The 72,089-nt window shown below is 40.6% G+C and overlaps 1 protein-coding gene across 2 annotated transcripts; it reads left to right on the top strand.

Annotated features, from left to right (window-relative positions):
- Positions 1–16,988: 16,988 nt before the first annotated feature.
- tshz2 (teashirt zinc finger homeobox 2) lies at positions 16,989–63,755 on the top strand. Of its 2 annotated transcripts, XM_080496146.1 has the most exons (3): positions 16,989–17,086; positions 17,289–17,403; positions 60,032–63,755. In XM_080496146.1, exons 2-3 carry the CDS (start codon positions 17,364–17,366, stop codon positions 63,070–63,072), a joined length of 3,081 nt encoding a protein of 1,026 aa, XP_080352272.1. In that variant the 5' UTR covers positions 16,989–17,086; positions 17,289–17,363; the 3' UTR covers positions 63,073–63,755. The 2 variants fall into 2 exon arrangements, with proteins under 2 accessions (XP_080352272.1, XP_080352273.1); XM_080496147.1 differs by lacking the exon at positions 16,989–17,086 and having other exon boundaries at positions 17,200–17,403.
- The last annotated feature ends 8,334 nt before the right edge of the window (positions 63,756–72,089 follow it).

Genomic DNA, 72,089 nt, shown 5'->3' with positions numbered 1-72,089 from the left:
TTTCTTCTACTACACAATGGCCAATGGCCTGGTTATACAGGAACTGAGTTAATGAATTCCATCTGGCCGTCTTCAGAAAATAGGTCAGGCTAGATTTTAGATTAAACTGCTTGCGAGTATTGTTGTAATGCTGCTGTAGCTGGTAAGCTAATATATTTGATGTGCAAAATATAGTGCTCATTTTTCACCCTTTTTTTTATTAATGGAGTTTAGAAAAACAACAACCCAAAAAGGTTTGAATTGCAAACTCAGTGTAAAGTATGATTAAAAAAATGATGAAAATCTGTTGATGTTAGCTATGTCCTCATGGTAATTAAGTATTTAAGCCATGGCCAATTGAATAAATAACATTTTATTATTAAATGATAGTTTTTTAGAGGATGGTTTGCTGAAAGTGTGCAGTATTTAATTTGGTGAAAAGGTACAACTTAGTAGAAAACTTGAGGATTCAAGAGGGCCTCTGCTGACTCTTTCGTGGCGGGAAGTTTATGCATAACAATGAAATGTAGCCCGGTGACAAAATACATGGCTATATCAGACCAGGATCGCTGAGGCACAGCCAGAGGTCACAGGAGGCCAGGAACTGGACGACATGAGGTCTTGTGCTGGGTGCAGACAGGGCCGGTGACCACGTATCCCTGAATGTCCTTCTCTTTACCTGGGCACCAGAGCCGCTGTCTCGCCATGAAGAGCGTTCATTTGGCCTCCAAATGGTAGAAGATGGGTAAGGAGTGGGCCCAGTGGATGACAGATGATCTGAGGATCTCGGGCACAAAGAAACGGTGGGGTGGTACTTTTGCGGGTCTGTCTGACCCAGTCGAGAGCGTGCTTGACCCTCTTCTCAGCCTCCCAAGAGGGGGCCCCCACGAAAGCGGTGGTGGAAAAGGTCGTATCAGAGGTCTCGAAGCTGGAAGTGGGGTCAGATAGCCACAAAGCTTCAATATGTTTGACAGATGTCTCTGTGAAGACATCCAAACTACCGGTGTAATATATAGACGATGAGCTGAGAAAGCTGTAATAAGTCCAGGTTGTGTTTTTTGAAGATTGTATGTCATTTTTCACTTCCTGACTGTGAACCAGACTTTATTTGTTTGCACGGGGCTGGTTTGCTTGAGCTGTTAAGTTAAAGAGTATTTAGCCACACAGACGACAAAGTAACTACCTTCATTTTGCTGTCTGGAGTCTATAATTAAGTAAAGCACTGTGGTTTACACTCTATACCTCACAGACAGTGAGAAAAAGAGGATATTTTGACAAAAATTAACAAAAATTATTGCTGCTTTAGTCAATGCTGGTACAACTGGACCTTAACAGAGTTATATTTAGTCTGACTTTCATTGCAGGACCCTTCAAGTTTAATACAATGAGGTTTGTCAAAGCATCATATATTTATGTGGAACATTTGCTGCGTATGGGCAAGGTGAAAATCAATTTCCCACCCCTCCTGATAATTGATTGTTTTTTCTGAGTGTACAGGAAAAATGACGTGCCCGGTCTATTATATTTTAAATGAGAGTCAAGCAGCCGACACCCATTTGTCTGTCCGTACACTCGTCAATCTATCCGTCTGCAAATTGAACCGCTCAACATATATTTGAAGATATCTTTCACTGCGAGCACTGAGACAATGACAGCGAGAGGTGATGTATAAAACAAGAGGAAACATCAAGCGGGGAGGGGGGACGGGGTTGTATACTTCACTGATTTAATTCCTCCTCTCCACTTAACAGTCTCCGACACCTCGTTATTAGCCGGTAAACCTTCTCAAAATAAATCCAATCCCATAAATCTACCTCTGAAGGAATCTGATACTTTTAAAAAGTGACAGCGACTGACCTTGAGATTTATTTTTGTCACACCAGAAACTGTCTCCCTCAGCAACGAGAGATGTGCCTGTCCAGATGGTTTTGTGTGGCATCGTCTTGCTAATTGTCAGTGATGCCATCAAAGGGATGTAGCAGACCTGACAACTTAGCTGATGAGCAATAAGATGAGTATGAGGGGGGAAATTAGAGCCAAATAAAAAAAAACAAAAAAAACAACTGAAAGCACACAGCAGTTATTTTGTGCAGCCCTACCTGTGCTTTTTAAACGCTTTGGCTTTCTTTGTTTCCTGTGTTTGTTGCAGCTATTATTATTAAACCAAAGTTCAAAATAGTCATTTCTGTGTAATTACAATGTCTAATTGGATTATGGAAGCTATAAATATCCCCTAACGTATAATAATGTGCAAAAATCTGTTCTATAATAGCAGGCTGTATTAAAAATAAGGCCTCTCCATGTGTAATAATGTGTTTTTTGAAGCTATCACCTGTCTGGGGCTGCTTTAAACTTGAATGGGCTGCAGCACAGAAGCGCAGCAGTGCGTCCCCGCTGACTGTAAAACATGCAAGACAAAACATATGACACAGGGGATGATCCTGACCTGAGACTGACATGTGCTCAAGTACATTATAGTCATTGCCAGGATAAAGGTCACATTGACTCCTGTTATAAATTGGACAGGACAGCTCGAGCATACATGGAGTGTCAAGTGTGAGGAGGTCTGAAAGAAAATCCCTGGGATGTTTCGGGACACACACACACACACACACACACACACACACACACACACACACACACACACACACACACACACACACACACACACACACACACACACAGCCGGATAAAAGTGTCTACATCTCGCTCTCACTTGTGATTAGCACACTTAATCATCACATTAAAGGAGAAGTCCAAGCTAAGTTCATCGTATAATAGAGATGCAGGGAGGGAAACGCAGGCTCGGGTTTTAAAGCTGCTGGTCATCAAAATAACACATAAAGGTGATTTTGCCTTTAGAGCTGGAGGTTCATTATTGCCACTGTTTACAGTTAATGAGTAAATTCACAGGTTCGACTGTTCTGCAGCAGAAAAATACATATTTACATATTCATTTTGAGGCATGATAGTCTTTTGACTAAGAATACCCAGCTTGAAACTGCACCAGAGTAGACTTTTGCTCTGAGATACAAAGGGAAACAACTTGAAAGGAAATAAGCAAATGAATGCAATGCCTCATTAGGCGGGTTTTATTTGACCGTAGCCAATTAGAGAGCATCTGTAATTTAAAACATTCAACCTAAAAAAAGACTCAACGAAGAACACATTTCTCTCATGGGACTTGAATCCTTTGCCTTGTTTTCATTCAAATTATTATTATTTATTTTCTACTCGTACCCGTGACATTTTCTGTTTGAGTGAATATAAATAATACACAGAGGACCCAGTAGTTCAGAAACATGCAGATGGGTGGCGTGCGGCAGGAGCGGGCGCGCTGAGATGAAAGTGAAGGGTCTGGGGGATTTGGCAGAGGTCAAGGTGGCTCGCTGAGGGGCTCGGCCTCGCTCCCCACCGCCTTGTTTTTGCCGACGGCGGCGTGATCAATATCCCTCCGTGCGTCTTAATCAACGGCCCGCTGAGGTATTTGCGGCCGTTAGCTTAATGACACAAAGGTGCGCTTTGAAAACAGAGCCGCCGAAAAGGCAAGACTGACAGATGGTTTAGCCATGAATCACACCTGAGTGCAGATTAACGCGGCGCTCCTCGCAAACGCAGACGGCTCTGAAATATTGATAGGGAGAAGTCGTTTTCTGAGGCTTGCGCGAGTGATCCGCATCGAAAAGATGTGACCAAAACAAGATCCCGACTGCTTCTTTCGCAAAAAAAAAAAAAAGAAAAGGGGGGAGCCTTGTGGAAAAATAGTAACACCTGTATTGCTTATACTGGTTGTTAAGCATTGGAATAAAATTTTGTGCAATATGCATAACCAAATGCTGGAATAATGAGCCATCTGTATGTGTGGTCCCTTCCTTGGAGATGCCAAGAACGGCACCATCTGTGATGCAGCGACCAGCTGTTTTCCTTCTTATTACATGTTTATTAAAAGCTGAAGTTGTCCTCTTCAAGAAGAGGAAAAGAGAGCATGGGTGGCAGTGTTGGTTATCTGATTGCCTCCATCTCCATTAGAAACAGGCTCAAGCTCTTTTCCTGCTCCTATAAAAGAAAAGAAAAAAACACACACACTAACTGTTTCAGCATGAACAGAGGGAGCGCTAATTAAATACTCTTTCTTTTTCATCACCGACTCGCAGGAAATTAAGAGAACAAACACAAGATTGACTGGCAGCAAAGAAACAAACATGAAAGAGGATGAATGGATCTAATCCACCAGGACTGGAAACAAATAAATAAACAACGTCACATGTTACCCCACCTTCACTTAGCCCTTTGGGTTTGTCTTTCAAAATCCCTCCGCAGGGTCTGCGCATCTTTTCTATTTGCATTGTTTTCAATTTTCAAAACCTATTAGCAAGATATCGATCGACCACAATTGAGCATTTATGCACAGCAGGCAACCTACATCCCTCAAGTCAGAATCAGATCACATCTCCCGTAATTGAGGGTGGCAGAACTGCAGACCACCCTCTGCAACTGTCAACAAATTTCAGGAGCTCAAACTAAGATGCGTCAGGGATGCATCCTGCGCCGGGTGATGGACACTGAGAAGGAGAACTGGAAATGTCCATCAGCATCCTCTGCCATGTGCTGAACAAGACAGGTCAGGTCTGAATAGACACTGACAAACCCAGGGTGGACACACTGTCGACGCAGACTAAAGCAATACCAAGGGACAAGTGACAGGCTGCTCTGATGCCTTACCTAACTGCAGCGCATGCACACGCTGCGAGAGGCAAAAATAGTGTGCATCTGATTGGGACATGCGCGCTCCTGCTCAGTGTGGAGGGCCGGGCCTCACAAACGATTTCGAGACCTACTGTAGTCTTCCTTCCTCATTTTTCTACTTCAGTTCCCAAGAGTCTTATTTGTTTTTGTGCATTTCTGTTTTTCCCCCTTTGACATGTTTGATGGGATGTATTGTGCACATAAAATGAGCACAAGTTACTGTTTGTCCATTTAAAAAAAAAAAAAAAATATATATATATAAGCCCAACTTGATTAAATCTTCTCATTTCCCATGAGTGCCTCAGGGTTGAAGTAACTGCTATTCTTGGTTTGCTCTACTGAAGGTAGGGACAAAACACAACAATGAAACACCCAAGACTGATCATCAAATGGGTACAATTCGCTCAATGGAGCAACAATACATCGTGAAATAGCATTAGCATTTCAGCCGGCTGTTAGATGATACCTATTTTTCTGAAGAAATAATCAGATTTAATGTTAAAAGTTGTACAGTTCATTTCTGTAAATATTTTGTATTTTGGGAAACTAAAAGATAGCATAAGGTTAAATCTTGACTGACCAGCCTCAAAATGTGTTTAACACCCATGTGTGGCTTCCAACCTCTTGTTGAAGATTTAGTACTTTTTGTAAGGCCTTTTTTTTTTTTTACCTTAATGTGCACATAATCATACACATAATATAACATTAAAGCAGGTTTCATGGTGGTGGTTTAGCCTCCAATTAAGGTTATTGAACTTCTTCATGTAAACATCTGGGTGTGGGGTGGGGTGCTTTTTGATAGCTTGATCATTTTGTTTTTATTTTGATATTTAAGAAATCACAATTCAAAGAAACAATGTAGTTTTCTACCTGCCTTCGACTTGTGATTACAACGTCATCTGCAAACATGTTGCACAGAGCTTCTGATTGGTCCCAAAATCTTGTTTTCCTCTCTGCTTCTTCAGAGGCAGAAATAAGCTTTAGAAACAAGAAAAACTCGAAATGCAGAAGATGGCAGTGTATGTTAATACGTGTGATGAGAATTGCAATACGCAGAATGCAGTCTAAAAGAGCAAATTGATATTTGTGACAGTGCATCCATTTCTGGGGTTAGTGTGTTCACTCTGCTCAATGCTCAATAAAACAAACAAAATGCCCTCTATTTCTCTATAAACAATTACCTGCCATAGATTGTAACCTTATTGGATCGAGTGAAATGTTTGAAATAAATCATTAAAGGCGCTGACAGGGCATTTATCTTCACAGTTGCTTTAATGCTCTGTGCACAACACAGTGGATGAAGTCAGTCAAGGGTGTGTGTTGTTTCTTTTCTTTTTCTTTTTCTTTTTTTTTTTTGACTAAGCCGGGCCCCAGTGTGCCTCAGTGTGTGTGCTTGTAGGAGCACTGTTGCGTGTGTCAATCCTCCTGTGGAGCCATGTTCTCAAAGCTCTTCATTTTGAAATCAAGCATGAATAATTAAGCCATTTCACAAGGCTGCTTTAACGATATATTACATGAGAGGAAATAGGTCAAGCAGCAATGTAAGAAAGATTGTTTGCATGGGTGTTATTGGGTTAAAAAAAAAAAAAGACAGTGAATAAAACTCCCCACCCTTCTTGCCCCATATACAGTACTTACTGTGCACAATGACTGACAGCTGCAGCTTTGGACTCACTTTACTACCAATAAAAAAGCCTGTTCTGATAAGTCATGCATTTCTTAGGGTTATATGGGTCATAGTGCCTTTCTGCCTGAGATAGTTCATCAACTCCAACCCCATCACGGGAGATGATGCTCACGAGCATCTGTTTTGACAAGCAAAAACCGACAAAGCAATACAACACATCTTTATTTTAATGTTTTATTTTCCCTTTATTTTACTAAATGTTGTGCCCAATCTTTATACATTCAAATACTCAAAACAAATAGTATAAACTGTTTGTGACAGCACATTCATATTTAACCCATTTAAAATGATCATTTCTGGACAGAGCAAATGCTTTTAAATATGGATATTACAAACATGATTTAGAGCTTTTTGCAGCTTGTTAACTGGCATTATTCTACATAAGATTTCCACGAGGTACAGGAAGCTCAGCACTAATGGAAAACAGGTTAGAATTTAACATCTAAGCCATTTTTAAATATGTATGTATGCATGCATGTTCACAGTTATAAAAGCTTGTATTTTCATATATCTTCATATAAATACAGATTGTAGTATTTATTTGATGTGCTTATTTTCAAATATTTTGTACAAAGTGATCTAATGTGAAAATCCACATGTGGAATGAATATCTTATCTTATCTTATCTCATCTTATCTTATCTTATTTGTAAATTCCTCTGGTTTATTCATATTCAAAGCAATATCTATTATTATCTTACTGCAATAACGAGCCCCATCATATTGACAGAGGCTCTTTGATAAAATCACAACAAATAACCTGGAAAAACCTTCACCTGTGCTGATACAACTGTATTATCTTGCCCCAGTAGGCGGTTACATATCAGTGACTTATTCAAATGAATTGAAGATTTGACCTGAGGCAAATATATAAAGCTAATGTTACTTTTCGGGGTCCATCACTTCTAATGTAGCATCTATCACTCTGCTGGCCTTATATCAAAAATGGGTTTCTTTTCCCCCTCAAAAACGCAAAATGTAAAGGATTTTTTCTTTTCTTTTAAAGGAGTCATCTCAGGTGCATAGCATTAGCATTAGCATACATTTGAGAGTGGATTCAGCTATTTTAGGTAATAACAACCGATTAGTTAAAATGCCTCTAAAAGTAAATTAAAGCTGCAAAAACACATAACAAAGAAGAAAATTAAGTGGCAGCATATTTTTCATACCAGCTGTGATTTCACATTGTTTGGCTGAATCATAACCAAGAGGGATTTTTTTTTTTTTTTTTAAAGCGACTATATTGCTATGCAAAAGTTGCATGTTCTCCTTTGTCTGCAAAAACCATTGGTTGCAGCAGTGAAACAAATAATCTCTTTACATTATATGAAAATAAGGAGACTTACTTTGGGAAACCCACATCAGCCTTCCAATATTCCACTTTTTCTTGGCAGAATGATTAAGTTCGCTGCAGTTTGATTGGGTTTACAAGATATCTCTCGCTACTTTTCTCTGCATTCTCCCTAAAAATGTGATATGCCTTCAAATGGATGCGATTCAGTCGGCAACAAAAGTTTTATTAGCGCCATTTCATACGATGCAATACGCCAAGAACCCGGAGGATCGTGTGCATAGAAAGTATACACATACATACCAACTGTGGAGTTTATGTCTGCATGTACACTTTATGATGTAGAAAAAGCCTGCAGCAGTACCCAATCAAAAGCAGTCTCTAAAATATTCCCAATAAGCGAAGGAGTGTGAGGTGTTAACGTCTTGTCAGGGAAGGAATGACGAGTACCTGCTCGTCAGCCACCAACATTAGGTACAAACAGTGCAACAATATCACAATATGTCTCCGAAGTACACTGTAAAATTGAGAAATGGAGTAAGTTCTGACTGATATGGAAAAAAAAAAGAAGGCTCCAATGATCTCTGTCATCTGTTACATTCAGCCCCGAGGACAAACACGCAGAGTCCCACAAAGCTCCTTTAACTGCACTTTCAACAACAACAACAACAACAACAAGACTCGCATCAGCTTGTTCAGTCTCACCTACTTTCAGCGTCGCTCTGTTCCTCTTCAAGAGGAGGAGACCGCTCGCTATTGTGTGTGTAACCTTTGCTCTGTTGTGCGGCTGAATGAAACCGCTTCACTCTGGTACAACATTTGCTCCACAGGTTTAGTTAATTGTATTCACAGGCGCCAAGTATTGGAGGATGATGGCTAAAGTCACCGAACTAACAAAACCTTCATTTTACCGGCGGCTGCCTTGCTCGGTCCGTCTCATCAAGCTGTGGGGGTTTAATACTCCATTCAATCACAACGCATGCAAAACCTTCACTTCAACGAGTAAATCACCTGCTTTTATGAACATTTTATGTCGGATGTTAGTCAGTCCAGCCCTCTGGACCTCCTTTAGAGAGCAGCAGGTCGAACAGGTTGTGTCCAGGGTGGGTGGTGTCCTTTATGATACAGCTTCTTTCAGTCAGTGTTAATATCTCTGAAAGGAGGGAGCAGCCCGTTCATGACTCCTTCCTGTTCTCCTCTGTACAGCTAGAGAAGTGCACACTTCAGCATTATCATATTATATCATTAAAGTATCATATGATATTCAGTTCAGCTGCAGTCATCACTTTTTTTTATATCCATTTATATCTTTATTCTTTCAATGAAAATCCTAAACTGAAGCATCCTGACAAACTGGCATTATCTCAGAAAATGTTAAATGATGTTTGTGTCTGCTTATATGATCACAGACAACCCATTTCCTGTTTCATGTGTGCTTTTATTCTCCCCCTCAACCTTGAAACAAATTCATTTTAAGCTTACATCATTAAATTACAACAATGTAGTCCTGCTCTGGCAACTTTTTTTCCTTCTTTAACCGCTTGTCAATCATACAACTTCAATGTTTTTAAGACATCCACTGAATATGTAATAGCTCTTTGTTTAGTTGTTTGTTTTTTTTAAAAGAAAGCTCTGGTAGATTTTCACAAGCATTACATGAATTACATTTAAAACAGAAATAAATAAAGCAGCTGCTTTTGACTGTATGCATATTTTGTTGCATTCCTTTGAAAGTTATGAAACGGGACTTCAATCACAAGCTGTCCATCGTACATGAAATTTCATCTCCAGATTACAGTCAGGTTTGGATTTCCAAGACTGTCGTCCTTTTATCGTGACAAGAGCTTTATAATTAGACGGCCTATTGTGGAAAAGGCTGTAACTGAATAGTACAGCCACATAATACGAAGAAGGCCAGTGTTGTGATATTAGAGAGAGTCTCAGAGCTGAGTCCAAATTTCACTCCGATGGATAATTGACCAACATGGAAGGAAAAAAAAAAAAGTTTGTTTTTTCAGTCCTGATTTACAGACTGCTTGTAAATCCCATAATGTGAGCAGGTCTGTGGAGTCTCCGAGGCGATGCTTGTTTTGGTTCACTTTGAACTCACGTTGCTCTCGCACATTTCTGTCTGTCAGACAAATTATAAATGAATCTGAAAGAATCCCCCTGAATGATGCTTGTATATCAAAACTATACATATAGTGCAGTTATTTGGACATTGTCTCCAGACTTACTGCTCTGATTGGGAGGGAAGTGCTCATAAATCCTGTTGGGAGAGTTTAAATGTTTCTAAAACACATCTTGATAATGATCAGTGATGCTATGCACTCATCTCAAACATGTACAATTCCTGAACAACATATATATATATATATATATATATATATATATAAATAATTAAAACTAAAACCCAACATGACACCCTCTCTTAGGAATGTCCAAGAATTTAAAGCTGAAACTCCTTTAAAAAGTCCCTGAGCTGCTTTCCTAGAAAATGAGAAGTAAAAAGATGCTTGGAGAAGTTACTGTGACACATTAGCTGTGTGGGTCACTTTAATAACTGACTCACAAATTCAACTAAAGTCACATGTTCTATGATTTGAATGCTTCTGGCAAAATAGTGATCTTCTGAGGAAAAGGAGCAGCAACAAAACAGGAAATAAACCACCAACAACTTGCAAACAGCCGCAGCCTTCTCCGCGGGTAAACTGATATTTATTTAGGGAGGCCAATGCGTCATGAGTGCAGTCTGATGTTAACATTACTCCCAGTTGGATGCCTTCCATGTTAATGTCAGAAGAACTGAGTTAAGTCAGGATTTAGGAGCTCCTTTACCAGTGAACAAGATTGTAATAGAAATCATAACTGTTGAAACGAAAGCTTAAGTCAATAATGAGCTTCTTAGCAGGAAGAGTGAAGAGACAGAAGCTCGGAAACTGTTTTCATCCAGTTAGTAGATTAGCCAAACTTTAGTATGTGCAGCCACATTAAAAATATAATAAACATTGTCAGTTCCTACTGCATGTGGGCTCATATCGTCAGTAATTATCTGATGACTGAAGCCTGGAGGTTTACAGCTCAGTGGTGCAGTGGTTTGCACGCTCACCTCACAGTGAGAAGACTAAAGTCCAATTCTAAGCCAGGTTATTTTTCAGTGTGGACTGAACAAGTTCTCCTTTTAAAAATTTTTTTTTTTTTTTTTAGGGGAGCTCAGGATCACGTTCACAAAGTCAAAACCAGTGTTTTTGAATTCCCATCAATCAACACACCTCATGCATCTTTTCAGGTTTTCATGCTTGCGTGTCAAAGTAAGTTTGTTATACATATGGAAATGTCATTTTGCCAACTCTTTGTCTTTTGATTTGTAACGCCTCCTCTGAAGGTCTGCGGACTCCAGTTCGGGACCAACTATTTTAGAGGTGTGGGAACATTGTCTGTGTCAGAACTGACTGGACATCAGGCTTACGTGGGTGTAAAAGAGCTGAAGGAAAAGGAAAAGCTCGACTTTTTGATGAGATATGAGTTAAAAAAAATGTAATCTCCTGATGTCAGGCTTTTTAAAAGAAAAAAAAAAATCCTTAGTCGTCATTTGAGCTGTTCTACCGTGTTGCACTAACGTCATCAAAGCAAATTCCTTGTATTGTGTCAACTATACTTGGCAACAAACCCACTTCTGATTGTGAAGAGTGTCTATGATTTTAATTCCACTTGTTTGTTTTTGTTTTGTGTTTTATTTTATATATAAGCCTGTCATCACACACTGGTCAAAGTACAGAGTCATTAATTAAATGTGGTTGTCTCCGCTCTCAGCGTGTGCGCTCTGCATTTTGTTTCTTAACCGCAACGAGAGCCACAGGTGGCACTTAAAAAAAAAAAAAAACACTAACAAGATACATGTCTGTCACGTGTTGTCACAGCGGAGGAGCACATTTAAGTGAAATCTGTGAGAGTTGTGTCCCGGAAAATCCTCAAGCAGTCAGGTATGAGGACTGCAGCCATCTGACGGAGGAACAGGAGCTCATCAAGACTTAGAGGATGAAGGATTCCACCATCTGCACATGAAAGATGCAAAGTTTTAAACACAAACTCCAATCAGAAACTTTTATCTCCCTCCAGTTTGGGTGCGAGGATGCGGGAGGCGTGAGGCGTGAGCGAGCGGCAGCGGCGGCGGCGGAGCGAGGCCGTGCCGGCGAGAGATAAGGTGAGGCGGTGGTGGGCGCCGGTGTAGCGCCTGTCACAGCGCGCGCACGCTTTGTGTACACACAGGGTGTTAAGAGCTGTCAGACAGGTATGGCTCAGGCTTGATCTGAGCCGTGATTGATCGCGCAGGTTCAGGTGGAGTTCACGGGAGGTCTCCGGTATCATTGGCAAAATGACTGACAGACACAAAATAGGGTGATGGAATATTATCAGGAAGCCATTTGTAATGCGGGGCGAGCCGGGATCTCTAAGGGGTGTTGTCTCTCTGAAATGAAGTCATCCATCACCTCAACTTCATATTTGATTAGGTCATGAGTGGCTTTTAAAGAGAAAGACTGCCTTTAGTGTTGTGCTTCGCAATGAGAAAAGCCAAGTTTAACACTGGATTGTCCGTCCATCCATCTTTGAAACCACTTTATTCATCTCAGGGTCGCAGGGGGGCTGGAGCTGATCCCAGCTGAAGATGGGTACACACTGGACGTGTCACAACTTATAAATATCATATAAAATATATATTTGCTTCTTCTGTGTGCAAAGACCTATTGATTTAATTTTCGCGATTCATGACAAGTGTGATCTGTTTCTTTATTTTCGACCAGATAGCTGGACGCGAGATGGTTTTACAGCAGTGCCATAATTGGTTTTTTTTGGGGAGGGGGGGGGGGGGGGGGGGGGGGTTTGGCCTGTAATGAAACAGACGGGTGCAGCCTGCTACTGAAATACTTAAAAACACATTCAGGTCTCTTTCAAAATGCAGCATTGTCATAGGGCAAAAGCAGAACACAAACAATCACACACATACTCACATTCACACTTATTCCGAGGTAAAGTGAGATAAAATGTTTATAGGTCTGAAGATCACAAAACAGTAAGAGTACAAAACATAACACATTTTTACTTCATTGTGTGAAAAACACCCTGCAGCCACCAATAGTGTAATAATGACCAATAACATTATAATTTTGTCCATTTTAAATGCAATAAGGCTTGTCAAAAATAAAAACATTTTTACAGCCATAATTGAGAGGCTCATTGAAGGATTATGATGACTTTGAATCCACGATGCTTATTTCTGATAAACAAACTGCACAAAAACTCTTCTATTGTCACATTATTGGCTGTTTCAAAGGATTTTTTTTAAAATGCTTCTTCAACAACGTAACAACCAAAATGTAACAACCTCATTGATTATTGGCAAAATGTGAGTACGTTAATCGTGTTATTTACATTTAAAACTATTGTTTTACTGTGAGGTATTATGTTACAGACTATTATTCCATTATTGTTTGATCCAAACCAGCATTTTGTAATCAAATAGCTTGAACGCATTATGTTTTCATTTTCCTGGAATTTTGTAATAAATAGACTGGTTATTATAAAACCTTAATAGGGTAAATGTTCAAACATTGTGTTGTTGATCACTACCGGAACATACAATACAAAGATTTGTATCCAAGAATTTGAAAGGATTTATTGTCCTACATTTTTATTTATGTATCCAATTTGCATAATCCTGATTGTGTTTGTATATCAGTACAGCTTATATTAAGTGACACATGATTTAGTTTAAGCTACTAGTATGCTAATACTTTCAAAAAGAGCCGTGCAGGTATTTTTCATTGCACAATTCCGGAAATAAGTTATTATAATCTATGCATATTTTTAAGGATTTTGAAACCAAAACATATAACAATTGATCACACTTACTCACAATGCTGCATTATCATCGAAGTGATCATTTCAAAGTGCTGTTTAATAAAATGAAAATATTTAACATTTTGTTAAGTTATTAAGAATAGCGGCGCCTGCAGTGTCAGTTTACAGGAGATTATACACACACCTCTGAATTTAAATAAAGAGATTACACAAAATTCACCTTCACATGCTCTTCATATTAATACTTTCACACTACATCCAGATAAACATATGAAATAGCGTGTTTGATATGACCAAATGAATGATTAATCATTAGTAAAACTTTTGGATAACAGGGAAACTGTTTCTTTACATTTACATTTACATTTACATTACAACACTTGTTTCTGGATAATAATAATTTAAAAAACACAGAAACAGAAATGTGTAATTGCACAGCAATGCGCTATTTTGCATAGGATGTGAAAATGTAAGCGCACTGATGAACCAGTTTGATTCGATGGTGGATCGAAAATCCATTTCAAGAGCTGCAGGTCCAAAAACAGCCTCCAATAAAACTATTATTACAAAATGTTTGTATTTTGGGTCACTTTACGGAAATTTGCCCAATTTCAAGGTGAAATAATTATATCGATGGTATTTTTGCTATTAAGAGTTAAATTATGTGCAAGGATAGATTAACAGGAATTAGGAAACATCCTTGTATGGTGCAAAGTTATGGAAGTAAAAAGAGTGTAGGTTTGAGTTTGACCATCTATTGGACTTGTAATTATTATGGGCGGCTTCTTTCTGTTAGTCTTCAAAACCATACCAAGTGTGTACAGTGGGTCATATTCACAGAAATGTCTTTGGCTGCTGATATTGTAAAACAGTGTGAGTAAACAAAGTTGTGAAACGATTAAAAGACCTGTTCGAAAAATCCAGTGACTGTATTTAGATTTAATATAGAAAGAAACGTTTCTAAGACAGCAGTGTGCTAAAACCTCACTCACAAACACTTAGACTTGAGCAGGGTCGCTCTCCACAGTTTCAAAATAACGTCCAACATCCTCTGGCAAAAACGTTTTACTATCCTCGAGAACAAGTATGTGTAACTGGCGCCTCACGGCCCTCATGCAGCCCAGATCTGCATATTTTGCAGCCCACACACCAAAATAATAAAAAAAAGAAACAACAACTCATAAATTATTAGTTTTACAAGTCACCTGATCACATTTCAACCAGGTATTAATTTAATCTATGATCATTTTTTTTGTATTACATTTCAAGGTAGAAATGTGAAATACTTGCATAATAGAACATTCACTTTCCATGAAAAGAACACCTCCAAGTCAAATTTGGAAGCACATAAGCATATGTTTTATCAGAACTTTAAAATACTACTCAGAAAATTTAACACTTGCGCACAATATTACAAATGAAACAAAAGGTCCAAACTTCAAAATCAGTACTAGGAAGAGTTCCTGCCTTGGTTTGGTATGTAAAACCTGCTGGACAATTCTTAAAAGGTGTTGGAAAGTTCCACTTCTTACTCTTCACATTATTTCTTACATGCCTGCTCAAATACACCATGAAAATCATCAAAGACAAGTATGTGTTGAAAACAGTGAATACCGATCAGCATTAACAGAACCACAAGTTGGTGTATTGTTAAAAAGAAATTGATAAATGATGTGCAGTGTTTTAATGGCGTTTGCCCCTGAAGACCACATCTTTCCGATATATGCAGAACCCTAGTCTGCAGCACTGCTTTTAGGCAAATGTGAAAACTGTGTTTGGATCATCTTGGATGCAGCTTGTGAACAGATAGAAATGTGAGATTGCTGATAAGGTTGCTTACTTTTAAGTACCGGTATTTCTTTTTCAGCATAGTGCCACTATATTGTAAATACATAGATTTAAAAAAAATAGGTTTATATAAATTTGTCAATGAAAGAGAATACAGTTTCAATACCTTTTCTTTTATCTGGATGTTATTTTGGCGGGCACATGCAGGATGTAATCAGATTACACCTCTGAAATAGGCTAGGAAGTAACAATTTGTCTCCAAACCTGTCTTGAATCCAATATTTTGATGAGCAGGTTTCTTCTGAAACAAAGTGTGAAGTTCAGTTACAACCCAAACATTCCAGTGTGGCTGCAGCAGTGCACATTTAACACAAAAGATCATAGGAAAGGAACACAAATGTAATCTGTTCACACCAATGAAAGCGGTTTGAAACAAGTTATATTTTTATAGTAAGTTTATTTTGTTTCTCCAAACCTTCGAATTGTGAAATCTTGCACCTGGATCTTGAAATAAGATGTTTTTTCAATCGCCGTGCTCAGACAAGAAGGTTTATTCTCATGAACCAGATCATTTTAAGTATTTATGTTTTGTCCCAGGTTGTTTGTCTATACTTAAATTATTATAGGAGGTTCATATAAGTTACTTCATACAATTGCAGTTGCAAATGTTGTAAGATCATTAAAAAGTCACATATAAGAAAAAAACCAGATGTGACAACTGTGTTTTTTTTCCAACCATTATGTGCAGGAAAGTAGATTTATTCTCAAACTAAGCACTTCAACATGTATTCATAAGAAGTGAAACTGTTGGTAATTAAAGTTTTGAGTGATCACATCACTTTATACTTTTATAAGTTTCCACTCATACCTCCTTGATAGTACGATTCATATAAATGTGTTTTTTTCTTGTTCTTTATCTAAATGCTAATTTTTTTACTCGTGATTATGCTTTCAAAGCCCAGCTTAATATGCCACATGGCTAACGAAGCGCCTTCAATTTACTGTAGAAACTTGTGAAAACTTCTCATGTGTTGTGATGGAGCAGGGTCCTTTGTGAAACAAAGCGTGCTGTTCAGTTTCCAACCCAAACAATGACAGTGTGGCCGGCCGCAGCGCTTCGTTCACATCTGCTGGAAAATCTTCAAAAAAAAAAAAACCAACAAAAAAAAAACTTGCCTTTCATCCAGTCAGCGTGCAAAGCGGAAGCTGCAGGAGGGAAAAAAAAAAAAAAGGCTGTGAAATAGAAGAAAAAAGCTGCATGAAAAGACAAGCGAAGCTCGGAGTGATAGAAAGCAGCAGCAGCAGCAGCAGCTTGGTGCTCCCGTCTCTTTTCTCTGGCCTCTGTTCCTTTAATAAACTCATGGTTATCTAGTGTAACAAATGTCTCGCTGCCATCATCAAGTCCAGGCGAGGAGGGAGGAGTTTTTAATGTTCAGTTTGTTCTATGGATCGATGTCTGCTGGCATCGCCTCTCCCCCTCGCCTGCACCGTGCGTAATACACCGTACCATTACCAATCCGGAGGCTTTTTTTTTTCTTTTTTCTTTTCCTCTTTTACGCGCGATCGTTTCCACGATTTGTTTTTTTTTTTTTTTTTTTTTTTTTTATTTTAATCCCGCAGCAGAGACGCGCCCGCGGGACGGACTGAGTGACACGCGTCGATCAACATATGTGGCACTGATGGACAAAAACGGATGGTGAAAGGAGACGATCCGCACTCCGGAGGAGGAAGAGGAAGGTGAAAGAACAAGCAGCCTTTTTTTTTTTTTTAAACATCCCGTTTCTCCTTCTTTAAAAAAAATAAGAAAAGAAAAGAACTGGATTCTGTTGGTGTAGTGAGAGAGACTGAAGTACTCGAAGAGCCAAAATAAAGACTCGCACTCTCTCTCTCTCCCTCTCTCTCTCTCTCTTTCTGTCTCTCTATGCATGGACTATCGTAGACCGCATTCAGATTTCACCTGGGCACAGGACTGAACTGCGACTCTCCTCAAAAAAAAAAAAAAAAGAAAAGAAAAATGCCACGGAGGAAACAGCAGGCACCCAAACGGGCTGCGGGTAAGCGATTTCTTTGAACATTTCACAATAACGTGGATTTCTTGTTTTTTTTTTTATTTTGATTGTATTTCATTTTGTGGGTTGCCCCATTTCAAACTTTTATCATGTGGGACCCCCCCATGAGGAGACAGGATGGGACCCTCTCGGGAGGATGTTGGGTTTTCAGTTTTGAGTTTATACCTTTTTTTTTTTTGATCAGTTATACAGCATGTTTGATTTATTTATGATTTCATTTTAAACAGTTTGGATGCATCTAAGAGGGGGCCCACAGACTCCAGTGCTGTCAAAAGTCAAATCTTCAAGCTACTCACAATAATTCACGTGCAGATTAATAAGAAAAGCAGCAATGCTTGGGTGAGATTCCTTTATTCAGTAATCCTCTGGCATGTCACAGAGTGTCCATTCATTCATTGATCAGAAAGTTTGAGAAACCTTCCTTCAGTGCGTCTGATCGGACCCACATGAAGTGTAGACACAGGCTGAAAGATGTGGGAGCCAGTGTATCTGTAGCAGATGAACTCTGTATGAACTCTTCATAATCTTATGGACAAATGGAGAATGGGTTACACACACACACACACACACCACACACACATTTCATCCGTCCAGACTGGTGGCGTTCAGAGGTGGACGACGTACCTCCACAAACGCACAGGTTTCACAGTCAGATCGACCTCCGGCTTTGGCTCGGTCTGCTGTTTGTGTGCAGAAATTGTCAGAGTAACGCATGAATTCATAATCTTGTGTTTATTCAAGGGGGGGGGCGTACACACGTTTAGGACAATATGGAGGTTGTGACAGTGTGAATGTTTTCTCTGTTAAAGAAAAGAAAAGAAAAACGGTCCCTTTTGGGACACTGAATGTCAGCACCTCTCCTCAGAATAACACCCACTCACCTTACTTTGTAGTATTTACAAAGAAATGCATTCGAAAACACAACCTACAAGGTCAAAATAATCAACTTCACCTCTTATTATATTTTCCACAGGCCGTGCCAGTTTTGGTATTTAATGTAAATTTAAAATTATGAGGTTCCAAAGAAGGAATTTGAAAAAAAAAACGAGAGAAAAAACAAACCCTGATTCATTGTGATGGAGTTGGTGGATTAAAACTAGATTGATCAAGGCTATTTCAGCGTTTGAGGATGCAATTACTTGCTTGTGGTGTGTTGAGAAGTTATCAGTCTTTATTATGGTTGCGGATGTAGCAACCAGATGGCGATTGTTCTCTGCCAATAATAGCGTCTCTTTATACCCGCTTAAGATACTGAGACCCTTATCTGCCCGGCACACTCTCAGTTTACACACACAGACACACACACACACACACTCACGCAAAAATATTTTTCCCACATCGCAGCATCCAAAAACCTCCTTTTCTTAAAAACAATGCCCCCCAGTTTTTATTCAGGGAACTTTAGAGGAGATGCCTAAGTGATCCCTTTACACGCTCTCAGCTGCCTCGCCTGTACTCTGGTAAATGTGTCAGCCCTATAGAGAAATAAGCCTTCCAGAAGAGTTTCTTCATTGTTGAGGTAATTGTCTCCTCTTTGACAGGCACATTCATCAGTGGCTTAATGGTCAATCAAAAGTTGGCAGGCAGAGTGTTTTCATTCTTTCCTATCCACTACATTAGGAATACTTAATCAAAATGTCTCCCGGTAATGGCTGTGAAGAGTTCATGACTGACTGATCCGTTGTCTGTGCCGATAGAAAATTAACAGCTCGGCACTGGAGAGATGTGGGCCTGCAGATAAACAAATTGTGCATTAATATTTCATCTTCAAGACCTGGGATGTGCTATCAAGCGGTGGAATATTCCTGGGCTGTGTTGTCATTTTTCTCGTGTTCTCTCGCTCTCTCTCTCTCTCTCTCTCTCTCTCTCTCTCTCTCTCTCTCTCTCTCTCTCTCTCTCTCTCTCTCTCTCTCTCTCAATCTCTCTTCTCCTGTATTCTTGAAGGCTCTTTGCAGCTGTAACTCATTTCACTTGATGACTTTACTGGGGTTACAGAGAGTGACGACAAATTGATTACCTGGCAGAGCAAGAATGGAGCGAAGAGAGGCGCAGGCTGACAGTCATGTTATAATAATATGTTTAATGATGTGTGGAAGGGGAACAAGGAGAGAGGAGTATTGAAATAAGAGCAGGGAAGATGCAAAGGAATAGGTTTCATTTTTGTTGGGCTCTTAAAAATGCAGCCCCCCCCCCCCCCCCAGTGGAAATAGTGTTTTGCAAGGTGTTGTAGTAAAAATAAATGCTATTCCCAGCTCAAGCATTTATTCAGAGGGCATTTTGCATCGAGGGTGCTTGTATTCTCCTCTGGGACTTGTATTATTAATAGGCATATTTGTAAATGTAAGACCACAGACACATCCAGTAAAGGCCAGTTGTATCTGATTTACTTTCTTTACATGCATATGGTTATCTAAAATGCCAATTACTCACCGGCCCAGAGGAGGATGCACGAAACTAAACCTTTGCTTTATCATTGAGAGCACCCCTAAGACAAGAGGCCATCAGGCTGCAGACTCTTGGATGAAATGTGTGTATCAGGTTTATATACGGTGTAAATGTAAAGCCCTGTAAGTGCATGAGATGCATTTTTGAGTGAAGGCAGCCATATGTTATTTTGCGGCCGTGGGAGTATTCCTCTTTCTTTTTTTTTTTTTTTTTTTTTTTACAATAGCTCTGTGCCTCAAACCGTTAGTCCAATTTGCTGTTAACAAGATAAATTGGAGAACAGACAAAGGCATTAAGTGTTGCAGTGCCAGCTAGTGACTGACAGCAGCTTGTGGGAATTGGCTAGCAGAAATTCCTCCTAAGTGGTTTGTTCAGAAAACATCCTACGATCAAGGCAGATGTTGTTTATCCAGTTTAGGTAGAAAAAGGGAAGTCCATTTTGAATGACAAATTTAAAAAAAAAATAAATAAATGGAAAACTAGAAAAATGGCAGCAATAGTGTGTTATTGTATTTATTTAAAATACCAAGATTTCCACCCTCCTTCCCCCTGCATTCACTCTTCTTTTGTCTTTAAACAGCATCTCTTTGTTTTGTCTCTTCATTTTCTCATAATTATTTAACTCACTGGATTTCAGAAAATATATATTTTTTTAATATGTGATATTGTGCATTTTTGTTTAAGTGAGTTTTTGCTTGAAATCTGATCTGAACTCCATGAGGATGATACTATTGATTTCGATATATATTTTTTTCTCTCGTCAACTTGTGTATGACAGCTCTTCTTTTTGTCTTTCCAAGCTTCTCCGCGCACCTGATTCGATTAGCTGCAGGATTTACAGCTGCAGCATTGCAAGTTTAGCATGTGAGTGATCAGGGTAATTATATTTGTGTTATGAAACTGATCAATCGGGAAACATCGTGATGAAAGATTCCAGGTGACTGCATATTTTTTTTTATCTCCCGGGTTTTAGTAAAACGCACAGTGAGCGTGAAGGATCCACAGAGAAGAGAAACAACAAAATAAATATGCGGATTCAAGTGTAGGGTTTTTTTTGTGTGTGTGTGTGTGTGTGTGTAATATTAGTTAAAAGTAGGTGTACGTATATCATAAACGGACCCCCGAGCCTGCCTCGGACTGTTTTTAAGAAGACCCTATCCACCCTGGACATTCTCCCTCTGAAAAGACATACACACTGTTTAAAACCCTGCAAATAGATGAGAATTAGTCTCTCTCTCACACACACACACACACACACACACACACACACACACACACACACACACACACACACACACACACACACACACACACACACACACACACACACACACACACACGCACGCACATTCACACACCCTTCACACAAGACTTTAGTTGCAATAATTCCTCCATCCCTAAGTTATGATCTGCATTATTTATTCACTCTTACATATAGTCTATTAAGTATCTACTTGACTGCTTCCTATTACGGAGATTGCCACAGCAAGGCATTGCAACTTGCACTGTAGACTTGGCTTACTGCCTTCCTCCTCCTGCAGCTGCGATTCAAACCCAGCTTCTCCACACCAAACTGCAGGAGGGGACTGTATTTATTCTGATAAATATTGTGTTTTTCTTAATTTTGTAAGCTGGAGCTGTAAAAACATGTATTTGCCGCTTAAACAATTATTATATTCTATTTTTTTCTGCATTTAATTGCAGCTAATGTACAGCTAATGCCGCTTTTTTTTTTAAACGGGTAAAAAAAAGCACTTCTTTGAATAAAGTTACTAAAACAATTTTTTTATGATTAGTAGTCATTAAATCTGAGTATTTTTTTTCTCCCTCTGTACTGCATCTCTCTGAATGGATGTCACACAGGCAAACATTTTGTTTTGATCAAGTCCAGCCTTGAAATTTTCCTTAGCTCATGAGCAAACCGAACTACATGCTTACACTTTGCTGCAAAGCTTGCAATTTTCTAACTTTGCAGGCGCTGCCCATAGAGACACCCTTTTAATAACTTTCTCCTCATCAGCTAGTTTTTTTTTTTTTTTTTTGCTGTATATATTCTCTCCACAGTGAAGAACATATGAAGGGAAAAAAAAAAAAAGAGCAGCAACATGGAGTGAGGTGGTTTTAATGTGATCTCGCTGCATTTCCTCCTGCATGCTAGTTAGGTGACAGGTATAGACGGCTAATAGTTTGCGAAAGCTTTTGTTTGCGCGTGAGGCAGACAGGGTGGTGCACTGTCTAGGTGATAAGAACCAAGACTCATGTGCCCTCCAGCACAGTGATCTCTCTCCTCCGCGCTGCGCTCTCCTGTGTGGAAAAAACAGCCTGTTATGATTGGTCTCAAGGCAAGTGCCTGTGCAGTGTTGCACCTCTCTACAGCAACTGCTCATTCACCTTGCCTTCCCTCTGAGACCTGCACTAGTTTCCAGGCAAATGACACAATTTGATATGCCGTTGGGGTGATTCATGTGGATAATGTTTCCGTGTGATCATCACTGCAGAAAAGAGACTATTTCTTGTTATGATTTTTTTTTTTTTCTTCTTCTTCTTTTTACTCATTAAGTCTGACAATAACTAGAATATTGGGAGAGTTTATTGCAAGGAGGCTAAAACTCATTATTTCTGCAAGACATTCCAAGTACAAAAGAAATTATGTTATGGTATTTTGTCCAGGTCCCTACAGATATAATGATTTACAGAGCAAAATGGGGAGGAGACTTTATAGCTGTGGTTGTTCATTTATGTGGATTTAGAGGATCGGAATGCAAGGCGAGCTTACAGTTAATACAGTAGCAGTGTGGGCCTGGTATTGATTGCACTGAGGGGGTATGTGGTACGTCCTGTATGGTTTATAGTAAAACAGACTGTAACTCATGTGCTTTATGTTATTGTAATGATATACATCCCCGGCATAGTTTATAACCCCTGAGCAGTTTCGTCAAGACTCCATCGGTGTCCCTGCAGAGTCAAAAGGATTTAAGTGAAAACATCCATCTTGTACTTGTTGACCTACATGTGTAGTCAGTCATAGGCCACGCATGTCGGCCATATGGTTAGGAGGGTTTTTATTAACAATCACAGCCGGATCAGGTTTACCTAACCTGATCCACTTTCTGAAGGAGGCCTTGCGATATTATTTCAAAAAGTCATCCCTTTCCTCTGTTCTCTGATTTCAGAGGTGGAGACCAACGGAGGTTCCTGTTGCTGCTTTAATTCAAGAGCAGCGTGATAATTGAAAGTATAATCTGTGCACAGCAACAACAACAACAACAAAAAAAGAGAGAGGGAGACCAGGGGTTAAAATTATTTTATATCATATACTGTGCAATGATGCAAAATGCCTGGTAATGAATGGGTGTGACATTTCCCTTCAATATGAGAGCACGGAAAGACAGAGGAAACATTAATCTTAAGTTATCCGCGGTGTACCTGATTTGCTTCTTATCAAATCCTTAATGAGCTTCAATTAAGATTTATTATGCAAATTAACCCTCAGCTGCTACTGACTGCAGGAGCAGGAGCTATGACAATATTGTGCTAATGGTGTGATCTGTAACAATTACAAAGGTAAACTGCTTTCACAGTGCATGCTCCGGGAGCTTTCCAAGAGGTCATGCCTCCAAACATGTTCTCAGGTGCACTGGATACTTGTGTCATTGTTTATGAGACCGCTTTTCAGGTGGGGGTTTTTTTTTTTGGGGGGGAGAAAATGTAAGATAAAACTATAAAAGTGACACAGATTTTAGATTTGTTCGTAGCGTTGCCGTTGTTGTTTACATATCTAGAGAGGCCATGCTGAGACAGTTTGGACATGTGCTGAGGAGAGATTGTGGACGTATCACACAAAGCTGAAGCTGCCAGGCAGGAGAGGAAGACCTCAGATTCATGAACGTAGAGAAGGAGAACATTGATATGGCGCAGTAGTAAAAGGAGGGGAGGGGAGGGGGCGGGGGTTCTGGAGGGAGATGTGGCAAAAGATGAAGAAGATGTAAGTTTTTGCTTAAAATGATGTAAGCTGGGTTTTACTTGAGCCGAACTGGAGAAGAGAAAAGTTCCTTGATAAAGTGTGAGCCCCCACCCTCGCTGAACTTCTAAGTAAGGCTCCGCGGCATGCTCGGCGCTCTGATCACTGTGGTTACTGCAGACGAAGAGGTTATGACCAGAGGAAGAGCTGCTGGACACTTTACTCCAGCACTGTATGAAGTTGTGAACCTTGCACCTTTTGTAACTTCATTTAGCACGAGGCTGATGGCTTCCTGACAGCTTTATAGCCCACATGTTTTATGAGTCGTCATGCAGTGCAATTACATAGGACCTAATTTGATGAATCAAGTCAATGTTCCACCGCCTCCGTTGACCTTGGTGGCCTGTGATCGTCTGTCTCTCTTCGGGGGTCACGCAGAGGCTCTCGCACGTACAATTCAGTCACGCTCAGGCAGGAGGAGAAAGAAATAACATCAACTTCAGCATGCACCTCTTATTGCTGCCAGTCAGGTTTGTGCTGATTTGCAGGGAGCCATTGTCTGTTTTTAAAAGCCCTCGCTTTAAATTAATCAGCCAGTCAAAGCAAAATAATGCACCTGTAATTCCAGCGTATAGCTAATGAATATTATCCCTGATGTCTTATAATTATTTTTTATGATAAAAGATCAGATGTCATGGAATAAGCTGAAATTGTTGTGTTCTAAAGGATGAAATGACTATTCATCCCTCCATTCGCCGACTTCTTATTTGCTGAGAGCTTGCAGAATCCCTGCTCACTTGCAAGTTCACGAAATAGATTGCACTTGCAAGTTTACATGTGTTGATGAAGCAAGAAAAACACCATGAGCGACATCACGTGCAAACAGGCGCATTTTAATGAAGGTTTTGGATGTTTTAGATACGGGGACGGGAATGAATAGGGTGCGTAGCCTCTTAAGCACAATGATTGTGGAGTTGGATGTGTTGTGGAGAAATTTCATGGACAGGGATCTGATAATAATAATGTCTGCAAACAAAAGTCATGGCGAGCCAGCTGGAGAAATTTCTCTCGCCACGAAAACAGTAGTAGCTCTGCTACTCAATTTTCACCTCCATCTCGTGTACGATCACAAAAAGATGCAATAAACAAGGCAAGCGTTTTCAGAGATACTTCATGACATTGTGCGTTGTACATTAAATTATTTTCATAAACTCCTCGCGGTATTTAGTTCCATCTGGGAGATACACTCCAATATTCTACATTCATGAAGGAAAGTCTGATAAATGGACAGATTGTCTGATTTTTCAGGACGTATATAAATAATCGAGTTTGTGTGCAGTTTCTGAAAACTTGTGTAAAATCTGTTACAGCAGTACATGGTCACTCATGTGCAGTAGACAATGTTGGAAGAGGTTTGCGGAATGGCTTATTGAGAGAAATGTATCTCATTCAAATACTTTTTTAAACTCTTATGTAATATGTTCAATATTGGTCATTTTTTGCACATTTATTGGATTTTATTGGCTATAAATGGGTGTATGTAAAGACTAACCAATATACAACTACATTCTTGCATTGTAACTTAACTAAATATTTAATTACATTTCTTATAAAGGATTTAGGGTTTTCACTTTTATTCACAATGATTACTGCAATAATTACTCAGACTCAGATGTGATCAGAAGAACTTTCCTCCTTACATCACCAGCAAAAACCAATAATAGCTTTTTAAGAATTGGCTCATATACCACGTCACGTGAAGACGGGGGTCACCAGTGGGCCGATCAGTTTTAGCCTGAGCGAGAGCTCACAATCATACATTTAACATCGTAAAAAAGACTTTCTGGCTCTTTATTGAGCTTAAAAACATAAAAGTATTAAGAGGCCCATCTACAGTAACCACAATTGTTATTACATAGCTCAAGAATAAGTTCTTTTAATGAAATAAAAAAAATTGTTGATTGACTCTAAATGAAATAGTTAAACTTTCAGATGGTTTCACATTTTATTCATAGCCCTTTATGGTCATCGTGCACATTGCCTTTAACAGCCAGTGAAAAGCTTCATTTCTAAATGAAACACATATAGTAGTTAAGTAATAACTTGAATCGGTGCCATTGAATTAAAAAGCGAGCGGCGCTGTTAGCTGGCTAATTGTTTGGCGTATTGTTAATGCTTCCGGTGCCGTTATCTAACACAACTCTTCCCTCAGCACAAACGCTGATTTCGGAGGTAGAAACTGCAGCTTTGTAATTAGCAGAGCTTTCACATCATGAATGGCTCATTTGATAATTTCTGTTAGCACCAAACAAGTTCTAATGTCAAACTGAATGTAAAGTGACAAGAAGAAAGAGTTTGTTGTTTTTTTGCCTCGTGGTGGGGGGTCCAGCAGATCATGCACTCTATTAAACACATTACGATTCGCCCCCCCTGTGACACTTTGCGATGCGGTGTGTTGAAGAAACCAAACCATTTAGAGAAGACATGTTCGATTACTGTGCATATTTCAATTTTTTTTGTAATTTTTTTTTTTTTAGGGGGGGGGGGGGGGGGGGGTAGTTTATTAAAAGAGATGTGGCTCAATAATTTTTTGTTCATGAATCATTTATATGTTTTGTGGTAGTGAAACTGAGAAACAGTTTGAAACAGAAACAGACATTTTATCCATCCATCGTTCCAATCCATCCATATTTTTAACATCCAATATCAAATACCGGTTAGCCAGAAATAGTGCAACACAAGAAAAACACATATTTTTGTGTGTGCTTGTGCATACATGGATGGATGGATGGATGGATGGCTGGATGGAAATTACAATGAAATGCATTTGGGGTTTTTTTTTTTAAGAAAAACTGCCACACATGGAAGAAAAACAATAATAAATGTTTTTTATGTCCCATCAACTGAAATAGATTTTTCATGCTGAAAGGTCTCAACCCGAGCTTTGTCAAAGCCGCTGAACTAAACTCCATCTGAGTCTTTGTGCAGGCAGTGTCGGGACTCGTCTCCTTGGGGCTGCGCCTGCCTGTTTGTGTCTACAGTATGTGCTGAGCTAGTCTGTTGAAACAGCTTAATTGATACTCATTAAACAGCAGTGACAGCTTAGGTGTCCGTGATGAATGTAGAATAATTCTGTTGTACTTACAACTTGATTAAGGGGAAGCGCACAACACGTCAGTGTTTTAGCCTATGGCTCGGTCTGTATGCACTTAACCAGCTACTTAAAATGATTTCTTATTGGTCGCGCTACCTACGACGACGCCCTCAAGTTAATCCGAAGCAATGGTGTGCGCTTCACATACAGAACTTTTCAAACTAGACACACACACACAAAAAAAGGATCTCATTTTCACTAGAGGATTAAAAATAGCTTTTAGTTTATTTGACTTTGATTCTGATAGATTTTGTGCGGAGTGTAACACCTTCCAATAAACTCCATCTGAAATGCGAATTATGTTGACTTTTCTTTGTGTTTATTCAGCCACAGTCTGGCATTTTCATACAATAATAAAGTCAATGGATGTCAGGCAGATGAAAAATGTGCATCTTGTATTATTTCAGTTAGAAATTAGAGGCATTTGGAATTGGTTCAGAATTGACTGTCTTTGTAATGAGTGCATGACGAATGGTACAATTTAGAGAAGAAAATGAATGCCGGGAAACCAAAAATATTATTCTGCAGCATTTTATATGCCATGATTTTCCATGAAGATGAACTAATTTCACTAAATACCCCATAAAATCTACTCATAATATTTTTCTACATTGTCATCAAGACATAGTTCACAGAGTGAAGATCAGGTCACCGGGGCATGTGGCTGATACAGAACTTATCAGAATGATCGGATTTTTGCTTTGTTTTGTTTTGGGTTTTTTTTTTTTTTTTTTTGCTCTGACAACCTCAGAAAACATCAAGATCCTTATCGCTTGCAGATTTCAGGGCCTCCTTCGAGCGTCCCGCATTGCTGACATCTGATTAAACCAACTCTCCGCGCCCATAAGAGGAAAGGTTCTTTCTAAATTTTTGAGAATACATGAAAGAAGGGGAATTTCCGCAGAGGACGGATTTATAACTTTATCCTCACATGATTAATATTACACAGGGAGGTCTTTGTACAGGAAGCAGCATGTCTAATTATGGTCCAACTGTGTCTTCACTGAGAGCAAACATGGTGCCAAAGGGCTGCCGGTAGGAACTGTACCGACACGTCACACAAATGGCTCAATGTGGGCGTCAGGGTGATGTCATCGTCGCCCAGATTTCACGAAGTGATTGAGCAACGGCAGAACTCGGGGCTCTCAGCAGGATGCGTCCAGCTGGCATCAGCCTTCTCGAAACACTGCGGGCATATGGGTTCAAGCTTGAGTAAAACCCAACGCCGTAACGTGTTCTCAAGGTTACACACTTGTAACCAAACACACAGTGACACCCGTGACCTCACCGGCGATAACTACAGTGAGTCCACATTGGCTGCACTGTTAAGAGCAGATGTAGATTCATCACACACACACACACACACACACACACACACACACACACACACACACACACACACACACACACACACACACACACACACACACCCGTTCACAAGAATTTCAGGGACTCCGTGTCCTCCCACGTTTGCCTGTTCATCATATATCTCAGGCCCCAGACACTCAAGAGGTTCCTCGCCAGGCCAGCCATAAGTTATCCCGTCCATCACGACGCGACCTGCGTTTCCCTGCTCGATTTTCAGCTGTTACGTGTAAACCATAACAGCATTCTCCAGATTAGCTGAGTGACAGGGAGGCCTCTAAAAGCAAACTATAATAGTGCAATATGTTACAGTTGTATTTTATGACTTTTAGTGTGCGAGGCCAAGTATGTGCCTGTGTGTGGACAGATCAGCTCAAGGATCAGATAGACCTACATTGCACCTCGGGGAGTGTCGAAAATAATGGTGTTGTGTTACTGCTGTTTTTCATTAGGCGAGTCATGGTAATGCAGGTGTACACAGCACAGGAAACCTGGCTGGACCAGATCAGATGGGGGTGGAGGGGGGGGGGGGGGGGGTGGAGGGGGGGTGGGAGGCTTTCAACATCACTCACCATTCGTCTATCTATCTTCTTTCATTCACCCGTCACAGACCTGATCCCAGCTGACACTGGACGAAAGGCACGGACAGTAGGAGTCTAACAGTTTTGAACTGAACTGGAGAAACTTCAAAGGGATTTCAGTTTGATCAGAACCACAGTCAGAAATAGCGTCATTTACCCCATAAGGGGAAAGTCGGGTTAGGCTGTCCACCAAAGCCATTTATAGCTCATACATTCAGACATATTCCGTTTATATATCACACATACAACTGGTAGAGATGGTACAAAGTGTGAACCCATTAATAAATAGGAAATACTAGACCTGCACAATATATAATAACTTTGTCACTTGTACAATGAAAAAACATAACATAACATCATCTACATAAGCAGATTGACGTATATCACATGTTCACCTGTTATTGTGCAGCCCTTCTAAATATGTAAAAGAGTATTTAATTTCAAAAGGGGAAAAAAAGGAAATTAACCTCGGTTTGCTACGAGCTACTAATATTTTTTAGACATTTTCATTTCATTTTTAATTTACTACTAATTTACTTTTAAGGTTGTGATATGGTTAAAAGCACTTTCCTGTTCTGATAACCTTTGAAACCAGTGTTTGATTAATATCCGGCAATTGGTTTATGGGCAGCAAAGAATGGAGAAGGGGCCAGATGTGGCCCGTGGGCCACCAGTTGTTCGTGACTGCTCTGTATCCTGAACCCTATAACATCTTCGAGCATTTTGTCTCCCCTAACATCATTTTAAACACCTGTTGGTTGGTTTTTTTGTTGTTGTTGTTGTTTTTTAATTCTGAACTACGCATGTTACTATAACTTAGATAAGGCATTTACTTGATATTGCAATGTAACATTTAATTAATAAAATCCAGGTTTTCTTTTACAAACTTTTTAAACCGTGCCTTTGTCAAATAACTAATAAATCAAAGTTTTAACCAAACCGTGAGTCACACATCAAAGTTTGAAGTGAATGGTAGGTAAGGGGAATCGTTACACCCCAAGCGGAGAGATTACCAGTCTTTCAAAAACACAAGAGGATTGTTCTTACACCTACGTACAATTTGCAGCGACCAGTTATCCCAGCATGCAGTACCATGAACAAACTGATGCATGCACAGACTTGCAAATTCTCCTCAGTCACTTAGAAAGGCCTGGAATCGAACCATGCTGAAAAGTGCTCACCACTGCACTGCATATTCCTTTTAGCAGAATCTTTTTTTTTTTTTTGCTTGAAGCGTGCATGCATGCATGCCTCTGTGTCAGTCTACAAAAAGTCATTGATATAGAACAAACTGTCAAAATAAGTTGTGTTCAATCCAAAACCGTTTAAGGTGTCAAGGACACATTTTCCTCCCTCCCATATCCTGACAAACATTGAGTCAGCAATTGTCTGTTGTATTTTTTCAGCACTGGTATCTCATGCTCTCCCCCCCCCCCCCACCCCACCCTAGGCCATTTTCAAGTTGTAGAAAGTGGTCATTTTCTCTGTGTCAGTGGGAGGTCAGTGTTGTGGCAGTCAGCAAAGCTATTCAGTCTGCTGAAACAGAGTCTATTGGGAACCTTAAAGACATTTTGTCCGGTGCAGCCGCCTCTCGCTGTCTGTCTCTCTGACACCTGCACAAAAGTCGAGAAGAACTTGAAGCGTTTGTTCGATTACTTCCAGATCCTCAAACTTTTGTTCAGACACTTGACACACGTGAGACGACTGGGCTGTCAATTGTAAACGCGCTTATTAAACTGACATATAGGAATCTTGTTGGATATTCCCCATTTGCATACACCTCCTCTCCCTGTACGGCCATTTGTCCTCTTGTCAGAGCCGCTCCTCGTTATATTTAGCCCGTACGCAGTCTGAACATCTACCTGTCCTCCCAGCTCTCCGTCTCACTCACAGCGGAAGTGACTGACATGTCCTCTCGGTGCTTGTGTGGTGTATCCCTGGTAACTGTCGCCTGGGGCCCACTCATCCCTAAAATGTAACAGAGGTCATGCACAGATCATTGCTTTAGCCAAAGGGCCCTGACTTTAACACAGTGTGACCCGTGTGGGACAAAGTGGTACAGTGTCTGGCCGCAGATGGATCTGGAAATAACATGAGTATAATCTGCTTCGTCATCACTATTACACACACACACACACACACACACACACACACACACACACACACACACACACACACACACACACACACACACACACACACACACACACACACACACAGTCGGCTTGTTTTCACTAGTGTAGGAACCCCACACTGAAACCTCGGATGAGAGTTAAAGGTGGGAATCGTTTCACAAACATTTCTCATCTTACATCTTTCGAGCTCGGATCGATTCTGTTTTTACCACTTGCTTTGTCGCTGCACAACTTTTACACAATTCATCCAATACTCAGTTTTTATTCTCCAAAATATACAATCCCTTTGCTAAATTCTGCAAACCGTTACGGTGCAGTTGACGGAATAACCCTTAATCGTAGCATTACCAATTATCTTTAAGAGCATTTCTCTCAGACCGTTTCAAAGAGTTTAAATAATCCAGACCAGCAGCCCGCTTTTACTCACTTTTAGCTGTAATATCTATTTTACCCCGATTGCGTGCAAAAGTATTTAAAGGTGACCGCTATATCGTTGTCTGCGTGGTAATAATGACACGCTAAGTCGTCGCGTCTGATTAATGAACTAATTAAAGCTGAAGATATCAGATGTCATCTTAATGATCTTGTTGACAGCTCTTCAGTCTGCACTTTAGCAACCCAGCTAACATCAGCTAATCTTAGCGCAAGTATGTTGCAGTGCTGAAAACTGACGAGACGAGGTCCTACTCAGCATTTAATATCTGCAGATCCATTTGAAAATATTAACATTTCAAAAATGTGAAGCGCTTCAGAGTTTAATTCAGAGGTTGACGAGCTCAGTGTCTATCAAAGGTTTGTCACTCATACTCATGATGGGGTTTTTTTTGTTTTTGCTTTTTTTCTAGAAAATACACTTTTTCAAAAGGTATAAAACTCGATATATTTTCAGATATACTTAAGTGTAAAATTTCTCCAGTGTGCTGCTGCTGCATTGAAATCAGTTATTTTGATGAAGTTTCAATAATAATTTAATTAGCTGCCATCAGATTATGACAACTGATGTTATATATTAGAACCACTATTTAAAAGTTTAAGATGCATTTACTAATTGAATTGTTTTTGCAGTTTACATTTTTTGTGAACATGTAACTATGATTTGAAAAATACAGTAACTCTACTTGCAGTACCCTGAAGTGCCTCCCAGGGTAGAGTACATCTATTTTAATTGCACGATATCAGCGAAACATGCAATCATTTTTTAAATATAATATTAATAATATTATTATTATTATTATATGGTTTCTGATAATTACAAATGGAAGATTATGTTTTTTTTTTTTAACCTTTCTTTTCCCCCTCCCATTTATGTTCTCAGTCAGATGTGCATCCACGACCATAATTTTGTTTTTGCTTGTTGTGCATCTGACTTCTGTCATTTCGTGTATATTGCACATATTGATATTGTGTTTACAATGAAGTTTTGATATATTGCGCAGGGTGAATTTTCATTACAACAGCTGGCCATACGTTGTTCAATATCTCAAAACAAAAATGATCAAGGCTTTGTGGTTGACAGCTGAATATCTGCGTTGGTCCTCACCCACCCTGGACCGGACCTGTTCTCCCTACAGACTGCTGTAAACATAATAAAAAAAACAAAACAAACAACTAATCCCAGCTTTTCTCTTGTTGTTAAACAATGATATTAAATTTTATTCAGTTCCATTCTAAAGTTGTAAATGTGTGTAAAACTAGATGATAGCCAACAGCTTTATTTTGTGGTTTGGCAATGACAAAAGACAGATGTCATTACAAGCTGTAACATGTACAAATAGGAAGCTTTTATCTCGTCTATGACTCAGAGGGCCACGTTTATGTACAGAGTAGTAGTAGCAGTGATGGGACATAACAGATTAATTGTTGAAATGGTGAACAATGCAAACCACTTGTAATATATTACTGCGGCTCTATAACAAAAACCTCATTCAATTTGCCCCCAGCAAATTTAACACTTTTAAAAAAGTTACTTCAACGCACTTGGTAATGTAATAAAATGTGCTTCTGTCCTTTGGAAACTCGTCTGTCTCTTCCCTTTTGGAGCCGGTGTGATGTCCTGCCTTTGAGTGTGTAATAATTACTAACCAGAAGTCCCTCAGTGAATTAGTTGTTGAATCAGGCTCATCCAACTTCTCCGGGTTTGGTGGTGGAGGCGCCATGTTGGTCCTCGAGCGTCACTGTTGTGATATTTCTTTTCCTAAACATGTCTGCCACGTCCTCACATGCTCACATCGTGGAAAATAACACTTATTGGTGCAGTATGACTATTTAGAGAGTGTGAAATCTGGATTTATGAGCGGCTTGTGACTGAGAGTGGATTTGTAGCATCTGCACAGGTACAGTACGTCCAGGCCTCCTCACTGCGGGCTGGCATGTTGAAACATGAAGATTAAAGTCTGCGGACGCATTCCCCTTTCAAAATATCAACATGGTTTAGGAAATATGTTTATTTAATAAGACTTTTAAATAAGTGTGACTTCTCGAAAAAGCTTTCCCGTCTGTGGTGTGTTTATGTGCCTCCTCAGTAAGCAGTTTGGGGTAGGAGGTTTTTTTTGTGTGTGTGTGCGTGTGTTAGTGTTGTGTTTGCATGTGTTTCCTACACGCTGCATGGCACCCCTCACACCACTGGCAGCGGCCCAGCTGAAAAGTTCCGGTACTGTCCAGACGCATCCTTTAGGGACCTCATCAGCCCCTGAATTTCCTTCCCCTCACGCCCGAGGGCATCCATATTCATTTCCTCCTCTGATTTGGGGAAAATGATGAAAGGCTGGCTTTTTTCCCCCCCATCTCTTATTTCCTGCCAAGGTTGCCTGCATTTCAATGCGACGTAAATCTGCAAAGACCTGGAGACGCGTTCCCTTTTGGACACGACCAGCTCCGTGTTATTAGGATCACGCCATGTCAGAAATGAAAACGGTCCCAGAGTTGCGCTTGTTAACAACACCATTGATATTTCACGTGGATCCGTTGTAAAAAGTAACTCCCAGTTAGATTACTCAGATTTCACTGTCGTCTGCATTCACTTCCCGACGAGCGCGTTCCTTCTTTTTCCATATGTCTGCTTCTCATAAAATAAATATCTCATCCACTGTCAAGTCATGTGAGCTTGATGATGTCATGAAGACAACTGCACCGGGTTTGAAATAAACCTGTGATTAAACTGGTGGGTGGGTATTTACTCTTACCGGAGACGGGAAATGAATGTTAATGAAAATAACAGTCAGTAATAACCCAACTCTGTAATTATTGGCGTGCTTTGATGATGCCATATATACTCAACACACACACACATGCGCCTACTTAACGAAACCTCAGGTAGACGATTAGCTCCGCCAGCAAGATCCTGCCCTCACAACAGTGCTCAGGGTGGGGAGGCCCCAGCCCAATGAAGGAGCGGGCTTTCGGTTGCTGAGACAACCCCAAACACACATGTACACAAAGGAAAGGCCCCACTGTGAGAGAGGATCATCTCCACCTCTGGCTGGATAAAGAGCGCTGTCGCTAGACTCGCAGGAATGCACTCCTGCCCTACAGGCGTACAACTGCAGAGTGTGTATATGCTTTTCAAGCATCCCCACACTGATCATTATTCACCACACACCATTCGTGGAGTTTACACTCACACCTGGAACGCCAGGAAGCAGGAAGTGAAGAAGCACAGACGTCACTGTGGGTTGTTCGGTTGTTGTTTTTTTTTTGTTGTCTTTTTTCTTTGTTAGTAACAAAGCTGAGATTTGGAACAAGCGCAGGAATTCAGCTGATTGCACAATAATGAAATATTACTCCCCCCCTCCCGAAAAAAACAAAAAACAAAAAACTTTCTGGATTAATTGGAGTGTGTTTCAAAATTGAAAGCTGAGTTTCCAAAAGTGGCCGTCTGCAAAATTTCATATCGCAAGCTGCCTGTTTTGTCCCACGTTGTCACTGTGACAGCTCACTCTCAAAGATGGCACTTGATAGTTCCCACCAGTGGATTTATAGAGCTCAGAACTCAAGTCTGCATTGTTTGGCTGGAAAATCTGGGCCACATACGATAACAGTATTATCCCTCTGTACAGTAAGCGTGCCGATTCTCATGCCATGTCTGTCATCCGAGGTCTGAACGACGCAAAATAGCTGGTGGCTGTGGGTGTCTGATAGACCCGGGGCTTCTTTTATTGCTCAGCTTTAGCTCTGCGTGGAGAGCGTGTGGGCACGTACCACTCTGACCCAAACACACTTTTCCTGCTGACTGGTGCAGCAAAAGTAGTTTGTGCACAGCAGCAGCAGCCTTTTATACGAGAGCGCTTTATATTTTAGGTGGACATATATTGTCACCTGTGTGTTGGTATGATGCAATTTCTGAAAACCCGACACGATTTATGGAGCCGCAGAGACTGAGCGGTGCTCGGGTATTTCTTGCACCGCTGGTCATCTATTTGCCAAAATCACTTATTCAAAGTGTGCTAAGTTTTTCCGTGAGGTTTTTCTATAAATTAATAAAATTCTTACTCTGGGCTGAGCGGAACGAGTAACACTGGGCTGATATATAAAGGATCTTTATGTTAGGCCATCTGGAAAATGCAGGTTTTTAAAGAGGGTGAGTAAAACTTAAGCACTGCTACGGGACACAATTCAGCTAATTGTAAACAGCTGCAGGTGATATCACCCTTCAGACTACAAGACAAAGCAGGGGCAAAAAAAAAAAAAACAAAGCTCAGGATTTAAAGAAACACTACAATCCATTGTGAGCTACTGAGGGAAATATAAAGTGTCTTTTTTAACAATAAATGACACCAATTTAGTTTGTCCTCAAGTGACAGTTTTTCCTTCTTTTTTTTTTTTTTTTAACTCCCTTCCTGTGAATAGTCATGCATTTGCACTGCAGCATCCTACAGGCAAAACCCCCACTGCAAAGCCCATTAGAATCAAATGAATGTCAGATTCGGCTAAGTGTTTGCACATGACAAACATCTAACATGGCTAATTGCAGATAAGTGTCAGGGTGAAATGTGTTTTGAGGTTAGGTTGGTGCAAAATGGCGTCTACTGTAGTACAGTTGTGATCAATTTTTCTTTTTTTTCTTTTGTAACAGAGAAACGATATGTGTCTTTAGCGTGTGTGTGCATTGAGTCACAGTGGTAGTTAAGGTCAGTTAAGGAGGAGCGGAGTTGAATGTTGCTCATTTCTCATGACAGGGTTTTTAAACAGAAACACACACAGCAAAAAAAAACAAAAACAACTTTATTCGTATATTAATAACAATCAGGTCATGAAAGATCTTTTTTTAAACACTTACATGCTATTCAAAGCTCTATTGTGTCTGCATTTTGCATCAGCCTTAATGAGATTCCTTCTTACTACCATACATGCATCTATATATAAACATGTCACAAATGAGCTCTGCACAATGGTGGATTGTGTGCACACGAGGCTGCTTTTTACTGAGCACTTATACTGCTGCTAGCTACAAGACCTATTAGGCTCATCAGCTCATAATGAGCGCATTACATCCTGCAGAAACATAAATTAATTATTTTTTAATTGGCTAATCCAGTTAAAAAAAATTTTTACAGCATGCACAGGTTATGTTTAGTGATTAAGGTATGTTTATGTAAATAATTGTTATGTACAAATATGATGAATTGCCAGGGATTTTAAAGAAATGACAAAAACAATAGATGGCTATTCTACCAAAATCATGACAAGGTGTGAGATATTCCTCATATACTGTCTTTACAAATATATATTTAGCAGGGAGAAAAGAACAATAACACACTGAAATAATAAGGCTCACGCACACATTCTGTAGAATTTTACATTCAAGTTGGAGATTCAAGGTTTACAGTCACTAAAAATAGTCGGAACTGTGCATTACTTTAATATAAACCTAATTCAGAGATCAGCCTATAAGTCTACACCAATGTTTGCCATTTTCTATTATGAACCTAAATGCATTGCTTCTGTCTATTCATCAAACAATCAGAGTGCCATTCTTCATAAAAGCAGTATGAAGAAGTTGTGCAAAATAAACATGTCATAAAACACCAAGATACACAACTCTGTAACAACTTCCTACTTCAATGGAAGACGCAAGTCCATTTTCAAAGACAAAGGTTTCCAGTTTGTCAGTTGCAGGGACTTAATTCAACTTCTGATTTTTAAGTAAAAGCTTCTATACAATTGCAAACAAATGTCAGTTGTATTTTTTGTTTGTTAGTTTTTTTGTTAGTTTTTTTTTTAAATACAGGAAATGTTGAATTTTCCATCCTTCACCATTACTGTGATCCTGTGCCAGAGGATTTGAGATGGTACTTTAATTTTGTGCAAGAAAATACAGCTGCTTGAACTGGATAACAGTTTATTTTTATATTTACCAGTAATAGAGACATTTGATATTCCCACTAACATGTTCACTGGGTTACACTCTCTAATAGTGGAAATTATCTTATCAATTTCCTGTCTAACAACATGACAGAAGGTCTGCTTTTTTTTTTGTGTTGATCAAGAAAAATAACTTTTTGTAATTAGCTGTGATCACTGGGAAATAATTAGCACTTATTTTGTTAATCAATTATCATCTCACGATTCCTAACAAAATGTAAAAAAAAAAAAAAAAGAGGAAAATTCACAGCTGCGTGTGTGAGTGTTTTTGAACCTGACAAAGAGTGACGGGACGTCTTGGTTTCCTTTGAACGCTTCAGAGCCATTTATCAGTTAATCGGAGGAAACAAACACATCAGATTTCATGACTCACGAGGTGAAAAAAAAACAAACCTCGGTTCTGTCAGAGGCTTTTTCGTCTCGGGTTGGGTCGCAGTGACTAATCCCCCCCCCCCCCCCTCGTCTGGATTTACCAGAGTTGTGCAGCCTCCAGTGTTGCCATGTAGTAGTGTGACTGGGCACCATCTTGTGTCCTGAGCAATAGCAGCAGGCTGCTCCATGGCAGCGCACCAGCTGCCTGCAGTGGAGGGGGGGGGGACGAGCGGAGGGGCAGGGCCCATCCACAGATTTGGGCCCGTGAGTTATTGACCCTCCTTGATAAAGCCCTCTGAATGACACGGGCATAATTCAGCCTAAAAGTTTGCACTGTCACGGGGATGAGCTAACTGTCTTCGCTGAATATATGGGTGCAATTTTGGAAATAGGTTTATAGCAATTCTTGAGAGAGGAGGGCGAGATAGTGATATTACTGACTTTATCACTGCAGCTGAGCAGCATCTCGCACCTCTCTCGCCTCGGTATCTCTCTATTCCTCCGCTGTGGAGCGGTGAAGGATCACAAAGCACATGCGTTGTAGGTATTACTGAAGCGAAAGCAGTCGAGCCCTGAATGTGCAGGGGGGGGGTCTCGAAAATGATATGTCATTATTACAGTAATGCTGTATTATCCACTCATATCCTAAACTTCATGTTTTATTTGCTCCCTCTGGTGGGATTTTACATTTCCTTTAGCGGTATCCTAACTTCATATAGATTAGGTTTTTCTCCTCGTGCTCTGGATAATAATCCGTCTGAAAATGTTGAATTTGAGTGCAGTTTCTTGTGGGTTTTTTTTTTTAAACTCTTAAATTTAAGGACGTGATCAAAATTTGCTCAAAATCGGAACCAATTTCATCTCAATATTTATCCCATCATTTTACTATTTAAACTGAGTGAAACAGTACTGCTACGAATGTAATTTAATAATACTGGACTTGTTGAGCAATAAGCATCATAATGAGTCATTCTGCCTATAAACTGCACCTTTAATCCCATCTAATTTCTGCCCAGCCCGGCTGCATTCTTAATGTGTTTTGTCAGTGTAATGTGAACAGCTCATTGTTGCAATCTCACACATGTATTTTTTTTTTTTCAACCCTATTTTTCCCCCTCTTTTAATGTGCGTCTGAACCCATAAGAATCTAATATAGTGAACCCAGTATAGTGCATCCCATAAATTGATTTTGACCCAGCCTTTGAACAAAAGGAACACTGTTGCATTGCCATCCACGGCTGATGCCACTCCCTCTTTGGCTCACGCTGAATACTCCCCTTTAATAGTGTGATGGGTGGTAGCTGGCTGGAAGCAAAAGAGAGAGAGAAAAAAAAAAGTGCCTTATTTAGTTGGTGGAGGAGAGGTAGGCAAAGCGAGGATGGGGTTTCTGTGACTGGCACCGATCAATCACTCTGTGAGGGGAAGCTAATGAAGCAGGCTATGGTTTATTAAAGGGTTAGCAGAGAAAAGATTACTGCGGGGGCCTCGGCTTCCCAGAAGCCCACTGAAGGAAGATGCGGAGCTCCTGTAATGGTTCGGGGCTACCCATAAAGCAATCAAGGTGTTTACTCTAAGCTGGCGTCTATCATGTGATCCGCGTGTGAATAAAACTATCTTTTAGAGGTTAAAAAATAAATAAATAAATAAAACTCTGCTGAGAAATTGTTCAGGATCAATTTCGTGATGTCAGATCGAGCTGCAAATTTACTCAAGATAATGGTATAGACAAGGCGGCGTTACACAACATGTGACCTTTACGAGTTTGCCATTGTTTTGACATTTGAAAATACAATCCTGATTTAAGGCAAACACTCGTCGGATGAAGTCAGTAAAATAAGCTTATTCTGGAGAAATATGAGCACGCTGAAACCGAGGCACTCTCTCAGATAGTTTGAAAGACAAATGAGTAGCAGGGGAGTGAAAAATGCAAAGCAGATGTTTTTCTCACCGTTTTTAATGGCAGCAAGACATTACTGATGCCATTACAGAGACCTTTTATGGCTTCTTTTAATCCCCTGGCCTGCCTGAGGAAAGAAACCCCTTGTGGTCCAAAGTAGCCTCTTTACTTCAGAACGACAATTTGAACCCATTTCCAACTCACTGCCCTAATCCGCCACAGGGTTTTACATTGCTTCCCCTGTAATTATTCTGCTCCGAAATCAAAGGTAAAGAGGCATTAAAATACACCTCTTAGGTAAACATATGCTGCTCCTCATGCAGGACTTCACTCAAAAGTGTCTTTAGGAGCAAACGGAGTCAAAACATGGCAGCTCGTGTACACCCCCACCTCACACACACACACACACACACACACACACTGCTGCAACTTATTGTGGCCATTTGGTTCACATTTCCAAACAAAGCACTGTCTGATAATGAGATCCAATACCTACTTTACCACTTCAGTTTCACATCGAAGAGCTGGATTTACATGTGGTGCAGCGGTCGCTGTCTGCTTCCTGCATCAGGCCCAACCTGTAAAGCTCAGAGGAGCACTTACAGGGGTCTGGTTAGGGGCTAAAAATGAGGAGGAGATGAACTATATGGCTCCATCCCACAGTCCAGCCGACAGTATATCAGTGGAATCGCAGCACTGTGTGTGTGTGTGTGTGTGTGTGTGTGTGTGTGTGTGTGTGTGTGTGTGTGTGTGTGTGTGTGTGTGTGTGTGTGTGTGTGTGTGTGTGTGTGTGTGTGTGTGTGTGTGTGTGTGTGTGTGTGTGTGTGTGTGTGTGTGAGAATGCTCTCCCCATAAATATCTCCTCCAGCCTCCCCCCCCCCCCACCCTGCTCCACCACCCCAAAGGGGCCTCTCTGATGGTGATGGCGAAAGGATGTCGCTGTCTATGTGATTGAGTGCTGCTGGTCCTGGCCCTGGGCACATCCCCGCGCTCTGAGCCCGAGCGGGAGGCCCACCGCTGAGCGCTGGCCTGGAGGGGCTAGCCTGGAGGCGAGCAGCCACACAGCAGCAGCATTTGCCTCCCCCTGCCTTCTACAGAGCAACCAGCTCATAACATACAAAGTCATTCCTTATTAAAATCTTTAAATTTTCTTCTTTGTAACTTCACTTTTGTTTTTGTATAACAATGATCATAATAGGTTTGAGAAATTCCGCCTTCTGAAACCACACATCGGCCGGTACTTTATTGTTTATTTTATCATGTTTATGTTCAATCAATTTTGCCTTCTCACTGAGTAAATCAACGTTAGCAGGACACAAAGGTAAATGTGTTTTAAAATAGTTTCAAGAATCACAAGTGGAATTTACATGTTCAACTCTCACATCTCTTAAGTAACACAATTTAGTTGATGTAAGACTTCCTGATGAATTTCATACATTTTGGACTTAAAACTGTTTGGATATGTAGACAAGAAATGGAAGTGAGGCCAATGATTGTTATATCTTTTAAACTTATTTCATCATTTCATTTTGTCCAGTAGTTCCATCTCATTCATATCTTTTAATAAAATATTTGTGTTATACCTTCAGAAAAATGTACCGTATTTATCACCTAGATTGGGAAAGTCACCATTCTTGTAATTTTGCATTCGCTCATTACAATCATAGATTACATAATTATAGATCTATAAACACTGATAGTGTTTGTGTTTTACACCTCGCGTTGGCAAAGCATGGCCTTTTCCCAGTAAGAGCACAAAAATGAGACTTTTGAATTGAAATGATCAAAAAATATGACGAGAGCTGCACATAAAGCTGGCGCAAGTGACAGCATGACTATTTTGAAGACATACATGCTTCATTCTTCCAGCATGCATGTCATATTTAGAGTACTTTTATTTGCAAATAATACATTAGTTTCCCGCAATAATCATCCTGTTTGAGGTTTTTTATTTTCTTTCTTTTGTTTGAGCCAGATATGACAAAATATGGGAGTTTTGTTGTCAGTTTACTGCTTTGCAACGGTGGCGGGATGTTTAGAACAACACACTGGATATCTCTGCACACTGGGGCTGAAATCTAACATTCCCAGGGATTTCTAAGTGTCCTACAAATGTGGTAATTATGGTAGATCTGTCATACATAAAGCTCAACTTCAAATCCTAAAATACTCCTAACATACTGATGATTGTGCTTTTATTGGGCGTGGAACAAAATGTGAGTATGATTTGGTTTGAACACAGTCTCACCAACATTGATTCTGGTTCACGGTTTGTTTTGATAATAGTTTTTGGGAATAATTAAAAAAAAAAAAATCTCATTCAGTTCTTCCGTCTTTCACCGAATTTCTTGTGCTTTAATAATTGTGCAATACAGTACGTATATGGCAACTTTAGCGTGACCGCAGTGTCAACATAGGCATTGTAAATATTGAAAATGAACAGCGAATATGAAAGAGCGTCTGATAATGTAATACCTTATTACCTGTCAATATTATAATATTGCTATAATATTTTGCTCTATTTGGCAAAAAAATAATAACTTGCCATTAGTGTATTACAATAGTTTAGCAAGTATCATAATAACATTTTGCCAGTAATTGTATTATTATTTAATTTGCCAATATGTTATTGGCTGGCCTCGCTCTGGTCCCCCACAATATCCTTTGAAAATGTTACCTGCAGCCAATAAAATGTAAATTGAACAACATTTCTTGGAAATAATAGGTTGGGGTTTTTTTTTTAGTTTTTGTGTAGTTTGCTTACCAAAGACATGTAGGGTTAGGGTTAGTCTTTCATTGAGGAGATATACACTCAATTATGGTTGCACTTTGGTTATTTCTTTCTATATTATCCCATCATTATTGTCAAGTTATTATGTTTTGGGCTTTTTACATTTAAAATGACCCAATTATTATGTTATTTGCTGTTGCATATGATAAATCCATGCTAATTGTGCGATTGACTAATTCGTTTTTTTTGCATTTAAAATCCCATCGTTGTCGCAGTATTAAACAATGTTGTTGTGTATTTTCACCTGATATCGTGCAGCGTGAATGACTTTAGTCCGTTCTCTATGTGAGATTATAATGCCCAGCTGAATTCTGAATCTTCCTCTCATCTATATGCTGTATGTCTCTATATGTCTGCCCTCTCAGTCATTGTCTAAGTCTCTCCCTCAGAAATGTGAAATAATCAAGGCACTGTAATTAGCCTCACTTGCTGCATTGTAATTGGGGGCAGAAGGAGGTTGCCCATTCTATATTTTCTCCCCCTGTTTGGTAATTGCAGACTTTAATGTGCCCTCTGTTCATTTTTTTCCCCCCCCCCACCTCATCCTCCTAAGCTTGTTCCCATAGATGCCGCTGTTATTTTAAATGCCGTGGCTCTTGTGCCTTTCATCAGTCATCAGAAGCTCCAGCGCTTTGAGAGGGGGAGAGAGAGGGGGGGGGAGACAGAGGGGGGAGAGTTCATTTCGGAAACCCACTGTCTTATTCCCTTTTTGGGTTTCAGCGCCTTCAGCCTTCCCACTGCCTCCGCCATGAGATCCTTGACACTGTCCAGGTCCGTCCTACTTGGCAAGAGGCAGAGCTACAGAGAAAGGCAGAGTTTATTTCCTGTTCTTGTGAATCATATATCAGTACAATTCCCCTCTGTGCTGTTTGGCAACGGCGGAATGACGGGTGTCATTTATCATACGGACTGAAAGAGGCTGTGGGAAAAGGGATTTGAATTCTTCTGGAAGTGTGTGGACTCTCCTTAGTGGTGAATCATTAAACGGAGGAGTTTTTCAACGGGGATATGAGTAACTCCTCGCGCCGCTACTTTTGTTCCCTTGCTTCGCCGCTGGATCAGCCATTAAGAAGTCTCCAAAATAAGATTTACTAGTTTTAAATAAATTGTGAAAGGACATGGCATTTAACTTGTAATTGGGGGATTTTTTTTTTTTTTTTTTTTTTTTGTGCTGCTGAATCCATTAAGTCACTCTTTTGGTTTGATGCGGCTCCCTGCTCACGCTTTGAGAGAATTATATTTAAGCTAATTTGAATTTACAAATTTGATTAGCACTGCGTTTGTCAGCTCCTTGTTGTCCTGCTAAGTGATGACATTTTCATCTCGCCATACAGTTGTTTTGCTCTCCGGGTTCGTGTTGACTGGTATTTAAGATTGTGCTTTATAAACATTTTGTGTTCCTTTAGATTTCCTTCCTTTCACTTGTCAGAGATGGTTACTATTTCCTGCATTTTGAGCCGGGTGATCAAAGAAAGCGACTTTTGATAAGGCTGTCACCAGCTCTTCAGCTGCACTGGCAGAAATAAACGTGTCAAGCTTTAACTTATCCTCTGAAAAAACATACTTCTAACCCCTGCTGCTCTAATTGAGTGTAACTCCCAGAAACCTGTGAACACACATGCAAAACTGAGCAGATCATAAATCAGGTTTCTATAGACAGCCGCTGCCCCTCCCAGAGGAACTTCTGGTTTCCATGAGCTGGCTGGAAATCAACCTTCTCTTTATGATATTTTCGTACCCGCCATCTCGACTTTCCGAAAGTTACTTGAAGTCCTCATCAAAATGGAAAGTGTCAATAAGGTATCGTATAGGGAAATGGGTCTTGGTGTGTTTCAGCTGTCAGCAACTGTTAGCTGTCTCTCATGTGCAGATCACAAAGTTAAATGTGCTGTCAGCAAGTCCTCAGCTAGAAATAGACGTGTTGAGGTTAGCCTGAGAAGCACCGCCACCCCCTGCTGCCCAGCACAATGTGGATCCATCAAACAATGTGAACACGCATCAAACCCAAGCGTAGAGGTGTAATGAAGCATATTTTCAGGTTCCGAGGTGTTGGGAGTCTGCTACAAAACAAAGTGATCTTTTGGTCCGTCTTTGTTTGTAGAGCGGTGTTAATAAGGCGTCTGATGTGGATGTTATTTTGAGTTTTTGCTTCCCGGGCTGCGGCGGTATTCAGCGCACGGGTCTGTGCTGCCTCTTCCCCTCCTCGCGGAGAGGTACATCCCGATGTTTTCTGAACCAAAGCTCTGAGTGCGTGACCTCTCCCAGAGGCCCAGAGTCCCGGGCCAGTATCTTGACATGTTAGCCTGCCACCGCCTGCTAAAGGAGAGTGTAGATGCCCCTGAGGTAAATGAAAACATTTGGTTCTTGCCAGACCTGTTCACATCTCCACCGGGCCACATGAGCTGGCAGGTGACGCGTGTACTGAGGAGAATCGGAGACCGCAGCGGTGGCCTACTTCTTTTCTTCCACACAGGCCGTTAAGGCCACAGCCCAGAAACACAGATGAACATGTTCTTGGCTCAGAAAACACACCGCAGGAAACTGACAAAGACTGACCTGCATCCAGGTGAAATTCAGGCGGATCGTTTGCTCTTTCACACATCGGGAGCGCATTCATAATAACATCGCTTTGTTTTGAATTCCTCTTGCTCGTCAGTGGCCCGTCCACAGTAAGTGAATAAAACTCATCCTTGTGAGTGAATTTAAGAGGATCACTCCGTGGCTTCCTGATCATCCTCCTTTTTAGTTCTGTAATTTTCAGAAATAGACTTGACATTGTGTCGCCATCTCGTATCAACATCTGCAATTACCACGCAATCCACATTGAGGTCCCATGGGGAAGTATGATTGCAATTAAAAGCACGGGGCAAATGTTAATTAAGTAAACTACTTGAAACTGGAAACAGCGGCAGTTTTAAATGTTTTTACTTTTAACCTCGCACTTCTTTTTTTTCTACTCCCATTTATATTCGCAAGCCTGCGCAAATTACAGGGAGGCTCAATCACATTCTTCGCCGGAGATATTTCCTCCGTCTTTAAGTGACTGCATACATTTTAAATAGGAAAAATAATAATTTGCCACTACAAGGTTGTCTCGGTGTTTGAATCTGGGCTCTTTTTTGTAATACTGCTGGTTAATTCCGCGATGCTCTCCAGTTGACTTGAAGACTCGTGGTGGATACCGCTGCAGTTCACCGGGTTATTAAATCAGAGCGAATAACAGGCCAAGTTCTGGCCATTCTCGTGATTGATGAGCCAAGCTTTATTTGCTGAGGCGGTATGTTTGTTCCTGTGTAATTGTCTACCAGATGGCTAAGCTAACTGTTCTTAAATGCCTTCAGACCTGCAGGGGTCCTGGGTCTTAACATTTTCCCGGCTAATGACATTATGCCTTGCAAACATCTCATAGTGTCTTTTTTTTTTTTTTCTCGTTCCTGTACTTTTCTAATTCTCTAATGTTGGGGATCAAAATGGCTTCTGTTTCTAATTTGTTCAAAGTCGATGTTTTGAAGTCGCTCTGTTGGTAAACTCTTCTGCGAAAATGAGCCCACTTAAATTTGAGAGGAGAGGAGATGAGAGAGAGAGAGGGGGAGAGAGAGAGAGAGAGAGAGAGAGAGAGAGAGCTGGGGGGGTGCAACTCCACTCTACCTGTGAGGAGTCAGATTGGAGGAGAAAATGGATCTAGGTGGCAGTGCGAGTCATCAATCACAGCCCCTCAAGGGGAGCTGCAGCTAAAGCTGCTCTGAAGTGCTATCTGTCAGCTGCTCCGATCCAGCCGGGGGACCAGAGAGGGGCCATATCGCCACCCATCAGCTCATACCCAGCACACAACTGCCATGTAAACATGTGCAGGTGCTCCTGTCACAAAAAAAAAAAAAAAAAAAAAAAAGGAGAAGAAGCTTTGTCCCAGTTCACAAGGTCGTGAATATTTTCACAAATCTTCTTCACGTTGTTCTGGAATATCTCCAGATTCTTCTGTGATAGATTTTTTATTGTTAACAGTGGTGGGTGGTGTATTGTAATCTAAAAATGAGCATAGGGCTTTCTCTCTGCTTTCCACTCGTCCCTCCCATCCCAGCTCTGAATAAAGCCACCAAGTGCTTCTCCGCCGATGTCAAGCCGCGTCTGTCGATACCTCTCAAGATGGATAGTTGTTCTGCATGCTTATTGATTCGGCACAGGCCAGAGATATAAGTATCATTTGTCATTTCTGGAATTATTTGGAGTCCTAGTTAAAACCCAGAGTGGGGGGAGATGACCGTGCCTCGAGGAGGCGGGTGGGGGGGTGGGGGGGGGTTGGTAGTTGGTGGGGGAGTAGCGACTTGTCTGGGCTTTGATGAATGACTGCATGGGTTTTTGGTTTTTACTGCGAGCGCCAGGGCCCTTTAGCTGCTATTTGCTTTCACCATGGTCCAAGAAAAACAATGCGATGGGTCCAAGGACTGAGCAGCATCGTCCTGTCATGTAATGTAACGCGGCGAGCAGGGTGGTCCAGGCAGAAGAGTCAGGAGGAGGGTGGGCCTTGGGACACTACACGCTGCTCTTTCCAAAAGACCCAGTGGGTCAGAAGCCGCCCTGCTGCTCTGTGGTCCCAGCTGACGGCCTTGAAACGCTCACATTTGAATATTTAGCATTCAGCGTCCACAGGGTAATGACAAACACATTTTACTCCTTAAAGAGTGCACAAAGGGAAGTGGAGGGATGCTGTTGGGTAGCGGTAGCTTCAGGGTATCCCCAGTGACTTTGATTATGTTCTGTTTTGGGCACGAGGCCAGCTGCCGAGCTGGCTTCATTACTGTATGGATCATCTTTTAAGACCATTTAAGATCAACGAGCGCTATAGTCCACTAATGACGGAGACTCCGAGAAGTTCATTACGCTCAAACTATTTGATTCATTCAGCTCAACAGTCTGTGATCCGAAATCTGGTGTTTAACTGATTTATTTTCCTTTTTTGTTATTGTTGTGGAATCATTTTCATTTTTTAAAAGTGCGACTTGAAAGCGGATTGTTTTGGAGTTTGTTGGCGGAGGGAAAAGTGTTTAACAGAGGAACATGTTTAACAGCAACAAAAGAGGAGAGAAGAGGAACCCCAGACACATGAATGACAAGTAATTATTTCCCTTGTCCATCAAACTGTGTTTTGATGCAAGGATGCGATCAAACATGATATGAACAATTCCAAAGCCTTCAAATGAAAATGATTCTCAAATCGTGCGCAGCCTGAGTGTGAGCTTTTGTGTTCAGTTGCAGCATGAATCATTCATAAACACGGGCACACACACACACACACACACACACACACACTGGGCAGGGCAGCAGTCTTTTTTTTTTTTTTTTTTTGCCTGACCAATATTATTGCCACAGCTTTTCAATGCTAGATGACCATTGTGTATTCATTTCCATTTCAGCTTGCCAAAATGTCTTCTCACAGCAGGAGAGGGATGGATAGAGACAGCTTTGTGTGTGTCTCAGAAGTCTTCTTTTTTTTTTTTTTTTTTTTCATTATTGTGGCGGTGAATATCCCTACACGCAGTGGGCTGACCGGCTGCCCCCTGATCTCCCTCCATAGCCTTCAAACAGGACAGTGCACCCGGCCGGGGTATCCAACACGTTTCCTCTCACATGAGCTGCCACGAGGCCTCAGGAACATGGCATCCTGCTCCAGAAGCTTAAAAAACAACAACAACAAAAAACCACTCTAGCAGCTTTACGTCTTTGCAGTATTCCAAAAAAAAAATAAAAGGAAAACAATATGATCTACTGTAACTTCTTAGAATGAACTTGTAGCGAGCACATGTTTACTGCAGTGTGTCATGAAGGAGGGTATTTGCATTAGTAGGGCAGTCTTCTCCATTTTGTTTGCCAGAGCAGCGAGAGGACAGACAACAGAGGCCCTACTTAATCCCTTTGGAGAACTAGTGCATGAATTGATATATCCTCCTCCTCTCTCTCTCTCTCTCTCTTTCTTTCTCTCTCGCTGTCTCTCTCTCTCTTTCTTTCTCTCTGTCTCTCTCGCTGTCTCTCTCTCTCTCTCGCTCTCCTTGCTAATGTCTTTCGTAGAACTTGAACAAACAGCCTGTGCGTGTAGAACACATAAGACAGATGTTTAGGATTACTTTCACCTCATTGCTCTATTGTGTGCACTTTAAGGGAGCTCAGCTGATGTGGAATGCCACTCATTCAGGCTCCCTGCTCCTACAGGGCTCCTCCTGCTTATCAAAGTGCCATCTGCACTCAAGACAGAACAACACAATTTTTAAGAGAAGGGATGGTGGGAAGATGTATTCAGTGGCACGCAGAAAGGGGGGGGAAAGTACCTGCTTTGTGTGTTAACCTGGTAACACATGTAATTCAAACAATGCTTTTTAGTGCATTGGTTTGTCTTTTTATTTGCCTCTCTCTCTGTCCCCCATTCATCTCATGTGTGTTTACAGATGTAGAAACAAATGGGCCAGACCTGCAGTGATATTGTTGAGGGGTGACATTATCTTTTAGCTGAGCACTTATCTAATCTGGCTGCTGTGGGAAGCTGGAGGAAGCGGCTGTGGGACAGGGGCCGGGGATACTGCATCTTTAATTACCATTGATATCGCAATGGAGAAGAGAGGGATGGGGGGAGCGTAGCCAGCGGAGGGGGAGGATGGGAGGGAGGAGGGAGAGTTGAGAGAGGGAGAAGACCCGTGTTCACTTTTTAATTAAGGCTCCGTAGTGTAACTCGTCAATGTACATTATTGGAAGAATGAACGTCAATGCCATTGCTTTTTCTCCCCCTCCTTTATCTCTGTCAATGATTCAAAGACATGATTTATGGTTCGTCTCCGTCTTTCAGGATCATCCATCAAGCACGGGCTCTGCCGCAGCGCCACCCGTTGTAAATCATTCTGAAAGCCTGTCACTCATTTCCATTAACCGTTCCTCTGTCGCTCTGGTCTCCGCCTCCCTCAACCTCCTTTTTTTCCCTCCCTCACTCTCTCTCTCCCTCTCTCTCTCTCTCTCTCTCTCTCTCTCCTGCCACCCTCCTCCACCTTCCACTCCTGTCTCCTCCCCCTCAGTGCACAACCTACAGCCACGCAGGGGTATCAGTTCCGTTCCGCTGCTCCGTCCGCCTACCTTCTTTTCAATAAATTAACCACTTTCTCCCATGCAATGAATAAAAAGGCTCTGCACTCGTCTTGCAGTCGGCACCTACTCCTCCTCCATTATAGCTGAACACCTTAGAAATGTCACGGCGCTGACTTGTAGGCTAAATGAGGATATAGCTCAGGGAAAATATTTTTGTTGCACTGACTTTTTCAGTGGCGATATTTGAACAGCTTTGATATGTTTGCAGTGAACATACATGCCCACACATATCCGGGGCTGTATCTGCTTGTATTATGTTTCTCTTACTGCTGATGACTTGAGATTAAAGTGGCATTCTGCATTTAGTAATAAAAGTACTGATTTAAGCTTTTGGAATTAAGAGACACAATTTTATGCTTGTAATTATTTCATATCGTAAAAGCACCACTGATGTTTGCCAATGTCAAAAATACACATATGATCTAACATGATGCATGAGGACTACATTTAACAGACTATAGATTAAGTTATTTGAATTCATGAATGTAGAATATCAGTTGCAGATCGAACAAAACACTAGGAGGCGTTAAAGCTGATAGATGTAGGTTGTACAACGTGCAATTGGAATGTTTGCCTTGTTTATGAATGCATCCGTTTTGAACATATTTTGAGGAGAAGGTGCAAATCAGCTTTAAGCAGAGACACTGCTGGTGTCATTTAGTGAGAGATGTTTCCTCCGCTGTCTCCGCGCAACTTTTATTTGTGGACTTTGTTCACAGACATTTTCCGAGCTCACCCGTTCTTCGACCCCACCATCGTCTCTGAATCTTTTCCGTTGCTCTTCTTTTTCCAACAGGTTTGACTTTGTGACATTCATATCCCAGAGTCAATTTTTCCTCAAATGCCTTGCCTGTAACACAATGATCAGCGAAATCGTCGCTCATCACCCCATCCAATGACTTGTTGGTGAACGCAACCAAACAAACACTGGAACAAATGCATGCAAAGCCATCATTTGGTTCCTGTGTGTGAAGTCACTCATGGTGTTTTTCTGTGCAAAATGCACAATAACTAAAAGCCTGATCATGCAATTGAGCACGCCTTCGACAAGATCTTAGTATATCAGGCCCTAAGTGGGCAGTCCTCCTATTAAATGCTGTTGGTTTTCTCCAAATTCTACCAGTAGTTGAATTCAGACACCCGAACAATGATGGCAGTCTTTAACCAGTTTTTATGGAAACAGGTCTTATGAAGAGAAATAATTGGCTCAATGGAGTGACTGTCAATCTCTTACAATGGTTGATGTGGCTGCTCTGGGGAGCCCAATTCACTGCCTTCTTTTTTCATTCTAATCAACATCGAGATATCAACACAGCAGAATACCCACAAACAGCAGAAAGCCTGTTTTGAGGGGAAACTTTCAACTATTGGGTGCCAACACATTTCACTATTTGGGCAGCCATTGTTCTCAGAGTGGGCTGTCAAAGTGACAATGAGCACCAGGCAAATCCAGAAGTTTGCACTTTTCAGAAAACAGCGGGCCCTAATCATTTGCCGGAGGACACTTGACAACAAATTTGCCATTAAAATGAATCTGAATAGGAGGTAGTGGGGCTGTTTTTGAAGCATTTCTGCCTCTCTTACTGTTGCTTGTCTTGTCCACGCGAGCTCCAGGTTTGGCTGGTTCTGCTTCTCTCCCTTTATGCTTGCCATGAAGCAGCCTTTGGTCCCACTAGAAACTGACAGTACCATGCTTCAGCTGCAAATTCACTCTGTAGCCTCATTGTATTTAATGAAGGGAAAAAGTGGCAATCTACTATTAATGAACTTGGAATGTAAAAAAAAAAAAAAAAAAAAGGGAAAAAAATGCCTCCCGTTGCTGAAAACGGCATAAAACTGCTTGTACAAGGAAAGCTTTGGCTGGAGCCCATCCAGAATCTAATGAAAGATCCATACAGGGACAGAGCGGGAGGGAAGAGTTAGTGAAATGCAGATTGTTTTAATAGAATACACACAGTCTCTTCCAGCTGCACTATCAGATTCATCAAGGCCTGACCTTGATGGAGTGCTGTTGTTGTTTCGGAGGGGCCTGTGTTTAGGGTTCATGCAAAGTTTATGATGCAGGGACTGTATGTACTGTACATCGACTGCCCTCCGGGGAAAACTTAATGGAACGAACTCCACGGAGTGAAGAGTGAAGGGGAGTTGCCATCACCTGATTATTTGCCGCTATAATATTACATCAAGAAAGAGCACATGCAGGAAAATATAAGAGGACAATTTAATATTCAAGACAATTAAATGTGCGATATTGCCTCCCGGATGCAAAATAAAAGAGAATCCTATGACAAAGCAAATGCTTCTGAAGCATCCGACGAAGATTGAATTGGAATTGAAAACCTCTTTATTTAGTCGAGCTAGTGAGCATGAAAAACAAACAGCACGTTAGGCGACCGTGCGCCATCATACCTTTCACTCAGTATCTCATAAAACCTGGAACAAAGGCCTTATGTGTTCAAGGCAGTGGTACTTTAAACGATGGCCCACTTTTCCTCCCTGCTGCCACGCAAACATTCCTGACTGACATTCAATCAGGGAAATTTGAACCGAAGCAAGATGGTCTTTTATTAGTACCACCCTGTTTGCTCGACTGGTCAGCTCCAATATGCGGAGCGGTTTGAGTGGCGTACTGTAAAGATGATGGGTTCGCTCTCTGATAAGGGTGAATGAGGGGTAAACTGCTATTCTGCAGAAAGGAACCATCAGACCTCATCATGTCGCTCCTGGAGAGCCGTGTCACGGGCTCCTCAGAAACCAAGTGACAGAGCGGCGCAGGGCTGCCGCTCCACCTCCTTCCTCGCAGTAGAGGGAGAAAATACAGCGGAGCTGGAGCTGGCCTCGCTTCTGCTCCACTAACTGGAACTTTATCAGTCGGGAGGGAAAAGATCATCTATAATCTGGCAAATATACAGCAAGGCTTTTAAGCCTCTTCACTCGTAACGTTATCCTACACACTCGCCAAACTGTTTATATTTACCTTTGGCTGCGAGCAAAAGAGAATGAATGGGAGACAGTGGTGCCACGTACTGTATATTTTTAACTGTTTATATTAAGCGCCACATTACAGCAGCCGGTGATTTTAAGTATTGACTGAAATTGTAACGGAATATATATTCTCACTTATCTCCAGTGGCATCGAGCCAGACAGATAGGTGTGGATTGAGAAAAATCTGTTTCTGAGAACTCTGCTTTCTCAACGCAGAAGATTTTCTCGTGTTTTAACTCGCACGTTTGCAGCGATGGAAGATCTCTTTTGGGAAAATTTCAAGTTTGGACTGAGTTTGACTTCCAGAAGAAAATGTTCCTAAAATGCTTCATACAGCAGTTGGAAGTATTATATTATTGCGCTGTAAGTAACAAGTTACAAATACATTGCTGTGACTGCTTTTTTTTTCTGACAGTGGTTCATGTACAATAATAACATTTATTCACCTATTTATTAGCTGCATATTGCAGTAATTATGTGCCTTTTGTTTGGCACTGATACAAACAGTACTCCAAATTCACAGTACGTACTGTGAATTTGCAATAACTATAAAGATCTATTTTATTACTGTAATTAAGTAATACTTGTACTTTTATGGGTATTTTTAAGGGATGTGACATCACCTAATCTACGTAGCTAACACACGTCACTGCCGAGTGATGACAGGCTTGTAGATTGTTTTGTTTCCTTAATTCCATAAAAGTCGGAACACTGTTCACCACAGTGGTTCAGACATTTCTGGAATATATTCGGCACAGATCAAGAACAGCTGGATTTTAATATTAAGAGGAACTGTCAACAAGTCGGTATAAAAGTGTTTCAGAGAGGTGCCGGTGTAAAGATGGGCAAAGGATCGCTCTTCAGCAACAACTTTAATCTAGACATTCTGAAAAGTGCTCTTCAGTGCAACATTGTGAGGACTTAATAATGTAATAAGATCAGTAGATGATTAAAGGAAACGGCAAAAAGTGAAACCTATGTGCGTGTAATTTTGTTTTTTATTCTCTTTTTTTAATTCAGATTTATCTTTCTTATTAAGTTTTATTATCTTGTACAATTTCTTTTTACAAATTGTTTGCGTCTTTTTTTTTTTATTACACTTGATGTTTTATATTTAAAAACTATGCTTTATTGCTCGTTTAGGATGGGCTTAAGATTCAATTGAATACCTGCTAAATACATACATTTAAGTTAAAAAATAACTAATACTAGTGATTTTAAAATTAGAAGTACTTTCTGACAATTGAAGACAATTTAATCAGTATTACAGAAATTGTATTTGAGTAGAGGTTTTCCGTCTGTGATCATTATGGCTGCATGAATATGTAAATATGTCAATGCTACATTAAATCTAATCTTAACTGCTTCATATAGTATAGACCTTAATAAACTCACAGCCATCATTTATAATTGCATGGAAGCACTTGGTTAGTTGAAAAAAACTGGAAAATAAAGTAAAACTGCCTGCAAATTTAAATCCTACCTGTGTGTTGCAGGGTAGCAATAAATACTGTGTCTACTCTGGTATTTAATTGTATTCTATATGTCTAGAAAACATACACACTTTGCTATTGTGCTGCTCGTCTGGTAAACAAAATAAAAAAAATAAAAAAACCTAGACAGGAATGGCGCATGTATAATTGTGTCTCCTGGTGCTGTTTGGAGACCCTTTGGTGAGATGCAACAGCCAGCCAAGGCAAATGCATGTGATGTGGCGGCTGTGGCGCGTTCAAAGCGATGACTTAGGTGCTGGAGTGCAGATTGCAATGCTCTCCCACCGCTCACTTCCAATTAGGCGGCGGGCCGAGTGATGCGTCTCGGAGCAGAAGCTTCTAGTAGGCATCAAAAGCAGCGGCGTCGCTCAGTGACATCACGGGGGGAGAAACGGGGCATCCTGGAGTTAGAACTGGCAATCGGATGCGGCTCGGTGAATAGTGATTAGCATCTGTGCAACATGCAAGGACAAAGACAAAAAAAATCTACACACTCATCTATGAACATACCCTGAAAGTAAACATGCTCAGAAGCTGGGTTATCGTGTGTGTGTGTGTGTGTGTGTGTGTGTGTGGGTGTGTGTGTGTGTGTGTGTGTGTGTGTGTGTGTGTGTGTGTGTGTGTGTGTGTGTGTGTGTGTGTGTGTGTGTGTGTGTGTGTGTGTGTGTTTATTACTGTGTTGACTGTGCATTGCAAAGTTCTCTGTGTTTTTAGTTAACAGAATGTTGGTTGTGAAAACATTTTTGATTAATTGCCATAATTATTGTGATCATTTTTGCCCAAATGAACAGCCAGATGGCAGGATATGGTGTCATATTTGCGATCCTATCATATTAATCTGGCTCTGGGTCCATCTGAGCACATTGTGCCATTTGTTGTGTTCACAATCTGTCCACAAGTTGTCCGTGTCTTTTTCTTTCTCTTTTTTTTTTCCTTTTTTTTTTTGGTGGGGAACTGTGAGTTTTTATTTGATTATATTAGACTATTAAATATTAAAGTTGAGGGTGTATGAAAGCAAGGCATTTATCTGCATGAATAACTTGTGTTTAGTGAAGTACGTAATGCGCTTTAAGTAACATCTCCTTCATGCATACAAAAATTAACGAGTGTTTCCGTCTCATGGTTTTGTAGCTGAAGCCTCAGAAGGATCCAACAAAACCACTTTGTGAAGGTTCACGGCTGCTTTTGAAAGCACTTGCGCATTATCTAATCTATATTTTGTACGTTTTTATTTTCTGCAGAATGTGAACCGCAGTGCTGATATTAGCCATTTTTGCAGCTAAATACAACGTGACGGAGGCTCTGTTGCAGTCTGCCTGCACAGTTTTCAAGCGCATCATTGGAGTCGTTTAAAACAAAAGTGCTGAAAGGAAATAATGGGTCAGATGGGATCTAACGACACATTCCTATTTAAAAGCAAGTCAGAAACTATTTCAATCTGTGATATCAATTAACCTCCAGACAAATTTTGTCAAAGCGAGCAGTCTAAGTGCGATTGTTCTCTCTTTGCTCTGCAGTGTCCTTGGGCTCGAGGAGACTGTTTCCTGACAGGGAACAATGAAGAGAGAGGTGTTTACAGATCTTTACAGATGGCTCCGGGGCTCAGAATTAGGTCTCCACCATTCCTCATGTGATTCGGTTCAGAATTAACTTCAGATGTGTCATCAAGACTATCATCAGGACGTCTGACAATGTATCCGTTTGATCTTGACGTGCGCTTCTCACCGAGTTAGTCAGATATCACTGTCAAGTTTTAAAGCTGGTGGCGTGTGTGTGTGTGTGTGTGTGTGTGTGTGTGTGTGTGTGTGTGTGTGTGTGTGTGTGTGTGTGTGTGTGTGTGTGTGTGTGTGTGTGTGTGTGTGTGTGTGTGTGTGTGTGTGTGCGTGTGTGTGTGTCATTCTAATGATAGCTCACTGAAGACGTCGCGTCGTGGTGACTTTCTTTTACAAACACACCATCCTGTTCTCAACTTCACAACTTTGTTTGGAATTATGTTTTTGTACACCGAGTACTTTTTGACTGACGTTTCACACCTATTTATAACAACAGATGAGCGTGGTGACTAAGTGTTTCTAAATGCACAGGCACAATTATCTGGGTACATTGCTTACATGTGAGTGGAACCAGAAAGGAGAAACAGATACACAGCACTACATTTACCGAGACAGCTGAAAGATTGTTCAGTGATCCTGACCTGCGTTGTTAGTGTGTATTCTGCCTATCTGGCAGGCCTCCTTTATTTTTTTTCCCTCCTTCCTCTTTCTTTCTCTCTGTCTCTCTCTCGCTCTCTTTTTTTTTTTTTCTTCACATGGCATAAATCCGGGAGATGAAAATGTCATGGAGCAGGTTCATTTTGCAAAGAGGTTTTGATTGCCATGCGCGTGTAATTGATTGTTCCAAGGACAGGGGGAAATCTAGAAATGTCATAACAGTCCTGCTTAGGTTGGTCCCACCGCTAGGCAATCAATGAGAAGTAAAAAGAGATATTGATTTGCGAGCAGCAAAAACTGTAGCTTGAGACAACCAGAGAGCACTGGGGAAAGTGGCACGGACGTGCAGACCTGTCACTGGCACCTATGAATTACCCAATCTTCTCTCAAGATAGTGTTACCTCGGATACTCACAAAGTCCTGCGACGGGTATTTCAGCTGTCCATTAGCTAAGCTCTTCAGGCTGCTAACTCTCTGTAGCTTGTCAGATTAATGAAGGAAATGTTGACCTTCCAGGGGATAAATGTTGATGTTCTCACTATTACAAAAGTTTCTCCTGGCATGTTCATACAAGTAACAGGATGCCCTTTTACTGCCGTCACATACGTCTGTTAAATGATTGACAGGTTTTGAATAGACTCACTTAGTCAGTGAGAGGGGAGGGATTGTGCTCCATGAAGATATTAAAGCTTAAAGTTGACTCATAAATATATTGTCACGTAAGCCTTTAGCACCAATCCATTTGGACAGCATGGTGCCATGAAGGTAGCAGTAAATATAATCTACTATTTTCTAGGCAGTGAGCTGGTTTCTCTTGATGTAAGGGAGAGGGAAAAAAAAAAGGGCTTTTGGCTCGGGAGCAGGCTGCTGCTTCTGTAAATCCAGGCCTAGCTATGCCAAGAGTCTGTTCTAACGGATAAAGGTTATAAACACTTCAACCGCTTGATTTATGATGGACACCTCAGGTTTTTTGACCTTTGCATATCTCTGTCTGAAGATATAAATTTGTAGTGACACAGATTGGAGGCTTTACAGCACTTTATGACATGCTAAATCTCAGGCGAGGCATGCCAACCTCTTGTTTTGTGGGGCCAGTTAGGCTGGGAGTTGCCTCGCTCATATTGAGAGGCAACATGCTTGTGGCAAAACTTTTGGGATTCTTTCATATTGAGTACTGAAGTTAGATTTTGTTTTCCAAGATGAAGAACTTTTGTAAAGAAAAGATATGCCGTCATTTATTCTGGATTCTGGACATAATGGATCTTTTTGGAGGTGCACTGTTGTGTTTTCTCCCCCTTCAATCCCATCTTGTTTTGAAGAGTAATGCACCTTGGCATGGCCACAGCACTGTTGTGGATCCGGAACTGGCAAAGCACAGTTACAAATGGTGGGGGAAGCGGAGTGAGACATGTGGGTATCTTGGAGTGATCCTTTCTAGAAGGTTAATTGGTGCCTCTGGATGTCTGCTACTTAGGGCATCTGATAGAAAGCCATAGAACAGCGGGAAGGGCAGCTGTTAATCTCTGTCAATTCCACCCTCAAATACTAAGATAAAGACAGACATTCACATTAAAATTGATATAACAGCATGTGAGTATAGCAGTTTTACTGGAAAATGGGCAGATCCTTTCTTGGACTGAATGCTATTTATTGGCGATTTTTAAGGCGCATAAAATATGCAGGACATAGCCTTTTCTTGAAATGATGGTGTGTCCCAGGAATGAGAAATTCATGCTCAACCACCACTGGACTGGAAAAATGCTCACCTCCCCACTTTGGCGTGCATCCGTACCAGTCTCTCAGTTTTTAGTGATGACTTTGAAGAGAAAGGACATCAACTGGGAGCTTGTCATGGTGTTCTCCTTCACTGTGAATACTATATATAAGACTATAAATAAAACATACCTCTGTGCTCTTGACAACTCTCTCCCTTAGCATCAAGGGTGTTTTGGAGGCCATCACTGATCTCGGCTGGCCAATCAAAACATCTCTCTTGCGGTGGATCAAGGTCACAGCACATTGGGGCTTTCCGGTGTGTGTGTGTGTGTGTGTGTGTGTGTGTGTGTGTGTGTGTGTGTGTGTGTGTGTGTGTGTGTGTGTGTGTGTGTGTGTGTGTGTGTGTGTGTGTGTGTGTGTGTGTGTGTGTGCGTGTGCGTGTGCGTGTGTATCTGGACTCTTGTTCACCAGGCTCCATTCTGCATGTTTGTTTTGAAAGTCCGAATCCCATCTCCATCTCCATCCATTAGCTGGCAAGCAGTTCATCTCCAGGGTTTCTCTTGAGGCACTTGTGAAATATTGATAAAAAAAAAAGTCTTATTTTCAGAAGGCGAAAAAGATGAAGACGTTCTTTGGGCTGCCCAGTGTGGGACTCCTGAGTGCTCGGCTTCAGCCATCCCCCTCATGGAGTGCCCTCTATTCAGAAGAGAAATATTAACCACATGAAATGCATAAGTGCCTGGACAGGGCTGTTATGTCCTATTCATATTTAACTCAGAGCACATCTGCCACGTCTTTCCCAAAATGCACATTTTTCCGGCATGACTATGAAGCGGAAAATATCTCAGACGTGTGACAACTCTGACAAACTGCATTTATTGCAGGATCTCTTCAAGAGATATGCAAACGCTCGCTGTGATATTGTTGACATGGGTTACCTCGCGGTTAGATTTAAAATAATCTACAATTGTTATTGTCAGAAAGCTGTTGGGGTTTTTTTTTTTTTTTTTCTTAATCTTCTGGATCTTTATTTTTATTACACTGAGCAGAGCCAGCTGCCTCATGGAAATATCCTCCGTGCTGAGTCAGAGTTTCCACTAATTGGATGATGGGAAATGTGTCAATTAGAAATACTGTTGTTTAATTATCTGTTAATTGAAGCAATAATGTTTGTGCTCTATGAGTTGAGAGAACGAACAGGTGAATAATGAAAGAAGTAATTGCTGTTTATGAGACTGTCAAGGAAAATATAATGACGTGACAGATTGCCAGTAATCTTTTGAAATTTTGTGTAATTGTCGAGTTTTAACACTCATATTCCACTCTGTCACTCCACAAGTGAGATCCACACGGAGATCAACATCCACATTTGCAAGATATTTTTGCATTTCTCTGTCAACAAAACAACTCCCTGTCGTTGAATTGGAGAATAGTGACGCTTTGCAATGGCAGATAAACGTTGTCTGACTGAACAAACTGCTTCATTCGAACCTTTTAATGTATTTCTAGATCAATGCAGGACATTAGAATATCTGAGTTTATGTTCAGCCATTTCTCACGTGTAGCTTGAGGGAGGCCGAGGTCCTGTTCACAACAGAGGGCTTACATTTTCATTGGAGTTTTGAGGCATCCATAATCACTATGGAATAGGTCATTTGCAATAACACTTAACAGGCCCCAGAAGAATCAATTTCCTTTTGTCACTCAGTGGCCAATGATTGTTGTAAACATCTCAACTTGAGGCCAGGAAAACCTTGGACACAGCACTAAGTCAATGGCCTGTCGTGAATCAAATGGTGCCGTTACACCAGCAGCAGTCTGTTAGTAGGAACATTATGTCCACCTTTACCCTCCAGCCTCCCGAGGCACAAAGCAGTCGCTGCTGTGTTGACTGAAATGGCTTTTACTTGATGCTGTAACGATTGCTTGAATTAGAATATTGTAATTCATACAATAAAGTAACTAAACTGTTGTCAGACATTGTATTTGATTGATTTTTCTCCTTTTCTCTGTCTTTTGTAGTATACATGCCGGACGACGATAATCCACTTCAGGACTCGATCCCTGAAGAAGACGGAGAGAATGACACTCAAACTGAGGAGGAGTGCTCAGAGAAGGCCAGCCCCAAAGTGTCTGAGGACAGAGAGCTAGACAACAAGAGCACTAACACATACAGCAACCAGAATTCTCCCATCAGTGTCTTTTCCAATCAAGAGGCAGAGTTAGAGTCACGGCTTAGCGACAGCAGTGACAGACTCTCAGACTTCAAAACCGCCTCGCCACCTGAGAGCCAGCGAGATGAAGAAAGTCGTAGCTCCAAACACAAAGAGGAGACGGGCGGCAGCTTGGAAAAAATGCGGGCGGCCTATGCAAACTTTCTCTCTGACTCCTACTGGACGGGGATCGGAATGGACTTGAAAGTTCGCAAAAACACCAGCAAAGCTAACTGCGACAGCACCAATGGAAGCACCAAGAGTGAGTTTGACTGGCATCAGGACGCCCTCTCCAAGACCTTGCAGCAGACACTTTCCCCAAAGCCTGCATCCAAACCCAACCTCTTCAGCTCTGTCCACCTGTACAGGCAAACCACCAAACCCTGCGGCTCCGTGTTCACAGGGGCCAGTCGGTTTCGCTGCAAGGACTGCAGTGCTGCTTACGACACGCTTGTGGAGCTGACGGTCCACATGAACAAGAGCGGACACTACCAAGACAACAACCACGGCAAACAGAGCAACTCCTCTGGCTCATCCTCAAAATCGAGAAAACGAAATCTGCAAGACATGGAAGGGAAAGAGGATGCACAAAAAGTTTTGAAATGTATGTTCTGTGGTCATTCTTTCGATTCCCTCCAGGATTTGAGTGTCCATATGATTAAGACTAAGCATTACCAAAAAGTGCCTTTGAAAGAGCCAATCCCAGTGCTCACCCCTAAATTATTGCCACCAGCAAAGAAACGGGCCTTCGAAACGACAAGACCCTGCTCACCCGATTCCACCACCGGTGTGGCCGGCTACACAGAGGCTCAGCGGGCCGCCACCATTTCCAATGCCAACAATAATCGCTACGGCTATCAGAATGGAGCCAGTTACACCTGGCAGTTTGAGACGTGCAAGTCTCAGATCCTCAAATGCATGGAGTGTGGAAGCTCCCATGACACCCTGCAGCAGCTCACAACACATATGATGGTCACTGGTCACTTCATAAAAGTCACTAACTCAGCCTCAAAAAAGGGTAAGCAGCTAGCGCTCGACCCCCTGGCCATAGAGAAGATCCAGGGTTTAGCCGACCCTGCCGCCAGTGACACTGAAGTGGAGAAAGTGTCTCCAAAAAATCCATCCCCTGGGTGCAGTGAGAAGGATAGCCAGGGGGAAGGCACATCAGACAAAATGGAAGAAACTGAAACTAATGATGACAAGCAAGAGGGTGAGGATCAAAAGGCAGGCAATGGGGCTTTTAAGTACCCTTATCTCCGCGAGGAGGATCTGGAACAGGACTCAGGTGGAGGAGGGGACATTCTTAAATCTTTAGCCAACACTGTGGCCTCTGCCATCAATAAAGCTCAAACAGGGACACCGAGCTGGAGTGCCTACCCGAGCATTCACGCTGCCTATCAGCTTTCTGGCATCATCAAAAGTGCCCCTCTCGCTGCATCTCCCCCTGCTCAGCTAAAGCAAACATTTAACCACAAGCTGAGACCGATAGCCCCAAAGGGAAAGTTATACCACAGTGCTGTGGGAGCTGAGGCTCCCCAGGGACAGCATCAAAATGTGGACATCAAAAAAGAAAAGGTTGGCATTAGCGATGGTAAAGAAAGTCAGAATATTAAGTTTGATCTGGTGGAGAATGATGACAGCGATTGTCAGGACGATTCCTCTTCCTCTTCAAAGCTTGATGCAGACTGTTTGAATGAAGGGAGTGAAGCGATCAAAGAGAAGTTGAGCCCAGATTTCTCTGACAGAGGCAAGACACCGAGCCCCACTGCCAGCAATGGACGCAGTGCTACTTCAGAGGCTCTCAGTGACACTCCGGATATACTTGGCATAAACCCTCTTAGTGCACTGCAGTCAGTTCTGAACAATCATCTGGGCAAAGCAAATAAGCCCAACAACTCAAGAGTAGATAAACTATCTGCTCACAAGCAGTCTATTTTTGCCGACATCAACCGTAGCAACGATAAACCCGCTGTACTGCTCGGGAGTCCTGTTAGAAATAGGCCAAATAACACGTTTCTCTTCGTTAACGAGGACCAGCCAATAGACCTGACGAAATCCAAACACAGCAAGTCCAGCTCCTTGCTAGTGCAGCCCTCCACGCCGATGCCACAGAAATATGCTCTTTCTGACATTGCCGACATGGTTAAAGTTCTTCCAAAGGCCACCACACCAAAACCCTCCATCCCATCAAGAATTCCGACAATGAAACTGGAATCGGACGTCCGCCGCTTTGAGGATGTCTCCGCCGAGGTTTACTCCGTCCATAAGCGTAAAGGCAGACAGTCAAACTGGAACCCTCGCCACCTCCTCATCCTGCAGGCTCAGTTTGCCTCTAGCCTCTTTCAGACCTCGGAGGGAAAGTACTTGCTCGCCGACCTCGGCCCTCAGGAACGGATGCACATCTCCAAGTTCACCGGATTGTCGATGACCACCATCAGCCACTGGTTAGCAAACGTAAAATATCAACTGCGTAAAACAGGAGGGACCAAATTTCTGAAGAACATGGACACGGGCCACCCAGTCTTTTACTGCAATGACTGTGCTTCCCAGTTTAGGTCGCCGACATCCTTCATTTCCCATCTGGAGTCCCATCTCGGGTTCCAAATCAAAGACATGTGTAAAATGCCGGTAGAGCACCAGACGAAGGTAGAGGAGCCAGAACTGTCGAAGGCCCTCAGTGTCAGAGCCACAGAGCCTCTAGTCGCGGAGGAGGACATTGACTCGAAGTTCAAATGTAAGCTCTGCTGTCGGACATTTGCAAGTAATCACGCAGTCAAACTCCATTTGAGTAAAACACACAGCAAATCCCCCGACAACCATTCACAATATGTGGAAATGGACAAGGAGTAGTTTTTTTTCTTATTATTGTCACTCCCCCCCCCCCCCCCCCCCTTTTTTTTTTTTCCTTTTTGATACACGGGTCAAATATTTCAACCATTTTTCAATTAGCATTGTGTAGTGTGCATCATTATTACTTAAAAAAAAAAATCATGGAATACAGCAAAGTTACACTGGTTAGAAATTGTGTAAGGAAACACTAAGAGATACTTTTGCACCCTGCTCAAATGCATCACCAGTAATGAAATGTATTACTGCTTGAAAACAACATTATTGCTGATGTTTGCATGCAATAGCCTTGGCTATGACTACTATTTATTTGTATGATATGTCAAGTTTCAATTGTATTTCAAAGGCAAAATAATGAACTGACTGTACTTTACAACCTCTGTGATACAGTGCACCTGCACATGTGTGTGCAGCTGTGTGGAACAGGTAGCCCAATACACCACAACACACATGCAGACCACCTGTACAGTGTATTGCAATGTGAAAAAAAAGAAAAAAAAATGTTTTGTGTCGCAATGATAGAAGAGGGGAAAAAAAAGCACTTTAATAAATGTTTAATCACCAGTTTAGACTTGGATTCTGTACATGGTTCAAAAATAATTAGACAGTTTGGAAACGAGGAGATTTCACATGTAAATATATTTTAGACGAAGAAAAAAAGAACAACAGTGCGCTACATGCAACAAGGACAACAGCAAGACAGATGATTCCTGTGATACATGCACCTTTTTTTACTTATTCAAATAAAGAGTTAACATTTGATAATGGCTTACATTTTTTCTGTGTCGTATTTCCCTCATCACACGTGCGATCAAGGATCATAGGACGCAGTGATTCGGGAATGAGCCCATTTCTGCAGCATTTCAAAACTCATAGAAATGAAGTAGAAATTTCAAATATCATGTAACATAATCTAAACCTGAGTGTAGAGTGCACTCAGAGGTGTGCAACTTTTATTAATGTGATGCCAAACGCATTAAGTCATCACAACCAGAGGGCAGAATTGTGATTTATTTGAGAATTATTGCTCCTTATTTAATGAATTTGAACTTGGTGTTTTTCTGTAAATGATGTTTTCAACATCAAAATGCATGCATTCAACAGTGTAAACCTTAAAATGCATTTATTTATTCATACAGTAATTGCGACTGATATCTGATTTTAATGTGGCTGACATGACATATTTTCCACTGTCACCCTTGAAAATAAATAAAATACAAAAATGTTTTTTGTTAATATACTCAGTTGCCACTTTCATATATAAATGCCATCCTACTTGTCGATATACATTTACAGGTGTTTCTATAATTGAAAAGTCAATTGCCTTGTTAATGAGTTAAATGCTTAAAAAGCCTTTTTCAAGTTATATTTATGACAAAATAGTCTCTTGTTAAAAGGTAAAATTTCTGATCTTAAAGAATATTAAAATTTGTGATTTTTTTTTTTTATTTGATATTTTATTTTTCAAAGAAAAACTTGAAAATACCTACATAATGACACTGAAGGGCTGGAAATATTTCAGTTTATATGTACATTTCACTGTTGAAATGAATTATTGGAATGATGGATTAACCGTAGTATTACAGTATTTCTATAAGAGTAAGATATCAAAAGTGAAGATTGAAGCATTTATAATCAGTTTATTTGGCCAATGCATTATGAAAAAGGAGAAAAACACCTGATCTTATAGAATATCATATTTTGAAACACTAAATAAATGACAAAAAAAATGATTAAAAATGCAGTTTTGTGTGTCAATATTGTAATATTTAGACTTGTTAATGGTTGACATTTGTGAAATGAAATTTTGAAATAAATCAAATAAGAATGTAGACATTCCACTTTTTGTAATAAAGAAACAGAATAACAAAAAAAAAGAAAAGATTTTTCCACTGTATGGTCTCTTTTAGATGGCCTTGAAATCATGTAGGTTTTCATATGTGTGCATATTTCAAAAGAAGTTGAAAGTTAAATTGAACTAAATAAATAACGTGAGAATCAATCAGGTCTTTATTTGAGGAAAATTGTCTTGTATAATGCTCAAGATTTCTTGACTTCATGGCGAAGATTTCAAAGAAAAATCCAAAGTAATGTTCAGACTTATAAATAAAGAATTAGTCTTATATGCTATATTGGAATGTGCAGTGTCTTGGGCAGAGCCTGTATTAGACGGAGCACCACCCCCTCAGCCCCCCCAACACACACACACACACACACACACACTGTACTGCACGCAGCATTCTCCTCCCACCTTATGACTTTTAGATACACTTCAAAGATATATCTTCTTGTCAGACTTTATTGCTTTCCTGCGAAACGCTGCTGCTGTTGCTGCAAGATGGTATCATAACAATTAAACATATTTCCTCCAGCTCTATTATTTCAAGGCTATTAAAAATAATTGCCTCCTAAATTCATAAACATTTTATGCAATTCATCTCTTTTCAAGCAATCAAGTCCTCAATTACCTCCACCCATCAAATCCCCTATTTTATAACAGGCGACTGACATTTGATGGTAAATGGGAAAAAGCACATGGGCACTGTGGTGATTTGAATGCTGTGACACCAACTTGCCCCCTATTGTTGGAAATGAGCAGGCAATCACGTTGTTCATCAGATGACTCCTAATGCAGTTAAAGTATTCAGCTATAATTTCTCCTTGCATTTATAATTACTGTCAAAGACCACACACCTCAGTGAGCAGATTAAAGCTATAAATTATTTAGTGCCTTTTCTTCACCGATGGATCCCTGATTTGTCTGTAGGGCCATTATGTTTTAAAGGAGCAACTTATTTCAAATGGAAGCAAGCATTGTTCTTAAGCTGCAGCAGCACAAAAAAAAAAAAAAAAATAACCAAACAAAAGCCTTTGGTTTGTTTGTGCTTATTAATTGAAAGATGAAGTCGGGGTATTTGTTTTTATAAGAGAAAAATACAAAACGCAATGCAGATTTGGCCCATTTTATTGAAAATGCCAGTTATCTGCTATCTACAGAGATCTAATATATGTACGTATAAATCATTATTCAGGGCATATTTAGGCTTTTTTTGAGACATCAGCACAACCTAGTCGAGAATTACCCAAGGCTACCGAAAAGAAATGCTATCATCAGTGGAAGTACAGAAGGAAATTAATTGTCTCTGGCCATAATTTGCTCTAATAAGTCAAAGTCAATGTGGAATTTACTGTTAGTACACATAATCGCTGTACGCCTCTGCAAACCTCATGAGGTTAATATGGTTCCTACCATCGCATCTCCACCCTTCATTCAAAGGAGCACATATACTCTCGTGGGTGGAAATCACACATCCATACATGCTTCTGTTTTACAGACAGACATTATTCTCTGTAGTTCAGTAAAGAGATCGATTAAATACCGATCTAACACAGATAACATGTAATAGGTAATTACCTGAAACAAACCCCGTGATTCTTTGGATGATTCTATGTTTGCATATTACTGTAATCAGTGTATATTTAGCATGTCACGGCTAATTACAAAACACAGATGGCTTTTTTTTCTTTTCTTTTTTTTTTAACATGCACATGTGCACTGACTCATTCATTCTCATATGTTCATACATGTGCATGCACACCTAATATGGACCCATCTTCAACACCAAACTCACTCATCCATGTCTTCATGCACTTTGCTTTGTGCACTAGTGTGTCATCGTGTTGGAGCAGGAAGGGGCCATCTTCAAGCCGTTGTCCAAAATGTCTCGGTACGTTGAAGCTTTCAGAGTTTCTTTTACTGGAACTAAGAGATCGAGTCCAACTCCTGAAAAACAAGCCCAGATCTTATTCCCCTCACTACCAAACTTTACACTTGGTACAACGCAGTGACACAAGTCCTGTTTTCCTGGCAAATGGAATATTTATGAGCACTGAAATTTTGCGACCGGACATAGAGAACAAGTAGCTCCTGCATTGACTGGGGGCTTAATTTTTCTTTTTTTTTCTTTTCTTTTTAACATCTGTGGCCATTGAAATGACAGGAATATGGTGTACTGTATGTCCATCCATGACCTTCTTTTGGTCCTTTGGACTTTTGTGACAGTTACTGACCACTGCACAACCTGAAGATCAACCAGTTTATGTCTTTTTACAGTTTGACTTGTCAAAGTCGCTCAAATATTTCAAAGTGGTTTCCATCTTATTTATTTTAGAAAGCTCTCATATTGCTTTTTGAAAGTTTGAGGATCTCTTGTTCCGTTAGTGGCAAACTCATTCCAGTGAAGGCAAACCCTGGTGGACACACTCACTCTCGCCAACATGTAAAAGCAGGAGCCTCCAAAACAAAACAAAGGAGACGCGTTGGGCAGTCACCCCGGTACGCCTGCCATTAGCATTTGCTTTCATGAATATGGAAAATCGCCATGTCTCTCAGATCGCACATAATACCAGGGGGAGTTTATGCTAAGAGATCAATTTAATTTCTATTCTAACGCACATTGTAATTGACTATATCTGAAAACTGATGTGTTGTTTACGATTATGTCAGTTTTCAACATGTTAAGAAAGGAACGACGAATAAACTCCAGCAGAGTTTGTTGCTATTATGACGAGAAGCATTTCCTCAGTGGATCCTCATGACTTTTATTTACACACTTTTTTCTCTTTTTTTTCTGTGTTGGATCTCACATTTGTACTTTGCAGATCATTTCCTGGATTGTGTTTTTCTTTTCTATTAAGTTGTCTGTAATTATCAGTTCGTGTTTCATTTCTTGTGAGTTTTTGTGAGTCTGACTCTGTCTCTGGTTTCAGACTCCTTGACTTCCCCTCCTCGTGTCTGATTGTTGTTCCCCGCCCTGATGCGTTTCACCTGTGCCTCAGTGTGTGAATGTCTTCACCTGGTGGCTGTGGTTTACATACTGGGCGTCTTCTGTGCGTTTCTGTGTGGACTGTGTTGTTGTGTCTCAACGTTGCCTCCCGTGATCTTGAGGACTTTGTGACTTTGATTTTTAGTTTGCAACAATAAAATGAACAGCAGTGTCTCGCATCTTGAGTCGTCCTCTGAGCAAACTGTAAGCAAAACGTTCACTTTTGCCTCTTATATTCCGCTCACTGACAGATACCACAATAAAAAAGATTAGTGCAAATTGTGTAATGTATTTATTTATTTGACTTTCACAAGTCTGGCTGTGGAATAGTTTTGGTAAATGTTTTTAAGGCCTCCCTGTCTGACTGCAAACATCAGGAATGCTTCCGTTCTCCCATCTTGAACTTACTTCCCAAAGCAGTTCTAATAGCTTAGTTGAAAAATCAAATTATGCACATAAGTGTGGCTGCATTGCAGACGCAGTGAAACCCGACCTTAGCAAAATTGACGCCAGCTCGCATTTGCAAATCCTTTGTCAATCTGTCATTAAACATGCTATCAAATAATGATAAGTGTACGCTCCTTGCTCGCACTCGCGTGCGTTTGGCTGATGCTGATGTGCTGTAATGGGGCAAATGTGCATCAGGATTTTGCCTGCTTGGATACACACAAAACATTTGCACTGTGCCTGACTTTGCTTTGCCCTGCGCCAGACGAGCATGGAGTCACTGCATCATCTGGCCTGTAAACCGGAGGTGGAGGAGGGTTCAAAATGTTCATCACACAGCAGCGGGGTAATGACGAGCTCATGTGTTTAATGAAGGGCTTTAGAACTTATAGCTATAATGACCCACATCCTAACTCCCGTTTCTGCCATTTATTCTCCCCAAAGTCCCCAGGTTATTACATCCCTCTGAGAAATATCCCAGAGATTTACATTTCTCCACTGCCTTTCAAATATTGGACGTTTTTTGAACTTTTATCTACATGGTCCATTTGAAGATATTGTTTTAAATATGGACAATATAAGGTGCATGTAATTCTACTCTTGCCTTCTTTTTGCTTTTACCCGCCCAGTTGGTTTCTGATAAGGTGTAAAAATCCACTTTATAATGAATTGTATCTCTTGAGACTTTGAGCACTATAAGACAAAGAGTTATGCATGTATGTCTGCTCTCTTACATACATCACATCTTCCAAATAGCCCATAGTCCTCCTCTGTTAATGGTGTTGCTTCGAATATGCTAATTAAGCAAAAAAAAAAAAAGTGATGAATGGAATACATTTGATCAATCAAGTAGGCCTAAGCCCCTGGTGCTGCATATTCATTGTACATCATGAATATGAAACCAAAGTCATTTATCAAATATCAGTTGCACATTTGTATCTTATTAATCATACATGCTGAAACTTCTGTCTTGTCAGAAAAGCTGAAGGTTGATGAAGCACTTGCAAAAAGGATTAAACTCAGGGAACTCGGAGTAGTGCTTCAGTTATAATGCATGAGATATTTTAAAACTTCCAGAATCTTAAACAGTACGTGGACCCTCGCTGCTGCTGCTGCTGAAGATGATGATGATGATGATGATGATGATGATGATGATGATGATGATGATGCTAGGACCATCATAACATACTGGACACTGACAGTTTTAATTATTTTTGCCATATTTATTCCATTTTGAAGCTAGAAAAAGATGCCGTGTGTGTGTGTGTGTGTGTATATATATATATATATATATATATATATATATATATATAGAGAGAGAGAGAGAGAGAGAGAGAGCAGAAAGAGAATACATTGTATTTAGCTGTATATTTGATATCAACATGAATTCACCATAATGCCTCAATCGTTTTTTACAACTTTGAATCTCAAAAACATAAAATAAGCTGCATTTATTGGATTCATTTCACATGTTTATCTAACTGAATACTCTACATGTTGTTGATTTCTTTCTTTTTTTCCACAAAGGACCAAATTTAACAGACCTGTACAATCAACCTTATATGAATAGTTTCCCAAACTAGTATATAGCTGGTATGTGTATGAAATGCCATGCTACTTTTACTGTATTTTTGATGTGAAACTACAACAGTATCTTTAATGTAATTTGCTGGACGAGATACAAAAATGATTTCTCTTTATCAGCAGCTTATTATCTGCATGTTCCACAAACAGAACACACATGTTTTATTGTTTCCTTTGTCATGATTGAAAGAAAAGGCAACTACATTTAAGACTTTGTAGCGATAGATAGATAGATAGATAGATAGATAGATAGATAGATAGATAGATAGATAGATAGATAGATAGATAGATAGATAGATAGATAGATAGATAGATAGATAGATAGATAGATAGATAGATAGATAGATAGATGTTTCCTTTGACAGTATAAATAGATAAATAAATAGATGTATCTGTTGTAGCCTGCTGTGTTGAAAATATGTATTTTTTTCTTCACATGCTGCACTGGTTCTCACTTTCATTGAATGTGTGTGTTACTGTCTGCCTTTTATGTGCTTGAGCACCCTAAAATCCTACATGAATATGAACATGAATATTTGAAAAAACACAACATATGTTGATATTTACCTTTTACCCGGCAACTCTTCTCTACTTAAAACCTACATGTGTATATAGATGCATCCATCCAGATAGTTCTTGGATGACTTCATTAAATCTGCTTGCAAATACTTTACAGTGTTCCCTAAACACTTTGTCAAATGTTTGCGTAGTGCTCATAAATGCTCAAACGCAGACAGGAAGTGAGCCGCCGCCGTATTGGGACGGTTGTTAACGTCAAGCTGAAGCATCATATTTTTTCCACTGGTAGCAGAACATATAAATTAATAATTGATCCATAACAAAACAGGTGAACAAAAGATGACTAAATAAATCACATTTCCTTCCTTTTCACTTGATTTATGGCACTTTATTAAACCAAAATGATGACATTAGCTTTTACCAAACCTCTGTGCAACAATCTGTGGAGGCTTTCATTGCCATCACACAGTGGATGAGAGAACTAACACTTGATTGCCAGCAGTTCATCAGTGCATCCTTCATATTTGTCACCCAGCCTGCCTCAAGGCAGCGTGCTAGCTCAAATTGAAGCTGACATCTTCCAAATATGAAAGCAACAAATCACACATTTTTATTGGGCTTAATCTCCAGCCCGGCCCCTTGCAGACGTCAGCACAATCACGGACGCTGCTCTAATTCTTGCCGACTGGCTGCTTGTGCCTCCCCAGCGTCTCTGGACTCGCTGTGAGAAAAAAAAAACAAAAAAAAACATGGAACGGCCAGACACCAGAGACAGGATGGTGACACCTACGCTTATTAGGAGACTTTAATATGGCCGCAAGAAGCCACGCAACCCGTCCAACAGGACTGTGCTTTGAGTAATCCACGGATGAGCTGTAAATAAATATTACATCTCGAAATACGCTTGATCTCCAGGGATCTTGTGACAGGAGCAACAGGGGGGGACGTCCACATTTGACTCAGTGGATTATTCATTTGTTTGAACTTTTAGCAGGGAATTATGGAGGTCTTATTTATTGTATTTATGTGAAACAATAAAAGAAATTGAGCGTACAATTTCTAAATTGTTGCAAGGTGCATTGTAAACATAGAGGGCAACCGATTTCATTAAAGTCTGAATTTTCTCTGAAAACAATTAAATGCAATGTTTTTGCCAATTTGACAGTCCAGCCAAACGTGATATTAAGAAGCGAGATTTTCAGCTGTGAAACATTTAAGAAGTTGACAGAAATAGCTTACAGCTCATGTTTTCATTGACAATGTAACCACATCAATAATTAATACAAACAAATAGTTGTGGAATGCATGAATTCAAATCTAACAACATTGGGACGATAATATTTTCCATCCAGTGGTAAAACGTTGGAAAGAAAATGTTGCTTTATAAGAATGGCATACATTACATATTACATATTACACAATCTTTCTTGTTAGAATTTTAGTTTTTCTAAAAGTTTTGATTTACTGAGGTCCATTATGCCGGATTGCCAACTCACTCATAGATTATTATTATGATTTTTATTTTATTGTGCTTGATCTACTAAGAAAAACACCTGACATGTGACATCAGGAACGAGCAATGAAGGAACAAGCAAGAACATTCAAGTGATGGTTTATGTGCTTTTGGCCCTAAATTCTCAAAAA

The sequence above is a fragment of the Blennius ocellaris genome (assembly GCF_963422515.1).
Source record: "Blennius ocellaris genome assembly, chromosome: 5".
NCBI classification, from domain to species: Eukaryota; Metazoa; Chordata; class Actinopteri; order Blenniiformes; family Blenniidae; genus Blennius; species Blennius ocellaris.
Note: the sequence above shows the minus strand (reverse complement) of the source record. Positions and strands in the feature narration are given on the sequence as shown.

What these genes read in the sequence shown, in the direction of transcription:
- tshz2 (XM_080496146.1), top strand. Translation starts at nt 17,364, where the DNA reads ATGCCACGGAGGAAACAGCAGGCACCCAAACGGGCTGCGG. An exon ending in GGCACCCAAACGGGCTGCGG is followed by an intron (nt 17,404 to 60,031) that starts GTAAGCGATTTC and finishes TGTCTTTTGTAG; the next exon opens with TATACATGCCGGACGACGAT.